The sequence below is a fragment of the Arachis hypogaea genome, chromosome 11, assembly GCF_003086295.3.
Source record: "Arachis hypogaea cultivar Tifrunner chromosome 11, arahy.Tifrunner.gnm2.J5K5, whole genome shotgun sequence".
NCBI classification, from domain to species: Eukaryota; Viridiplantae; Streptophyta; class Magnoliopsida; order Fabales; family Fabaceae; genus Arachis; species Arachis hypogaea.
Window position 1 is genome coordinate 129,511,205 of NC_092046.1, and position 72,089 is coordinate 129,583,293.

The 72,089-nt window shown below is 38.1% G+C and overlaps 3 protein-coding genes and 1 non-coding gene across 4 annotated transcripts; 2 read left to right on the top strand and 2 right to left on the bottom strand.

The window, feature by feature from the left end:
• The first annotated feature begins 27,133 nt into the window (after positions 1–27,133).
• Positions 27,134–30,487, top strand: LOC112721794 (uncharacterized). Its single transcript, XM_025772824.1, has 3 exons — positions 27,134–27,155; positions 29,572–29,729; positions 29,774–30,487. Exons 1-3 carry the CDS (start codon positions 27,134–27,136, stop codon positions 30,485–30,487), a joined length of 894 nt encoding a protein of 297 aa, XP_025628609.1.
• A 3,026-nt stretch (positions 30,488–33,513) lies between these two features.
• LOC112722604 (RHOMBOID-like protein 12, mitochondrial) lies at positions 33,514–38,373 on the bottom strand. Its single transcript, XM_025773697.2, has 8 exons — positions 37,907–38,373; positions 36,776–36,896; positions 36,518–36,637; positions 35,489–35,599; positions 34,984–35,022; positions 34,510–34,614; positions 34,353–34,394; positions 33,514–33,854 (listed from the first exon to the last, which is right to left on the bottom strand). Exons 1-8 carry the CDS (start codon positions 38,287–38,289, stop codon positions 33,765–33,767), a joined length of 1,011 nt encoding a protein of 336 aa, XP_025629482.1. The 5' UTR covers positions 38,290–38,373; the 3' UTR covers positions 33,514–33,764.
• A 931-nt stretch (positions 38,374–39,304) lies between these two features.
• Positions 39,305–41,899, top strand: LOC112721795 (uncharacterized). The gene is made up of 4 exons (XM_025772825.1): positions 39,305–39,707; positions 39,986–40,173; positions 40,258–40,978; positions 41,076–41,899. The coding sequence occupies exons 1-4, from the start codon at positions 39,305–39,307 to the stop codon at positions 41,897–41,899; spliced, it is 2,136 nt and encodes a 711-aa protein (XP_025628610.1).
• A 24,705-nt stretch (positions 41,900–66,604) lies between these two features.
• On the bottom strand, positions 66,605–66,711 carry LOC112724282 (small nucleolar RNA R71). The gene has a single exon (XR_003163453.1). It is a non-coding gene; the product is annotated as a small nucleolar RNA R71 (small nucleolar RNA).
• Positions 66,712–72,089: the final 5,378 nt, after the last annotated feature.

Genomic DNA, 72,089 nt, shown 5'->3' on the forward strand with positions numbered 1-72,089 from the left:
AATACTAAGTCTTTTTTCACTATTCCCTATTCCTCCATCTCCGATTAGTTTACACAGACAAATAAGCAAATAAGACAAACACAAGTAACTTACAAGTAATATAGATAACAAGTACAACAGATAGCATGTTCCAATCACGTAGGCATTCCCAAATAGTTCACAAATAAGCAATTCAAACAATATGCACATGATGCATGCCTATCCTATGGCTGTTGATATCAACTGTCGAGTTGCGTAGCGCCAACTTATAACCCAAGTGGGGACAACAAGGTGATGGAACAAGGGCCAAGGCTGACGGTCTGGGCTGGCTGATGTGTCTGCTGGCCTGCCCGTTCCAAGTTGAGAGTTGGGCCCAGGTACCTAGGCAAAAGCCCAGGTCTCTTTGCCTTTAGAATGGAAGGCAATGCATGAGGCTGGTTTCACAGAGCAACGAACACTTCCTTCTTCCAACAGTGGAGGGATAACATTTAGCTTGGGGTATAGCCTTCCCCATGTCAGCTTGGGGTGTTGTCTCTTCTCTCCATGTCAGCTTGAAATTTGTCCCATGGATATTATTGAGCTTGGGGGCATTCTCTTCCCCATGTCATCTTGGGGATTCTCCCCATTTACCCTCATCCATTCATGAAAATGCAGGAACCCTTGCTCATTTAACACTACATCCGGGCACCAATACAGCGGCTCTTGCTCATTTGACACTGTACTCGAGCCATACAGCGCGTTGCTTCCGGGCAACAGCCTAGCTTTAGCGCAATAACGTCTTTGATTCATGTCATGAAGATTTGACTAAGTTTTTATATTGGTTGTTGAAGACCTAACATAACCCTCCTCCTTTATCCGGGCTTTGGACTGGCTATGTACCACAAGTGTAACATAGCCGCCGGAGTTAGAATACAAAATATACATTGAAAATAAATTAAATAATATATATTTATATATAAATACATAATGATTGATTTTGATAGTTAATTTTAGTCTATATGATTAATGTTAAGCCTGTAACAATATTATTTCAAAAAATAAAAAATGAAAAATGTGATAACTTTTCAAGTTTTATTCGACTTAAACTAAATCATTTCCTTTTCTTCTTCCATGTATTTTGTTAGTCGGCTAAAAGGAAAAAGAAAAAGAAAACTGTTCTTTATGTTGTAAAATAAATAAGGAAGATGTACCAAATATAAAATAAAGATGTGTAAATAAAAGACTCTAATATTATACCTAACTCAATAAGAATGATTCATATATATTTATTAATATATATAGTAACGTAAATAGAGAGAGATATATTAATAGTGTAGAAAGAAGGAAGAGAATGTTTATTATTGTGTGGCAGTATAAAGAGAGAAAGAATTGTTATTAATTTTATGTGTACGTATTATCACAAAACCATGCCCTATTTATACTTGTCCAATATTCCCCTTTTCAAACTTCCTTAATATAAAGTCTATCATGGGAAACAAAGCACCGCTCATAGTTAATATTGCACAGCCCAAAGTTAACTTGATTGGAGAGATGGACATTCATACTTATCATAACACTCCCCCTTGAATGTCCATTTAGGATTATTGCCTCATTAAAACTTTACTAAAGAAAAACCCAATGGGAAAAAACCTTAGTGAAGGAAAAATAGTACAATATCCTTTGTGATGGGGACTGCCTCATTAAAAACCTTGTCAAGAAAAACCCAATGAAAAAAAGACCTGACCAAGGAAAAAAGAGTACAGTCTCCCCATCTTGTCGATATCATTTAATATCTCGAAATCGGTGCATCCCAATCTCATGCACCAATCTTTCAAAGGAGAATTTTGAGAGTGACTTTGTGAATAAATCTGCCAGATTGTCACTTAAGCGGATCTGTTGGACATCAATTGTTCCTTGATTTTGAAGATCATGAGTGAAGAAGAATTTGGGAGAAATATGCTTTGTTCTATCACCTTTGATGTATCCACCCTTAAGTTGAACAATGCATGCTGTATTATCTTCAAACAGGACAGTTGGAGCTATCTTATGATCAATCAGTCTACATGATGATAGAATATATTGGATCAAACTCCTGAGCCAAAAATACTCGCGACTTGCTTTATGTATCGCTAGTATTTCGGCATGATTAGAGGATGTTGCAGTAATCGTCTGTTTTGTGGACCTCCATGATATAGCTGTTCCACCATATGTGAACAGGTATCCTGTTTGAGATCTGCCTTTATGTGGATCAGACAAGTATCTAGCATCTGCATAGCCAATTAGTTGTGACTTGGATCCATAGGGATAAAACAATCACATATCAACCGTTCCATAAAGATATCGAAAGATTTGTTTGATTCCACTCCAATGTCTTCTGGTTGGAGATGAACTATATCTTGCTAGTAAATTTACAGCAAATGATATATCAGGTCGTGTATTATTAGCAAGATACATTAGCGTTCCAATGGCACTAAGATATGGTACTTTAGGACCTAGGATATCTTCATTTTTTTCTTTAGGACGGAATTGATCCTTTTCCACATCCAAAGATCTTACAATCATTGGGGTACTCAAGGGATGTGATTTATCCATATAAAATCTTTTCAAGATTTTTTCTGTGTATGTTGTTTGATGAATAAAGATCCCATTTTTTGTATGCTCGATCTGCAGGCCAAGACAAAATTTAGTCTTTCCAAGATCTTTCAACTCAAACTCTTCTTTTAGAATTTTTATAATTGTTGGAATCTCTTCAGGAGTCCCAATGATATTTAAATCATCAACATACACAGCAATTATAATGAATCCAGATGCAGATTTCTTTATGAAAACACATGGACAAATATCATCATTCTTGAATCCACTTTTGGCCAGATACTCAGTAAGACGATTATACCACATTCGTCCAGATTGCTTCAGACCATATAAAGATCTTTGCAATTTAACTAAGTATAATCCCTGTGAATATTCATTCGATGGTTTAGATATTTTTAGTCCTTCAGAGACTTTCATATAGATATCCCGATCTAATGAGCCGTATAAGTAGGCTGTTACCACATCCCTTAAATGCATATGTAGTTTATGATATACAGATAAACTGACCAAATAATGCAATGTTATCGCATCCACTACAGGGGAATACGTTTCTTCATAATCTATACCAGGCCTTTGTGAAAAATCTTGTGCCACAAGTCGGGCTTTATAGCGCACGACTTCATTTTTCTCATTTCGTTTTCTCACAAATACCCATCGGTATCCAACAGGTTTTACATCTTCTGGTGTACGGACTACAGGTCCAAAGATTTCACGTTTTAAAAGTGAGTCTAGCTTAGCCTTCATGGCTTCTTCTCATTTTGGCCAATCATTTCTTTGTCGACATTCTTTGACTGATCTTGGCTCAAGATCCTTACTTTCATGCATGATATTTAATACCACATTATATGCAAATATTTTATTGACAATTGTCTTATTTCAGTCCCATTTCTCTCCTGTAAAGACATAATTTAGCGAGATCTCGTCATTTTCACAATTTTCAGGTACCTAAACGTCTTCTGGCATTAAAACTATATCAGAAATTTGGACAACTGCAGGTGTCTTTACTGTGTCTTTTTCAATAGGAATAGTATTTACCTCTTTTCTTTTTCGAGGATTTTTGTCTTTGGAACCGACAGGCCTGCCACGCTTCTAGCATGTATTTGCTTCGGTAGCAATTTGTCTAACTAGGACATCAATTCGAATTGGTACATTTTTCGCTGGTATATAAGATTTGGTTATCCTCTTTGTATCGAAAAATGCATCAAGCAATTTATTTGCTATTCTTTGCAAATGTATAATCTTTTGAACTTCTAGCTCACATTGCCCTGATCGAGGATATAAATGCATCAAGGATGACGCATTCCAATTAAGTTCCTTTTCAGGAAGCTTATTCTCTCCCCCTAATATTGAAAATTTTGATTCATCAAAATGACAATCCACAAACCGGACTTTAAATATATCTCCAGTTTGTATCTCAAGATACCTCACTATAGAGGGAGAATCATATCCAACATATATCCCCAATTTTCTTTGGGGTTCCATTTTGGTGCGATTAGGTGGTGCAATGGGAACATATATCTCACACCCAAATATTCTTAAATGGGAAATATTTGGCTACTGGCCAAAAGCTAATTGCATAGGAGAGAATGATGGAGAGGATCACGATGGTTCAGAAATTTAGCAAAACAATTTTTTCGTTGGTAGTATAGTCCAAACCAACAAATAATCCTCAAAATCAAAGTTTAATATTTCTAATTCAAATTAATCGAGAGTAATCAAATCTCGGGTCGTTCTCCCTAGGACGCAATCGGAAGTGTTTCTCTTTTGGTTGTGAGGGAAAGGGAGTTTTCAAGCAAGAAATGAAAGATTAAAAAAACTAAGCAATAAAAGAATCAAGAGATGATCAAAATTATAATTAATGCAAGTAAAGAGAAAATGAGATCAAAACTAGTGAAAATGCAAGGAATGCAATAAAGAGCTTTGACTTGGGAATGAGGATCCAAGGAATCCTATCATCGCCATAACCACAACTATGATAATTATGATGAGTTGATCTCACCTAGTCAACCCCAACCATCGAGGAGTAAGTCAAGCAAGCATAATTGACCTTAATCCATAAGTCCTAGCTAACTTACCAAACTAGTTGATAAAAAGCTAGCGTCAATGGAAACAAGAGTCAACTAACTACCCAAGAATTACCACTAAATGTCGGACATTATGACTCTAGTATCCTAGGAACTCAAACCACAAGGCAAGGTGAAAAAATCTACTCAAATTCTAGTGTTGGCATTTTCACAAATACCTTGTGTGCATAAAAGTAAAACATGAGAAAATTGCAAAGTAAAATGGAAACTATAACCAACGATCAACAATACCAAACATAAACAAGCAATCAAACATAAAGGAAGCATGAAACATAAAATTCATCAACCAAAACTTCAAGAAACCCAAAATTTCAATTATAAACAAAGTAACTTGAACCATAAGAAATTAAAGGCAAAAGCAATGCAATTAAAGAGAAGATCAAGAATACTTACAATAAAAGAAGCAAAATCCAAACTTAAAGCTTGCTATAAAATGCTACAATGGAAATGAAAATTAAACCCTAGGAGAGCAAGCTACACTACTCCTACTCCTACTCCTACTCCTAATTACTATGAAAAACTAAACTAAAACCTAATGAAAAGCTCTCCCTTTTGATATGTGTTGAAGTCTCCTTTATATAGCACTCCAAAACAGCATTTCAGCCTTCCAAAAATGAGCCAAGGGCCTCCAAATTCACGCAGCACGTGTTTCATTAATGCAATCACGTGCAGGGACCTATGCGGATGCACAGACGTGTGCGTCCACACACTCGGATGAAAATTGACCTGTGTGTACACACAGGTGCGTGCGTACGCACACATGGAAATTCTCTCTTGTGCGCACGCACACTTCGCTGTGTGTACTTTTCCTTGTTTTCTTCATGTTTTCTCCCTTATACATGCTTTCCTACACTTTTGACTATCCATTCTTGCCTCCAAGGCCTGAAATCACTCACAAACCATATCACGGCATTGAATGGCATAACAGTGTAATTAAATTTCTCATTTCAAGCACAAAATTGCATGTTTTCACATTTAGGATCAAATTGGGGACAAAACATAAAAGTATGCTATTTTGGTGCCTAAGTGTGAGTTAATGTGCTAGAATCTATCTAATTTGAGTCAAATTATATCATCAAATATGGACTCATCAATTCCCCCACACTTAAACCATAGCATGTTCTCATACTAAACCTACAAGGAAGACAATCAAGAGGGGTAATCAACTTATTAAATGTAACTACCTATATGCATGCAAGTATATTATATAATATCTATATATATCTATCTATGTATCCTATAGTTTCCTATTGATTTGGTGAAGACAAGCAATCAAATTTTCAAGCAAGCATATAGACAATTAGGGCTAAGCAAAGAATTAATTCAATGCAAGCAAAAATCTAGAGAATTGATTCAAGTTTCAAAATGAAGCAACTTGCAAGAATATATGATAAGAAGCATGGAAACATAGAGTTGAGTAATTGAACCCTCACTAGGTGTGTATACACTCTAATCACTCGGTGTCTAGGGTTTCAATTCACTCAAATCTCTTCCTAACAATGCTTTCAAGGATTTACTTTTTATCTAACAATCGACAAGTAATTGATGCATGAATGCAATTATCATGAGGACTTATTAGGGTTGTAATGGGGTTAGGGTTAAGGTGGGATAGATATGGCTAAGTGGACTAAAAAGATTGAATCTTTGATTAGCTCAAGTATCCAACTCAACTTATATATATCAACCCACAAAAATGCATTCTTGCCACCCGTTACGTCTTTTCACATATACATTCATGCCTTGGTTCTATTCAAAACACATATGCATTTCTTATTCATTTTTTTCTTTTTCTTTGGGATAACTTTTGTCCCATTTTATTTTTTTTCATTTCATTCATTTTTTGTCTTTTTTCCATTTCTTTTTCTTTTTTCTATGACAAATGCATATGGTTAAAGCAAATTAATACATGAATGTGCACCCATTTTTCTAAATTTTTCAAAGAAATACCCAAATTAAATATTTTCTTTTACTACCAAAGTTTCCCAAAAGATTCCCCCACACTTAAATGAAGCACACTTCTTCAACCTAAGCTAATCAAGGATACAATCCAAGGTAATTTATGGTTTTTCTCTTAGGGCTATGATGTGCTAATATCAAGAACAATGGGGTAAATAAAGCTCAAAGGGTTAACAATGGTAAGTGCAAAGGGTAGGCTGTATGGGAAAAGTAAGCTTTTATCAAGGATGGCCTCAATCATGCTCAATGCAATTCAAAACATCAATCATTAGAAATAAAGAATCAAGAAAAACCAAGATTACAAACATAGAAGAGATATAGCACACAATGAACAAAATTAGTGGTTAAAATGTGTAACCACTCATTAAGGCTCAAATCTCACAAGGTATTTTGTTCTATCTCTCTTTTATGTTCCATAAAAATTCATTCAATCAAGTTTGGAAACAATTTTCTCAATCAATTCAATAGAATTCCCTAAAAACAAAATTCTTGGAAATCTTTGTTGTTTTTCACTAAAATTATTTCCTATATATATGTATCATGTGATGGATGCAAAATTTTTCACAAATTTTCTAGTTTTTTTCCTAATTTTCAACAAGCAAAAAGTAACATGAACAATTAGGATCAAAATGAACTAGGCATATGCTATTCATATCATCCAATCACAACTTCTATCTATACTATATACCATGCAAACAAAGCAAAATGCCAAATGAAATAACTAGAAATAAACTAAGATATATATATATATATATATATACCAAAAGAAAATGCAATGCAACAGTTAAAAATACTACAAATATCTACAAAAAATATAATAAAAAGAAACAAAAATAAAGTACAAAGTGTTCGAGAAAAAGAAAGTTTACGCCCCAAAATGATGAATCTTCCCCCACACTTAAGCGTTGCACGGTCCTCCGTGCACAAATACGATCCGGGGGGAAATGTCTCTTAAGAGCTCCACCTTCATTTGGCAGATGTGGGGGCTTGGGTTGTGTGGAAACCGCCAATGCCCAACGCATTCTTGGCGTCTCCATCCTCAGTGTCCTCCTCCTTTCCCAGCTCCTTGCCTTCATGTCTCATCCTCAAATAGAATGAATAAAGTATAATTAGAACTCATAGGCAAGTAGCATAAAAAGGTAAAGGAGAGAGCAATTAAGCATCTAATTGAGGAATTTTTGCATAGTAGTGCGGTATGATAGAAAGATGAGCCATGTGTGTATTCCAAGTGTGCACGAGGATAGAATACACATAACGGCCGGTTAAAAATGGCATCCGCACAATCAAAAAGTAAGAATGAGTCCCTCAATTAAATGGCCTAAGATGCAAGTAATGGATGAGCAACATTTAAGCACATGCAACTTAAGCAACTACAATAGGAGTGAATTGAATGTGAGATTATTGGATATTGAGGTTGTGCAAGTGAAAGAGCAAAATTGATAAAAATAGCACAACAAATAATAGCCAATGCAATGATGAAGAGAACTACCTATTCATCCTTAGAATAAACAAATAATCAAATGGGAAGGTGCTTGCTACAAAAAGTGATAAGTCTTTATGAGAATCAAGTCAAGTCAACTCAAAAAAAATACAAAGCATTAACAAGGAGAAAATACCTTGTGATGTGACTATATTGACTTAAAGACTATGATGAACAAGCAATTCCATTCAATTCACTAAATTCAATATGTACTTGTAAAAAAATTACACCAAATAAGAGACAAAAAAGTTAATTTCTAAATCAATTTGGTGCTAGCAACTCAAGACAATGATCAAGTACATGATTGAAATTCCAATCTAAAACAACATTATAATTATTTAAAGGTGCACAATTCTTGATTAGAATTCCAAACAAGGATATAGTCTAACATACATGGTAGCTACAACACATGCATTAAACAAAATATTCATTCAGGCATTATGTCAAACACATGGAGTACAGTGCACATATTCATCAAATCCAAGCAAAAATTCAAGCATGAACAACCCATAAATAACAAATAGGAACACTTGCAATGTAAAAACAATTAAAGCATTAAGCAAAACTCAAGTTAAATAACCAAAGTTAAATAAAGAAAACAGAAATTAAGTAAGCAACTAAGCATAGAAAGGAAGATTAAAACAAGAAAATTGAAAATATGAAGAATAGAAAAGAGAGGGATAGGTAACAGTGGCACTTGTGTTAGCCACTGCGAGGCTCACGGCGGTGGAACTTTGCCGGAGAAGAGAAGAAAGAGGGAAGAAAAAGAAGAAAGAAAGAAGAGAGAAGAAAAAAAGACCTTTGCGGATGCACAAGGTCGTGTGCGGACGCACACTAGGGAAAAGAGAGGGTATGTGAGCGCACTGCAGCGTGCGAGCGCTGCGACCAGAAGATGTACCGCAACCCGTGCGGACGCACAAGGTTGTGTGCAGTCACACAAAAAGGGAAAAGGGGGTTGTGTTCACATGCACAAGGGGTGCGTGCGCTGCCACCAGGGGGTTGCCACGGGCTGTACGGACGCATAGGTAGTAGGTTTTTTTTTTTTTGCAAAGACCACGTGTGCGTACGCACAAAGGTTCGTGCGCATGACAGAATGAAAATGTTGGGGCTTACGCGTGCATAGAGGGTGCGGACGCTGCGAACAGAGCGTGCTACAACGTGTGTTCGTATGCACACAGCTGTGCGCTCGCATAGGTAGTGAAAAACAGGGGAAGTGTGCGTCTGCACAAGGCTGTGCGTACGCACACAAATCTGTTTCTGCAGCATTTTTAAAGCTTTTAAGGCACCAACCAAGATATCAATCAAAGTTTTTCAAGTCCAAAACATATCATTCATCAAAAATACATGATCAAACATGAAATGCAACTAAATCAAGTCTAGGATCTAATCAAACTACACTAATCCAAGAGACAAAATTCAATAAACAAAAACTAAAAGAAAGAAGAGTTGAAAGGATGTTACCATGGTGGGGTGTCTCCCACCTAGCACTTTGGTTTTAAGTCCTCAAGTTGGACTTTTGAGTGAAGCTTATGTCTTGGTTGCTTATGCTTCCACTCGTCCTTGAGTTGCCACCCATGTTTGTTCTTCAAGAATCCTCCGAGATCCCAAATGAAGTACATTAAGCTCCCAAGCAACCTCAAGTAATTAATTGGGATCCATAATTGTTGGTTGTAGAGATGTATGCCCGGATCCCACACTTTGGTTTCTCTATCACCCTCTTATTGACTTGCACTTGTACCTTTTGATGAATAGCCTCTCCAAGTACCTTTGAAGCACCCACTTGAATGTTGGACTTCTCCAAATTGGACCTTGCACCACTTGTTCCTTGAATTCCATTGCCAACTAACATCCAATCTTTCACCATTTAATGCTCCAAGAAGCGTCTTAAGTTGGTGATCTGTCTCCAAGAGAGCATATTGGTATGGGCATATGAAGATCATTGAAGATATTGTTACCCATTCAACTTGTCCTTGGGTTGGAGTCACTCTTGCAAACTCTTGTATGAATGCTTCCACTTCTTGGGTGACCACCCTTTCCTCACCACTCTTTTCTAGCTCTTCATTATCTCTTTCAAACTCAAAAGAGAGGGGTTCTTCTAAATCATTGAGGGGGTTGCCCAAGGTGGACAAAAAATCATTGATGATGCAATCCACTTCTTGATCAAACTCCTTCAATTCTCCAATTGCCTCTTCCGGTTCGCTAGTTCTACCTTCCTCCTCTTATGACTCAAGACTTGGCTCCTCTTCCTTTCCTTGAGGCTCCATATTCTCCACCTCACTACACTCCCTCGTTACTCCTCCACCTTCTTCAAGGGGGATGTCTTCATTGCTTGAGTGTAACAAGGTTAAGCGATTCATCGCTTCGGCTATGATAGCCGTAAACTCCCCTTGCGTCCTTCGGAATCCTTCTTGCTCTTGAAAGAATGCTTGAAGGTCTTGTTCTTCTTGGGGCAAGGGTTGGAAAATTTTGCATTGAGGTGGAAGAGAAGGTTCAAAAGTTGGAAGGTTGTAAAGTTGGAAGGTGTATCATGTGGGTAGGGGTCTTGAGATGGTGTATAATGTGGTGATGGTTCATATGGTTGGTAACAAGGTGCATAGACATTGGAATCCCATGGGGGTGTATGGTGTGGTGCTTGAAGGTTTGGTGGTTGAGGGTTAGGTAGGGGGTATCTTTCATATCCTTGGATTTGGTATTCACATAGGGGAGAGTTTGGCTTATTGTAGTATGAGGGAGGTGTTTGCCATGAGTGTTGCTCATACGCAATTGGTTCCTCCCTAAATTGATTCTCCCACTCCATGAAGTAATCCCAATTTGGATTCATTATACCCTACAAAATATTCACAACCAAGCTCCAAGCAACAAGGGTGATATCTCATAAAGAAAATAGAAAATAAAAGCAAAAGACATCAATAAAACAAGAAAGCAAAAGATAGCACTCAATTGCATTCCCAGCAACGGCGCCAAAAAACTTGATGGAAAGGATCACGATGGTTCAGAAATTTAGCAAAACAATTTCTTCATTGGTAGTATAGTCCAAACCAACAAATAATCCTCAAAATCAAAGTTTAATATTTCTAATTCAAATTAACTGAGAGTAATCAAACCTCGGGTCGTTCTCCCTAGGAAGCAATCGGAAGTGTTTCTCTTTTGGTTGTGAGGGAAAGGGGGTTTTCAAGCAAGAAATGAAAGATTAAAAGAACTAAGCAATAAAAGAACCAAGAGATGATCAAAATTGTAATTAATGCAAGTAAAGAGAAAATGAGATCAAAACTAGTGAAAATGCAAGGAATGCAATAAAGAGCCTTGACTTGGGAATGAGGATCCAAGGAATCCTATCATCGCCATAACCACAACTATGATAATTATGATGAGTCGATCTCGCCTAGTCAACCCCAACTATCGAGGAGTAAGTCAAGCAAGCATAATTGACCTTAATCCATAAGTCCTAGCTAACTTACCAAACTAGTTGATAAAAAGCTAGCGTCAATGGAAACAAGAGTCAACTAACTACCTAAGAATTACCACTAAATATCGAACATTATGACTCTAGTATCCTAGGAACTCAAACCACAATCCAAGATGGAAAAATCTACTCAAATTCTAGTGTTGACATTTTCACAAACACCTTGTGTGCATAAAAATAAAACATGAGAAAATTGCAAAGTAAAATGGAAACTATAACCAACTATCAACAATACCAAACATAAACAAGCAATCAAACATAAAGGAAGCATGAAACATAAAATTCATCAACCAAAACTTCAAGAAACCCAAAATTACAATTATAAACAAAGTAACTTGAGCCATAAGAAAATAAAGGCAAAAGCAATGCAATTAAAGAGAAGATCAAGAGTACTTACAATAAAAGAAGCAAAATCCAAACTTAAAGCTTGCTATAAAATGCTACAATGGAAATGGAAATTAAAGCCTAGGAGAGCAAGCTACACTACTCCTACTCCTACTCCTAATTACTATGAAAAACTAAACTAAAACCTAATGAAAAGCTCTCCCCTTTGATATGTGTTGAAGTCTCCTTTATATAGCACTCTAAAACAACATTTCAGCCTTCCAAAAATGAGCCAAGGGCCTCCAAATTCGCGCAGCACGTGTTTCATTAATGTAATCACGTGCAGGGACCTGTGCGGACGCACAGACGTGTGCGTCTGCACACTCGGCTGAAAATTGACCTGTGCGTACGCACAGGTGCGTGCGTACGCACACATGGAAATTCTCGCTTGTGCGCATGCACGTTGGGCTGTGCGCATGCACACTTCGCTGTGTGTGCTTTTCCTTGTTTTCTTCATATTTTCTCCTTTGTACATGCTTTCCTACACTTTTGACTATCCATTCTTTCCTCCAAGGCCTGAAATCACTCACAAACCATATCACGGCATCGAATGGCATAACAGTGGAATTAAATTGCTCATTTCAAGTACAAAATTGCATGTTTTCACATTTAGGATCAAATTGGGGACAAAACATAAAAGTATGCTATTTTGGCGCTTAAGTGTGAGTTTATGTGCTAGAATCCATCTAATTTGAGTCAAATTATATCATCAAATATGGACTCATCAAAGAACTGATGGTAACTCGTTGGCCTCAAACGAATAAGTGCTGCGGCATGTAAAATAGCATGCCCCAAATAGAAGTTGGGAGATTTGTTCTCATAAGTAAGGGGTCTAGCAATTAATTGGAGGCGTTTAATAAGTGATTGTGCTAACCCATTTTGTGTATGAACATGAGCTACTGGATGATCAACACTTATTTTGTTAGACATACAATAAGCATCAAGAGCTTGGGAAGTAAATTCACCAGCATTATCAAGACGAATTGCTTTGATTGGATTTTCTGGAAATTATGCTTTTAATCGAATAATTTGAGCCAGTAATCTCGTAAACGCCAGTTTGCGAGAAGACAATAAGTACACAAGTGACCATCTTGAAGATACATCTATTAGGACCATAAAATATCTAAAAGATCCACATGGTGGATGAATAGGTCCACATATATCGCCTTGAATCCTTTCTAGGAATTCAGAGGACTCAAATCCAATCTTTACTGGTGATGGCCTTAAAATTAACTTCCCTTGAGAACATACAGCACAACAAAATTTACTAGATTTAAGAATCTTCTTGTTCTTTAGTGAATGTCCATAGGAGTTTTCAATAATTCTCCGCATCATGGTTGTTCCCGGATGACCCAATCGGTCGTGCCAAGTTATGAATTCATTTGGGCTAGTAAACTTCTGGTTTACAATGGCATGTGATTCAATTGTACTAATCTTGGTATAATATAACCCAGATGAAAGTGAGGGTGACTTTTCTAATATAACCTTTTTATTTGAATCATGAGTTGTGATACATAAGTACTCATGACCTCCCTCATTCATAATCTCAATATGATATCCATTTCGGCGAATATCTTTGAAACTCAATAAGTTCCTTAGATACTTGGTAGACAATAGTGCATTATTTATTATGAATTTTGTTCCTCCGGGAAATAAAATTATAGCTCTTTTGGACCCTTCAATCACATTGCCTAAGCCAATAATAGTATTAACATATTCTTCTTTTGGCACAAGATGGATAAAATATATATCATTTTTGAGAATGGTGTGTGAACTTGCACTATACACAAGGCATACATCTTCATTATATATTCTTGCCATTTTCTTCAAAGATAAATAATAATAAAATGGGTAGCATGCACAGTCAAATTGAATTCTTGATTGAAATTATTTTTCTAAGAAACACTGCACATAATTTCATATACTAAAATTTTATTTTAAAATTTGACACATTCAATAATTTTGAAATTCATAAATATTTTATTAAACATTATTTATATACATTATTCATATGCATAGAAAATAAAACTTAATAAGAAGTTCTTTACATTATTTATTTACATGAATACTTAACAATCTCACATATTAAACTATTCCATCATTGATCAAATGGCCAATATTTCTTTCAGGATCCTCAAAGAAGTCAGAAACATCATCATGAGTGGTGAAATTTTCAACATCATTCGAAACAAAATTCGACTCTTTTCCTTTGTCGTCTTTTTTCAAAGATGCTTGATAAAGATCGACTAGGTGCCTTGGGGTACGACAGGTACGTGACCAATGGCCCTTTCCACCACAACGAAAACACTTATCCTCTGTTGATTTATTTTGCCCAATATTTCTTTCTTTATCCCACTTCCGGTGAGATCCTCTCTTTTGAACATAATTCCTTTTCCTTCCATAGTTTTTCTTATTACTAAAGCTTTGCCATTTACCTCTTTTGGGGTAATGATTTGCCGCATTTACTTCAAGAAATGGGGCAGCGCCAGCTGGGCGTGCTTCGTGATTTTTTAAAAGCAACTCATTGTTGCGTTCAGCAATAAGAAGGTAAGAAATTAACTCAGAATATTTTTTAAATCCTTTTTCTCGATACTGCTGCTGCAGGAGCACATTCGAGGCATGAAAGATTGAGAAAGTTTTCTCCAACATATCATTATCAGTTATCTTTTCCCCCACATAATTTTATTCGTGAGGTGATTCGAAACATTGCAGAATTATATTCATTTATGGATTTAAAATCCTGTAGACGCAAGTGCGTCCATTCATATCAGGCTTGAGGAAGTATCACCGTCTTTTGATGATTATACCTTTCTTCAAGGTCTTTCCAAAGATCTGCATAATCTTTTAATGTGAGATATTCATTTTTCAATCCTTCGTCAAGATGACGACGAAGAAAAATCATGGCTTTGCCTTTATCCTTCTGGGATGCATTATTTTCAGCCTTAATGGTATTTCCAAGATCCATTGAACAAGATGAATTTCAGCATCTAATATCCATGATAAATAATTGTTTCTAGATATATCAAGAGCATTGAATTCAAGATGAGAGAGCTTCGACATAATGAAAATTTGTTACCTTAGTCTTCCTAAATTTTGGTCAAAGTCTCGTGCTGATAACGTGTTGTAAAATAAATAAGGAAGATGTACTAAATATAAAATAAAGATGTGTAAATAGAAGACTCTAATATTATAACTAACTCAATAAGAATGATTCATATATATTTATTAATATATGTAGTAACATAAATAGAGAGATATTAATAGTGCAGAAAGAAGGAAGAGAATGTTTATTATTGTGTGACAGTATAAAGAGAGAAAGAATTGTTATTAATTTTGTGTGTACGTATTATCATAAATCCATGTCCTATTTATACTTGTCCAAAATTTTCCTTTTCAAACTTTATTAATATAAAGTCTATCATGGAGAAACAAAGCACCGCTCATAGTTGATATTGCACAGCCCAAAATTAATTTGATTGGAGAGATGGACATTCATACTTATCATAACAGTCTATACCCATTTTAGTAGTTTTTAGACAGATAAATACCACTTGGAAATAAATTAAATTTTACTAGTTTAGTTATTAGTAATTATAGTTTTATAAATTATTTAATATTTTTTTATATTTTAAAAATTTGTAACTAAATTTTTATAATAGGTGAAAATTTTAAAAAGGACAAATAGATCTGTCCAAGTTTTGTGAATGTCAGGGACTTAAAAGTATTTTTCAATGGTCAGGGACAAAAATATCCGCAGAACAAAAGATCAGGAACCTATTTATCCTTTTCTCTTAAGTCTTTATTAATAGTTATTTTTAAAGAAAAATTATAAGAGTCCTAAAATATTTGCTTATAAAATATCCTACCATTTATTATATTAAACATAAAAATGAATATTTTTACAGAATAACTAAAATTTTAATAAAAATTATATAAAACTAACCGAATAATTAAACTTTGTTATCTGAAAAGCATGTTGATGAAAATATAAGATTTAGTCAATGCAAGTTGAGGGATAAAATTGGATACTAAAAAAAGTTTTTGTTTAACTCGTCGCCTTCGTCGAGAAAATGAGAGATATTCTATTCTTTTTCTGTGTTAGAAGAAATTTTATTTATTTTTATTTTGTTTAAATCATATTTTTTCTATCTTCTGTTACATATTTGTTATCATAAATTAATATAGAGAAAGAATCACTTTTTATGTGTATATAATTTTTTATAAAAAGAGTAAACGAATTACATATAAAGTATTAATTAAACATTAACCATTGATTAAGTCAAATCAACAGTCGTATTTAAAAGATAAATAAGAAAATAGGAATTTAGTCTAAGTAGCTAAGGAAGAATTACTATGTGTTTATAACACGCAGCAAAAGAAAATAAAGTAATCATAAAAATTTATTTTGTACTTAAATTTTATTCTGATAATATAGTATATATGTATAGATCAGATCTAAATACCTACGTACGCTAGTAAAAATCACTTTCTCCTTCGATTATACGAAGGCGCTATGCGTATCCACACCGAGATCAACATTTGCTGTCAACTCCTTGACCAATAGACATCTGATCTAAATTGAGAAACCTCTTACAACTCTTTGCATGCCATAAAATTTTTCTCCAAGAATTAGGCTCACATATGTTTATGTGTGTAGAGATAAAGAAATAAAACTCTTGTGTTTTATTCTCTTCTCTTTTCTCTTCTCTTGCATACATATATATAGCATGAGATTTATTACTGATTTTAAGTTTGAATCTCAATTTAAATTTGAATCATATTTTACTATTTTAAACTTGAATCTTTTAAATTTATGAATCATATCATAACTAAATTTGAAACAGTATCAGTTAGAATCTCATCCAAATTTAGAATTCAAGTTTAGAATAGAATAACTAATTATTCTCAAATCTCATTTAATATTCTCAATTATCATATTATTATTATATTCTTGGTCCTAGCAAATAATATAATAATATTCTATTTGAATTAATATAATTATTTATTTGATCAAATTAAAATAATAATTAAATAATTCTACAGTAAAGATTAAAACACTCATTAGTGTGTGGACCCATAGGTTCAATATTAAGCGGGTAGTAAATTAGTCATACTAAATTTACTAATCAAGGTTGGCGTCTAGCAACACTCATCAACGACCCAATAGTATGAAGTAATCTATTTTTACTAAGAACCTCAGAAGAACAAAGTGTAATTTCTCCATCTTTCCAGCTCTTGGTTAACCCTTAGAGTATGGTTTAATTGTCAAACTCTAACTTGTTACCATTATTATAATGAACTGTGAATGACCTAAGAAACTCATTTCTTCATTCATTCAATTCCCTTGGCCAAAGTTTTATTCATTTTAGTCATTATAATCATAGAGCTCAAACTCTTTACCGAGAGTTGACGGATTTCTTATTGACTAATAATTAATTCTACAAGTATATAAATCATACCCAATATCCATTCAACTAGCACCCTAGGGTATTAGGTGTCCGGAATCAAAGTATAATAAATACTTTGTTAATTATTATGATAGTCGCAGGTCAAAGAAAACTATATTACCATGTTCATCTTAAGAATATCCTATTGACAAATATGCGGTAATTATAAACATTAGGAATTCTCAAAGTGAGTCAGTTCAATGGTCATATCTTTATATGCACCATCTATATATATAATTTAATAAAAGAGATCTATTAATCTTCATCCAATGAAGACCATTGTATATATATTGATCTTTTCGAATTATAATATCCTTTTTAATAATCCTATAACCAAAAACAATTTAGATTAAATTATAAAAGATTCATCTCTCAATATTATTATCACTATCACAATGATAAATCTCTAAATTTAATCAAGCATCTTATTATGTTAACATTTTAATATAATAACAATAACAAATTATTTGACACATAATTAATTGGATTGTGGTCATACTACTTATTCCCAACAGCTACAACAAGTTTAAATTCTAGTAAATACATAGATATGTCCAGAATAATTTTCAATAATTTTAGTTATAGAATTTATTTTATTTTATTTTATTTTTTGATACATGTTAAAGAAAATTCTTGGTCATGATCATAGATTTAAGAAACAAAAGTGCATCTTAAGAAAGTTATGCCTTCTTTGTAAATAAATATCTTAAATTTAAAATGCCATAATGTTCGTTATCTGGAGTTCTCGAGTTGTCGGGTAGTGATGAGTAGGAGAGAGGGAGAGACTCCGAGTTGACATGGAGCGAGGATCAGAACGTGCTGGCGACGTCAGAGGCTGGACGGAGCAGGAGAAAAAAAGGGGGTGGCCACCTGCAAGGACACTTCGACGATCAAGTCAGAGTCCATACCAAAGGGTGGCTATATTAGGTAAGAATGGTGACGTACCTCGGGGGGAGAGCTGTCCTCTCCCCTTATATACTACGTTGGGTGGGCCTAGTGATGGCCTAGCCCAGTGATCTAGGAGCTGAGCTATCGTATTCCACGTGGGCAGGTCGTCCCGGACTTTGGGTCGGGAGGCCGGGCGCTACCCCGAGGGTACCGACCCGAGCGATGGTACGCCCCGGGTGGTAGGTCGGTCGGGCCCTGGGTCGAGTCCTAAGAACCGACCCGTTGAACTCCTTTGCTGGAGGTTTGGGCCTGGGCGGGGCAGTGCCCCGACCCGACGACTTCTTGGGCTGGACTTGGCAGTCCGTAACAGTGCCCCTAACGCGCCAGTCTTGAGGTCTGGGGCTCGTGGCTGGGCGCGTTTGTCTTATTTGCCAGGGCGGCAAACTTTTCTTCTTTTTCAGGAACCCATTGATGGCGTTTCATGTTTCTCACGCTTGGTCACTTCGATCTTTGTGCTACTTCTTTGGTTTTGGCGTTGGGCATTGAATGCCCATCATTTCATTGATTTGAAATTTTTTTGGGTGAAGTGACGAATATGCCCCTGCCCTTTGGTGCTCTTCCTCGGCAGTTACGTTTTTCTCCCTTATTTTTACTTCGTAACTTCCTCTCCCTTTTACTTTTCATTTTTCTCATCCGCTGCTGCTCCTGCTTCTGCTGTGCTTTGATCGTTCTTGCTTCCAGTGCCCCATCTTTCTTTCTGTCTGCTTTTTACAGATTCTGCTTTTCCTGGTAAGCTTTTATGGCTTTTTTCCCCTTTTTGTTGCTTCTCTTTAATTTTTGTGCATTCTTGTTTGTGTACGCTTGTGTTTCTGTATTTCTTTTGCTTTTTCTTCTTCTAGAGGGGGTGCCACTGGGTTTTTCCTGGGTTCGTTGTTTTTTCTTGTATTCTAGGTTAGTGTAGGGGGCTTAGAGGGTAATTCATAGTTTTCCTTTTCGCTTTTATTGTTTTGAGGGTTTCCGACTTTCCGTCTTGACTAAGTGGTGCCCCCGCTATAGGTATGGCCGAGCGTCTTGCTTCCTCGAGTAAGGCTCAGCGCCCTTTAGCCGACTTTGTCGACCACTACGCCTGGGTTTCCTCCGATGTTAAGGATACCCCTTCTAGGATGACAAAGGAGGGGCTCCAGAAGCTACGCCAATCAGGGCTCCTTTGTGGAGGAGGTCCCAAGGAGGCGCTTTATCAAGTATACATCCTTGCTGGTCGGGAGCGTGTGTGTCAAAAGAACTTGGCCTCTCCTAGAGTTGTTGATTGGTTGTGGGTTTACGAGTCCATGTTCACGACCTTGGGGCTTCGTCTTCCCTTCTTCCCCTTCGTCATGGCATTGTTAAATCGCTGTGATGTTGCTCCGTCACAGCTTCACCCAAACAGTTGGGCCTCCATCCGATGCTTCGAGATGATTTGCGAGTATCTGGAGCTGCCGACTTCAGTGAATGTCTTCCTTTATCTCTTTTTGCTCATGAACCCTTCTAGCCAGGGGAAGGCTAAGAAGGGATATATGTCTTTTAGGGCCAAACAAGGTCGTAGAATCTTTGGCCTCTTCGAGGATTCTTATCATGGCTTCAAGTCTACCTACTTCAAAGTTAGGCCGGTTGAAGGTCACCAACCTTTCTGGCTTACGGTTGAAGGAGCTAGGCGGATCCCGACTTACTGGAGTTTTGGGGCGGGATCCGACTATCTAATAAAGGTCTCTTACGATTGGCTGAGTCCAGAAGATCGTAATATTGCTGATATCCTATTAGCCATCTTTGGTGAAAGGAACCTTAATCTCCGAATGGTTATGGGGGATCGGGAGGCTGGTCGGTCGTATGTTGGTGAGTTCCTTTCCCTTTGTACCTTTTCAAGTTTTATTCCTCTTATTCACAGCTTTGCTTTCTTTTTCTTTGTTCGTAGTTTCCATGGCTGGTGGGAAGAAGACTTTGGCTTATTTAATGAACCTCATCCAGGGAGATGATGAGGGTGAGGACGATTCCTTGGCAACTCCCACGGCGAGTCAGGAGCAGGGAGAAACCAGGGAGGCCAGCGGTCAGGCAGACGGGGCTGACCAGGTTCAGCCAGAGAAGGTGGTTCCTCCCGAGAACACTGTGGGGGCCCAGGATGTGGAGACGGAGACTTTTGAGGAGGACTTTGGTTTTGGTGACGACGAGCCAAAGGTTGCGAGCAACCCAAAGAAGAGGAAGCGAGATACCGGAAAGGCGCTTTCGGTTATGGAGAAAAACTTTAATGCTGGAATTTTTATTGAGTCCCAATTGCTTCCTGGAACCGAGGAGTTTTTCCATGAAACCAACCTTTCCGAGCAGACGAGGTGGATCTACCATAGTCTTCTCCGAGCTGCTGCTATTGCCAAGAAAGTGGAGCCTGTCTTGGGCAATTATCATGCTATGGAAGTAAAGCTTCAGAACTCGCAAAAAGATCTGACGGATTCACGGTCTCGGGAGGAGTCCCTTAAGACAAAGTTGTCTGAGCAGGAGAAAAACGCTGAGGAAGATGCCAGGGAGATCAACAGGCTGGTAGATCAGGACATGGATTTGATGAAGGATCTGAATGCCTCCCGTGGTGAGACTGCTGCTACCAAGAAGAGGGTTGAAGAATTGGAGGAGAAGCTAAAGTTGGCAGAGCGCTCGGCGGAGGCTACTACTCGAGAGATGGCCGCCCTGAAGAAAAAGAACAAAGAGCTCGCCAAGGGGGCTCGTGAGGCCGTTAAGCTGACTGAGGAGGGGATTAAGCTTCAAGTGGTCATGCTGGCTCCCGACCTCGACCTCTCTCAAGTTAGTTCAATGAAGACCGTGGAGGGCAGGAAGATTGTTGACATCCTTAAGCATTAGATGGATATTTTCCAACTTTCATGTTCTTTTGGTTTATCTTGTAACTTGCTTTTTATTTTGGGGTCTATTACAAGGCGCCCTTTGGTTGTACCGAATACTTTGTCTTTATTTTGAATTGCCGTTTTGGCTATTGCTTGTTTTACTCGGGTCGTCGTGGCTTTGCTTTTACTTTTTGTTTGCTCGGGCCGTCGCGGCCTTTTGGTTTACTGTTATCGTGGTATTTATTTGTTGTTGCTTATCTGAGCTGATTTGTTTTCTTTTGGTCCCTTATGGTTCCCGGGGTGATCAGTCCCGAGTTTCCGTTAGGTCGACCGTTCTCCTTTTTTGTCTCGCTTGTTATTCCGATTTGAGACTTGCAAAAAGTAAACTTATCATATTGTTAGGATTCTGAGTCAAGGAAACAATGTAATGCGTAATTAAGTGAAAGATAATAGAAGAAAATGATATGATTGTAGAAGAGAGAGACATAAAAAGAGAATGTAAAGGTGGAACATAGGAGGGGGGTTGAGGTTGTCAGGTCGTGTGGTCGTCCCTTCTTACGAGTAGAACCTCCTGAGGTTTGCCATGTTCCATGTTCTCGGCACCTCGTTTCCATCCAATTTTTCTAGCTTGTAGCCTCCTTTGCCAAGGACTTCTCTTACTCTGTAAGGTCCTTCCCAATTCGCGGCTAGCTTGCCTTCTCCAGGGGTTGGTGGTCCTATGTCGTTATGTCGTAAGACCAGGTCGCCTTCTCCTAGGCTTTTCTTCAGTACTTTGCCATTGTACCTTAGGGCTATTCTTTGCTTTATTGCTGCTTCTGCTAGGTGTGCCATTTGCCTCGTCTCGTCGGCCAGGTCCTTTTCGATCGCCTCACTTCCTCCTCCGAGGAGTAACCTTGGGCTTGGTTCCCCGACCTCGACTGGGATGACTGTGTCTACTCCATATGTGAGTCGGAAGGGGGTTTCGCCGGTAGATGACTAGGGGGTGGTTCTGTACGACCATAAGACTGAGGCTAGCTCGTCTGCCCATGAGCCCTTCTTCCCTTCAAGTCACTTCTTCAGCCCCTTTAGGATGACTTTGTTGGCTGCTTCGACTTGGCCGTTGGTTTGGGGGTGCTCGACTGAGGAGAACCTCTGTTTGATCCTTAGGCCTTCTAGGAATCCTTTGAACTTTTTGTCAGTGAACTGTGTCCCGTTGTCTGATATGACGGTCTCTGGGATCCCGAATCTAGTGATCACTTATTTCCACACAAACTTTTGGCAATTTGCTGCGGATATGCTGGCTAGTGGTTCTGCTTCCACCCATTTGGTGTAATAGTCTATGGCCACTGTTAAGTACTTTACTTATCCGGGCCCTGGTGGGAATGGCCCCAGGAGGTCGATACCCCATTGAGCGAAGGGTCGGGGGGCCATCATTAAACTGAGCTCCTCGGGAGGTGCTTTGTGAAAGTTGGCATTTTCTTGGCATTTTTTGCATCTTTTCACGAACTCCTGGGCATCCGACATCATTGTGGGCCAGTAGTATCCTGCTCGGATGATCTTTCTTGCTAAAGATCTTCCCCCGATGTGGTGACCACAACACCCTTCGTGGACTTCTCTTAGGTCATAGTCCGTTTGGTCGGGATGTAAGCATTTGAGTAGGGGTTGGTGAAGCCCTCGCTTGTACAATTGTCCTTGTATAATTGTATATTTGGGGGCTTCCCTCTTAATAGCCTGTACTTCCTTCTCATCTGGGGGTGTTTTTGCATGCTCCAGATACCAAGAGATGGGGTCTTTCCATGAAGGTGGATTTGGCACCTGGGTTGTGCACATGACGATTGCAGGTTCCGTTGCCAGCCCTTGAATTAGGGATATGTTCCCCGTTCCGGGTTTGGTGCTCGCGAGCTTGGAGAGGAGGTCGGCTCGGGCATTTCTTTCTCTTGGGACGTGCTGGATTGTGACTTCTTCGAAGCTTTTGCATAGCTCTTTTACCTTTTCCAGGTATTTTTGTAGCAGTGCGTCCCTGGCTTGGTAGCTGCCATTTACTTGGGAGGTGACGACTTGGGAGTCGCTACTGATTTCCACTTTTGACGCTCCGACTTCTTTGGCTAGTATCAGTCCCCCTATCAGTGCTTCATACTTGGCCTGGTTATTGGAGACCGGGAACTCGAACTTGATGGATTGCTCGTAGGCTACTCCTGTCGAGTTTTTGAGGATGATCCCGGCGCCTCCGAACGTTTGGTTAGATGCTCCGTCAATGTGGAGTTTCCACCGTGTGTCCAGTGTGTCAGGAGTCTCCCATGTGACTTCTACAAGGAAGTCTGCCATGGCTTGGGCTTTGATTGTCTATCTTGGTTCGTATTGCAAATCATATTGGGACAGCTCTATTGCCCATGCCATCATTCTTCCTGCCAGGTTGGGTTTTTGGAGGACTTGTCGAATGGCTTGGTCGGTTCTCAGAAAGATTGTGTGCCCTTTGAAATATTGCTTTAGCCTTCTAGATGAGATCAGTAGAGCGTAGGCCAGTTTTTCCAACTTGGTGTACCTCATCTCTGCGCCCTGGAGTATTTTGCTGATAAAGTATATTGAGTGCTGAGCCTTGTCCTCTTCCCGGACTAGGACTGCCGCCATCGCTTGCGTAATCACGGCCAAATAGAGGTATAGGGGCTCCCCTTCTCTGGGCTTGCTGAGTACGGGAGGTTCCGAGAGTATCTTCTTGAAATGGCTGAATGCTTCTTCACATGCCGGGGTCCACTCGAAAGTGATTCATTTCTTCATTAGGTTAAAGAATGGGATTGCCCTTTCAGCCAAGGCTCCGAGAAACCGAGACAGAGCCGTGAGCTTTCCGATGAGCCTTTGCACATCTTTGATGCACCCAGGGCTTGCCATCTTGAGGACGGCTTCGCATTTGTCCAGGTTGGCTTCTACTCCTCTTTGTGTTATCATGAACCCCAGAAATTTTCCTGCTTCCATGGCAAATACGCATTTAAGTGGGTTAAGCCTCATGTTTAATTTCCTTAGTGCTTTGAAGACAGCCTGGAGGTTGTCTATTAACTTGTTCGGCTCTGCTGTTTTTACCAGGATGTCGTCGACATATACCTTTACCGTCTTGCCAATGAGGTTGTGGAAGACTCTGCTCATCAACCTTTGGTAGGTGGCTCCCGCGTTCTTCAGCCCGAAGGGCATTACATTGTAGCAATAGGTGCCCCCTGGTGTTATAGCCGGAATAGGCATCCATGAAGCTGAGAAAACGATATCCCGCCACCGAGTCAACCAAGGTGTTAATGTTGGGGAGGGGAAAGGAGTCTTTTGGGCATGCCTTGTTCAGGTCGGAGTAATCGATGCACATCCTCCATTTTCCACTAGCTTTTTTGACTAGGACAACATTGGACAGCCATGTCGAGTATTCGAGCTCTTTGATGAACCCTGCTTCTAGCAGTCCTGCTGTTTGCTTGGCGACTTCTTCGGCTCTTTCTTACGACATCTTCCTACGCCGCTGGGCTACTGGTTTGGCCTCGGGCTTTATGGCTAGCCGGTGGGACATGACCTCGGGATCCAATCCCGACATATCTGATGGGGTCCATGCGAAGAGGTCGCCGTTTGCCCTCACGATCTCTATGAGGGGGTCCTTGAGTTTGTGGGGTAGGTTCCTATTTATGAAAGTAAACTGATCTGCCGATTTTCCTATTTGGAACTTTTCCATGTCCCCTTCTGGTTCAGGTCTTGGCTTGTCCTCCATCCTAACGTCCAGATCTGCTAGGAATACGCCGGCCGCCTTCTTAGACTCTTTCCTTAAGGAGAGACTGGCACTGTCGCAAGCGACTACCGTCTCTAGGTCTCCCCTTATGGAACTAACTGTTCCCTTGTCCGTTATAAACTTCATTGTTAGGAACTTGGTGCATATTACAGCTGAGAATTCATTGATAGTTTTCCTCCCTAGGATGATGTTATAAGCAGTGGAATCTCTGAGGACTACAAAGTCTGCCATAACCGATTTCCGATTTCCTGGTGTCACCGGTTCCTAGACTGATTGGGAAGGAGATCGTCCCGTCAGGTTTGATGTAGTTATCGCCTAGCCCCATAACTCCATGTTGGTGATTTCTGAGGTCGGATTCTCTGAGTCCCATGGCATCGAACACGTTTCTAAATAAGATATTAGAGTCGGCTCCCGTGTCGACGAGGATGTGCCTAACCAGTCCCATCCCGACCATTGATGTAACTACCATAGGGAGGTTTTTGGGGAGGTCATTGAACCATTTGTCTTCTGGGCCAAAGGATATTGTGGGATGCCTTTTGCTGGCGGTGGGACCATCTGTCGAGATGGAGAGTACGCGGGTATCCTTTTTTGTTGCCAACTCGGATTTGGGGGGCTGTGACCACGAAAGCTGGGGGGTTACCGGCATCTCCTGTGGGTTCTTGTCTTGGCTTAACAGTTCGGCTCCGGTCTTCCTTGGAGCGTTCTCTTTCCCGCCTCCTCAGTTCCCTGATGAGCCAGGAGAATTCCCTCAGTTTCCCCTCTCTGATGGCATGTTCCAAGGCGTCTTTGAGGTATAAGCAGTCTTGTATTTTGTGACCGAACCCATTGTGGTAATCGCAGTAAAGGCTCTTGTTGCCTCCCGTTCTTTCCTTCAATGGTCTAAGTCTGGACAGGATTCCCTTATCCGCAATTTGCTGGTAGACTTCCACTATGGGCGCCGTAAGTGGCGTGTAGTTCGTGAACCTTCCTACCCATGGGTGCTTGGGTAACTTGCTTAGGGTGCCGTCCTTGGGAGCTTCTTTGTGCCTGTCGACTTGATGGGTTTGCCGGGCTGGCGGGTTAGGGAGTAGCTGTTTATTGGCTGCTACGACCTGACTGACCTCTTCGTCGTTGATGTATTCTTTGGCTACACTTTGGATTTTCTGCATGGTCCATACGGGCTGGGTTGTGAGGTGCTTTCTGAAGTCCTCGTTCAGTAGCCCATTTGTTAGGAATAGGCTAGCGACTGAGTCTGTGAGGCCGTCGATCTCCAGACACTCGTCATTGAACCTATCCAGAAACTTCCTGGTCGGTTCCCCGGGTTTCTGAGTGACCCTCAATAAGTTGATTGGGTGCTTTACTTTGGCTATGCGCGTCGTGAACCGAGCCAAAAAGCTTTGGGATATGTCTGCGAAGGTTGTGATGGACCCTTGTGGGAGGGCGTTGAACCATCTGATCGCTGGTCCGGCCAGTGTCACGGGAAATGCTCGGCATCTAATCGCGTCGCCTATCCCTTCCAAGTTCATCCTTGCTTCAAAGGTTGTGACATGCTCCTGGGGGTCCTTGGTCCCATCATACCTCATGTCCGTCGGCTTGTCGAAGTTTCTCGGGAGCAGAACCTTGAGGATTGAGGGGTGGAAAGGGGTTGCTCCCATCATAATGGGATCTTGTTGTCTCCTGGCCTCCTCCTTCTGGGACCCCCAGTGGCTTTCCAACTTGCTTCGAGTGGATCTGGAAGTTGCTTGCGTGTGTGCCTCTTCGTGCCTTGTTAGGCTTATACTTTGGCTATCGTGTGCTCGGGTGGGGGAGCGGGTGTGGGTGTGGGACTGGCTAGCACCGCCGTGCGAGTGGCTAGCGTTTCCGTGGGATTGGCCCCTCGCCGCCAACTCCCGCTCGAGATTTTGTACTCTATGCCTGAGCTCTTGCATGATCTTGGCGCTGTCGGCTCCCGTCCGCCCGAAGGGGCGCCTTTCGGGGGTTTTGGTGTACATTTGTTGGTTGGGTTGAATGGAGGATCTCGTATGTTTGGCAGCTCGGGCTGTCGAACTCGCCCTACTCAAACGAGCCCCGCCTCCTTCGCGAAGCTCTTCCGAAGTGATGGGTCGCTCCATGTCTGCCGGGGTTCCCCACAGATGGCGCCAATGTTCGTTACCTGGAGTTCTCGGGTTGTCGGGTAGTGATGAGTAGGAGAGAGGGAGAGACTCCGAGCTGACGTGGAGCGAGGATCAGAACGTGCTGGAGACGTCGGAGGCTGGACGAAGCAGGAAAAGAAAGGGGGGTGGCCACCTGCAAGGACACTCCGACGATCATGTCGGAGTCCGTACCAGAGGGTGGCTATATTAGGTAAGAATGGTGACGTACCTCGGGGGGAGAGTTGTCCTCTCCCCTTATATACTACGTTGGGTGGGCCTAGTGATGGCCTAGCCCAGTGATCGAGGAGCTGAGCTGTCGTATTCCATGTGGGCAGGTCGTCCCGGACTTCAAGTCGGGAGGCTGGGCGTTGCCCCGAGGGTACCGACCCGAGCGATGGTACGCCCCAAGTGGTAGGTCGGTCGGGCCCTAGGTCGGGTCTTAAGAACCGACCCGTTGAACTCCTTTGCTAGAGGTTTGGGCCTGGGCGGGGCAGTGTCCCGACCCGGTGACTTCTTGAGCTGGACTTGGCAGTCCGTAACACATAACATCTTAAATTTAATTTTACCTACCTTAATTCATCCTTAAAATTTGTGTATATGATTATAAAGCTTTCTACTAAAAATCCATTAAAGTTAAAGGTAATTACAATTCAATCCTTTTTATATCACAATATTTTTATAAAAAAGTATAGGTAGACAATGAAAATATTAAACAATGTGAATAATGGATATATCGGATGTTCAATTTATTAGGTGTGCAGATGGTTATTCTAATATTAAGATTTAGGTAAGTAATTTGGGGTGTAATGTGTTTTATTTAAATTGGGCCAATTTTAAAGCCATTGTTAATGTTGTTCAAGAAACTCGTTAGTTACCTAACATAACCCTACTTTTATACTTTGAGAGCCTCGATAGAATTTTCAAATAATTTGTTTAGAAATTTCAAAAAAAGTAGAGAGATCGTAGAATTAGTTCAGAAATTTTAGAAAAAATGGAGAGAGCAAGAAATAATATTTGGAGTATAATTTTTTTTAGTGAAAAGGAGAATTGGAAAATAGTAAAGTTTTTTACTGAATTTATAAAGAATATGTACCATGCGTCCATGCGCATGATAAAAAAAAATTAAAATAAAAATAGAATTAACAGGTAAAATGTATTTTGCATGGTCTAAAGATAATACTATGATCCAAATTTACTAGTCTGAATTTATAAAGGGTCCATAGAAGTCTAACAAATCCAACAAAATAAATACTTTATCAAATTGAAGTATTTCTTAATTTTAATTCATTCAATTCTGATATAAATTCTTTTTAATTTAAGCATTAAAATCTTTTACAGAATACTTTACCATCGTTTAGGCGAAGAAGTTGAATAATCTACTGTTTTGACAAATAAATTGAAACTTTTATCCAAAAGAATTTGGACCTCACAAATTCTTCTCCACCTTAATTTTAAATATTACCACAACATATTTCAAACATAAAGATAAAATTAAACTAAACGTTAAGAATAAACTTTAAAAACGTTGAAAATATTAAAGTTAAAACATATACTTAACACGAGTAAAAATCATTTACCTATGCAACACAAATTAATAAAATATAATATGTACATTTTTATCGAAATAAATATACTTGTAAGTTATAAAAAAAAAATCTATTTTCTATTATTTTGGTAAATAGTGTTATTCAAATATCATATGCAGTAATAATGATTATTTTAAATTTATACATAGAAATAATATTAATGCACATAACACTTTTTTTTAAGAATAAAGTTCTGCATCTAAGCTAAGCAAAATATTTAACTAAGTCTAACCAAGTTGTTATAACAACTTTTTAAATTATATGCTTCTTTTTCCTTCTCCTTCTTCCCTATTTTCTTGTCCTCCTCTTCCTTCTCATTTTCCTTCCAAATTCGCGCACGCAGATTCTTCTTCTTTTTCAATGTTGCGTCTTCTTTTTTTTTCTTTTTCGTTATCGTCATCACCAATAATACCAACATTTTGCGAACATCTTTATTAGTTCTGATTTTCTCTGCTGCCATCATTAAAAAATTCCGATTTATTTCTTAATTTATTTCGATTCATTTGTGTGTTAATTGAGGTTCACTTGATGTTGCTGATAAGTATTGACCAAATTTTTTATTCCTTAAGTAATTTCGGTTTATTTCTTAGTTTAATTGAGATTCATTTGAATCCAAAAATAAATTCGATGTGTTTTTGTTAATGATTGAGTCTTTTTTAGCAAAAAAGAATGAAATTATTTATTATTACTTTATTCAATTGTATTAGATTTTATTCCATTCTATTCAATTTATCTTGAAAGCCATTCTAACTATTGGGACAAATTATTCATCAACAACACACCTGGACTATAAATGAACCAAAAAAATTATTAAAACAAAATCATTGTATAATACTAAATGAATCAAACACCATATATGAATCTCACCCAACTATACTCTGGATTCCACAAATTTCAAGCAAGCTTGAAATAAAAATTGGGAATGAATGTGTAGAAAACTGCTGCCAAATTAAATGACTTGTCAATAATATTAGTTTCCGCACAACAAGTTATACACTAATAATAACTATAACTATAATTAATATCAGCAATCAAGATTTTGTCTCCCGGCACTGATAGGCTACCTTCATCGGCAGAAGATTTCAAGGACTGGATAAATGACATGGGTTTAGTGGACTTGCCGATTACTGACCGTAAGTTTACATGGTTTAGAGGGCGATCTTGTAGCCCTATTGATAGAGCCCTGGTTAGCCTGGAATGGCTTGATGTATTCCCTAATTCTCGCTTAAGAGGGGAGCCACGGGTTTGTCAGATCACTGTCCTATTATAGTGGAGGATAAGAGGTTAAGGGACGGCCCGAGACTGTTTCGAAGTCTAGATTTGTGGTTCACGCATGAAGGTTTTCTGAGGATGGTTAAAGAGGAATGGAGAGGGTTAGGAGAGGTACAATTTACTGATAAATTGAAGGCATTGACGGGTCCTCTGGGAAGATGGCATAGAGCTAATTTTGGGGACATGGACAAGAAAATTTTGAAGTTTGAGGAAGAGATAAAGAAATTAGATGACATGGTGGGTAACAGGGTTTATGATGGAACGGTAGAGGCAAGAAGAAGGGCATTAGTTGTGTGCTGTGAGAAATGGTATGTGAGGAAAGAACTACATTGGAAACAGATGTCGAGGTCTAGACATGCGAGGGACATGGATAAAAATACCAGATACTTCCACAACTTAGCTTCTGAAAGGAGGAGGAATAATAGAATTGATGCACTGGTTATTAATGGACGTCTGATAAGAAATCAAGCTAGGATCAAGATTGCCATCAACGAGTTTTATAGAAATTTGTATCATCAAGAGAAGTCATCGTTGGTGGGGTTCAGAGATGGTCTGGTGGATGTAATCAGTGAGGGGGATACTATGGCATTAGAGGTGCAACCGAGATCTCAGGAGGTTAGAGAGGCAGTGTGGGACTGTGAATCATCTAAGGCTCCAGGATGTGATGGCTAAAACATGAACTTCATAAAGAAGTACTGGGATGCTATTGGTTCTGAATTTACAGCAGCAGTTCTGAATTTCTTCCAATATTCAAAGTTACCAGCAGATGCTAATGTTACGTGGGTGGCGCTGGCCCCTAAGTTTACTGGTGCAAAGGAAATCAAAGATCTGCGACCGATTAGCATGGTGGGGTGTGTATATAAGGTGATTTCGAAGATACTGGTTAGGATAATGCGAGCAGTTATGCCAAGACTAGTGGGAGAGACACAGAGTGCTTTTGTTAAAGGACAGAAGATTCATGATGGGGCCCTTATCGCGTGCGAAACTGTTCAGTAGATCAAACTGAAGAAGAAGGAAGCGGCAATTATAAAATTAGACTTCTAGAAAGCATATGATAGGGTCAAGTGGAGTTTTGTGGACCTTGTACTACAAAAGATGGGGTTTGGACGAAGATGGAGGGGTTGGGTAATGGAGTGCGTTGGTACATGTTCTATGTCAGTGCTGATTAACGGCTCGCCTTCTAAGCCGTTCAAGATGGAAAGGGGACTGCGACAAGGTGATCCACTGTCTCCTTTCCTATTCGTACTTGTTGTTGATGTGCTACATAGGATGATTGGAGAGGCTGTTAGAAATGATCGTATATCACCGTTGTTGGTTGGGAGAGATCATATAGAATTGTCGCACCTTCAGTTCGCAGATGATACAATTTTGTTTTGCCCACCTGAGGAAGAGACCATCAAGAATTACAGGAGGCTGCTTCGTTGCTTTGAGTTGATGTCAGGTTTAAGTATTAATTTTGATAAATCTAGCTTGTTTCCTATTAACTGTAACGAGCAGTGGGTACAACGTATGTGTAGGGTGTTGGGTTGTAAAGAAGCCACTCTTCCAGTGAAATATCTGGGTATCTCACTAGGAGCAAACCCGAGATTGGTTAAGACGTAGAAGCCGATAATAGACAAAGTGGAGGAAAAGCTTTGCCTTTGGAAGGCCAAGGCTCTCAATAAAGTCGGTAAGCTGGTGCTTATAAAATCTGTGTTGAATAGTCTTCCAGTTTATTATTTGAGCCTATATAAGATGCCTAAGGCTGTCGCAGAGAAGTTGATTTCCTTGCAGAGAAGATTCTTTTGGAGTAAGGAGGATGGGAGGAATGGTATGGCTATGGTTAAGTGGGAAGTGGTGCAGGCTCCTAAAAGGCTAGGCGGATTGGGAGTTGGAGATGCTTTGATCTGCAACACAGCTCTTTTGTTTAAATGGTGGTGGCGCTTTTCGAAGGAGGAGTGTCCGTTGTGGAAGAAGGTCGTTTGTTCATGTAATAACCTGGATCCAAATGTGCCTTTGGCCAACCAATAATTACCTTCTCGGGGGGGACCGTGGAGGGATATTTGTCAGCTATAGTTCACGAATCAAGAAGTGAGGCAGAAGATGATTACTGGTTTGTCCATGGAGGTGGGAGATGGGAGAGGTACTCGCTTTTGGGAAGATGTCTGGCTTATTGGAGGTCCATTGAAAGGTCGCTTTCCAAGACTCTTCTCTGTTTCAAACCAAAAAGGATTAGTGATAGGGGATTATGGGTTTTGGGATGAGTTAGAGTGGATATGGAACTTCCAATGGAGAAGACAATTGTTCCAATGGGAGTTGGATCTAGTGAACCAGTTACACGATGCATTAAGGCTGGTCAGACTTGCACAAGACAGAGAGGATAGAGTTGTGTGGAAATATGATAAACATGGTATTTTTTCAACTAACTCATTTGTGCAGGTAATGCAGGCGGAAATGATCCCGGAGGATATCACAAGCTATAGCTTTACTAAAACTATCTGGAAAGGTCTAGTCCCGCCACGAGTGGAGTTGTTTGTTTGGTTTGTTTTGACTGGCAGAGTCAGCACAAAGGAGAGACTGAGTCGGCTTGGGGCTATTAACCAACAAGGTACCTTGTGTGTTTTATGTAACACAGATGTCGAGTTTGATCACCACTTGTTCCTTGGCTGTAGTTTTTCTTGGCAGGTTTGGTGTGCATGGCTATCGTATGTTGGTAGACAATGGTCTTGCCTGGGTACGTTGAAGGAGCACTTCTTAAGTTGGACAGAGACATCACAAAGGAAGGCGGAGTGCAAGAAATGGATGGTGTGCTTTTGTGCGATTACTTGGAACTTATGGCTGGAAAGGAACAGGAGGATCTTCTAGAATAAAGACAAAGGAGTTGAGGAGATTATCAACATATCCTTTCTGAACTATAACAAAGGGATATATGTTACTATTCATTGTTGTGTTGGTCTTTTTGTCTGATTTGTCTTACCTATGTGTGTTCTCTATGCTCCACTCTACGTGTTGAGCTCCTCTTTCAAAAAAAAAAAAGATTTTGTCTCCCAGCTATTTGCTTCTTATTCTTCAAATCATGCATAGTTTTAATTGCACTATAAAATGAGAGAATATGTAAATAACTTTACTTTGCCATCATCACAATATAAAACCAACTATTGTTCTATAAACATTGTTCTTTTCTTCATTTTTATTGGATACTTATGTTATTTCTTATATAAATTCGAATTCAAAAACACATGCGTCTAGAATGAATTGAAAATATTGTTAAAGCGAAACCACTGTATAATACTAAATGAACCGAACATTGTCCACTATATAAATTCAAATTCAATTCAAAATGTTTGTTTTTGTTAACAAAATATTGATGTTGATAATTACGATAATGAAATGCGCGAAGAAGAAAAGAAGAAGAACCTACGTGCACGAATTTAAAAAAGAAGGAGGAAGAAACGGAGAAATAGAAAGAAAAGATAAAGACAAAGCAGTTGCATTATTGAAACGCACATGTGATACCAACTGGTGTGATGAAAGTGGTTTTTGTTAAGTTTGAACCAACTTGGATACAAAAATACTTGGATGTGTAATTGAACTGTTTTTTTTTTTTTTATTATTTTAACGTAGATAACACTTGTACTTTGATTTAGAGAATCCAGCAGTAGCTGCTTCTGTTATGCGTAGGAGAACTTATCAAAGGGACCTAAATATCATGCGGAGAATTTTTGAACCTAAATTTAGTTGTATCCAAATAAATGAATACATTTCATTTTTATATTATAATGAGACTAAAATATTAAGTATATCATGCAAAAGCACCAACACATTTTTTAACCGATAAGCTGCTTGTGAGGCACTTGCACTTGCTCCAGTTAGCAATTCACAATTAGCACAATAATAACATTACTTCCCCTAACATCAACATCAACATCAACATCAATTAAGGAGAGAAAAAAAAGTTATTTTAATAAAATTAGAATATGCCTTTCCGAATTCTTGCCCAAGCAATAGCTGCAACTACAGCACCCCCCAAATGTGCAGATCCTGCTACGTAACTGTCTCCCTAAAATTTGAAAAATCAACAATAATTTTTAGTTGAATTAATAAACAGGAATGGGGTTTAAATAAAATGAATGGATATTACAATGTATCTAAAGTATTCTAGCATCCGTAGTAACTCTTGTTTGAAAATTTCAAAAACAGTATGTTTGATTGGTGGTGTAAAGAAAAAATAAGGTGAATATTTTTATGGATGATTTCCATGAGTAAAATGTAAAATTACACATGGAGTTCATTCGTAACAACTTTCAACTCTTTATGGTCCAACCAAGTATATCCCAAGTACCAATGTTTTAAAAGTTTGTAATTAGCTCTTTATTCATAAAATGTACAAGGACCAACAAGGTAATTACTTGAAGAGTGTGCTTGCGAGTTCAAATTTTGGAGAGAAATTGATGGAATGGAAGAGTTTGAAGAGCAACAGAGATTTTATCCTTCAAAGTTAAAACTCGCAAACACCCTCCAAGTGTAACGAAGTAAGCCTGGAGAGAGTTCACCATACCTGGAACATGATTAGCATATCTTTTCCGATATAGAGCGCGCCCTTAATTACATAAATTTACAAACAAAAGAAAAACATGCATGAGAAATATATCTTTTCCATTCACTTATCCACTTTCACAGTTTTGAGAAAGCAAAAATTGTTGTATAGAGCTTACCAATAGGATTGCAGGAACTGGTATAAGGAAGTTCAAGTAAATGGTTGCTTTGGGAAAGAGGAATATATCAAGCAGCACAATTGCATTTACAGCTGCACTTGCCCCCTTAATCATTGCCAAGTTCAAGTTAACTTGAATATCAAGCAGTGTCTTTAAATGGTTACAAGCAAATAATATTTTTTTATGCTAATACAAACATAATTTGATAATCTGAAAAAAGTCAATAGAACCATTTTTAAATGTTTTAATATATACCAACAGAAGTTGGCTTTTTCTGGAATTAGGAGAACTTTTATATAATATTATAATCCTCACAAAAGTATTAAAAAATAAATTAACAAAATTTTAAAAAAGGAAAAAGAGAAGAAAGTTTAGAACCACAAGTAAAATGAAATCATCAACTTGTCAAACAAAGAAAATCTACTATCACAAAATAGGGCCTATACTCTCTACAGATAGTTACTAAATGCTCACCAATGCTATATCCCTTGAATGCTTCATAAATCCCCAGTCCTGTAGAAAACAAAATTTAGAGAAACATTAAGACTCATTAAAAGAAGTTTATAGGACTTCTAAAAGATTAGAAAAGGAAATTTCAACCAAATATTTGCAAGTTCTAGTGGCAAAGAAACCAAGTATTTACTTTCATTAATTATTACTATGTTGGTGAATTTTATCACAAATATCCTTAGGCACAAATATATCTATCTATACATTGAATATTTCCATTCCATCTTTCAAATAATAGTTCATAGATCACATTTCTAAATCAAATGCACTTTTTTATCTCAGTAAGTTTTAAAAGTTACAGCAATACCAACATGAAAGTAAAATCTAGAAATTCATATTCCAATACACTGTAATTGGAGAGAGCAATTTTTTCTAGTATATTATTGCAAGGGTACTAGGGTAGGCTTCAAATCAATAAATTGATTAATTTCTAAAAGGGCATTGTACTCGGTTTTAATCATAATTGGACCTTTGATGTTTGTGACTTATAGGCTTTATGCACCAAGTAAAAAATGGAACCACCAACTGCCCCAGTAAGATATAGTTTCAGCAAATATGCAGGGCCAAAATTTCCTGCAACCTGCCAAAATCCAAAGGTAAAAAAAAGTTATGAGCAACAGAAGAAAATGGAACAAGCAGTTTGTTTAATAAAATAAGGAAGAAAGACAGAAATATACAATGAACTGACGGTATTTGACTGACTCAAACTAATGTTCTGAACAAGCCAAAGAGCTAAACCATATGTTAATAATAAATCTATTTCAATGTATGCCAAAAGACGATAGATAAATGCAAAAGACATTAGTTAGAGAAAGGGCATAAGCATTCCACGTAAAGGTAGGATCTGGGAAAGGCAGCATCCGAAGAATATAATGTAGGCAGCCTAATTTGATAAATGCATCAGTTGCCAAGGCATGAACCCATTACCTAGAAGTCAGACGAGACAACTTAACCATTGCTACAAGACTCTCCTTTTCCAAAGATATTGCATTAACAAAAAAAAAAAAAAAAAAAAAAAAAAGAAACAAAAACAATAAAAAACAAGAAACTGAAGAGATCCTACAGACAAGATTTCTAGGAGATGGCCAATGACAACATAATCTTTCTTCGTTTTGGTAAAATCAACCTTCAAATCTTATGCTCCAAAAGTCTTGACAAGCAGCAACATGAATTGAACTATAAACTCAGATTTATCTAAAATGTTAAGGGATCTTCAATCGTTTACTTTATCTTCTCTAATACAATTTTCTCCCCCTTTTTATCTTTTGCAAAGGCAACACAGCTGACTGCAGTTCTTATATTCCCCTCTCGAACATATTATTACAAAGTAACTATCCACTGATTGACCCTAACTTATTTACCACAAAGAGTACATAACCCAACCTAAAACAATATATTGTGAAGACAAATATAACAAGGTAACATAAAAGAAAAAGAATAATGAAAGAGGCGAGAGAAATAATGACCAAAAATACAACTCTAGAGCAGGCAATCGCACATTCAATCCAAAGAAGTAGAGTCCAATCATATTGGAAAACAGATGCCCAAATTCTATGTGACTGAATGCATTGGTTATCAAAGTGTGGAAACGTCCACTCTTGAAATTGTCCAGGGAGATCTGTTCACAGAAAATAATTGAATTAGCAGTCAAGATGAAGTAACACAGGTGAGAGTTCAATGCAAAGAAAGCACCAGCAAATAATGTCTACAAGTGGTATCATCGGTTCAATCAAAATTTGTAACTCAAGAAACTCACAGTAAAGTTATTTATCATAAACTTTTTATCTCCTATCCTCCATAATAAGAAAACAGCAACATTAGCTATAATCAATCCTAGAACCATATCATTAGGTGTTAGCCTGTTGAACCATGATCTCCTGCAAACACAAGAAAATATACAATTGTAATAAGGCTACCATATTATATATGTAAGCAGACAAATATGTACGCTATAATTAGTGGAAATAATTCTATTTACAAGAAGGAATTGAAGCCAAAAGTAACAATAAAATAGCAAAGTACCAAAAATGCATTTGAGTTTTGAACCATAGCATATCAAAATCAAATGTAAAACATCAAAAACAAAATATTATGTACATCAATGTAGGCATGCAGGAATTCGAAGAATACAAGGACAGGCTACAGTGGATAAAATAAAACTCTTGAAAAGTTGAAATGAGTTGAGATCCACAAAATTTAAACTCTAGCAACCTAATAAAAAATGGAAGTAATACTTTGGTTACTCCAATGCTTCCACACAAGGTAATGGCGTCATGATTGGGACCATAGAGTAGACAGAAGCCCATCCCTGAGAAAGAGGAATCCTCCAACAAGATTGTATAAATTCTATAGTTCTTCCTCTATGGCACCACCATAGTCACCAAACATAGTTAACACTTGAGAGGCAAATGGATCCACTTAAACTTCCCCATACTATATCACAGAAGAAATTAAATTACAAGGCTGCTGCAAGCGTCATTGTTGAAGCAAATTTTGAACAAAAATCAATTGTAATTTGTAAGAAACAATTTTGAAATGATCAACTCAAAGTTTCAAAAATACCAATTTTTTTAAGTCAAAGTCATAAAAATAACATAGTTTTGCTAGTCATGTCCCCAAAAATAAAAAAAGGAAAGAAAGCCACACACACAAGCAAAACCCCTCATAAACCCTAATTAAACCTCGCCAAGAACTATGATCAGGAAAAAAAATACAGAAAAAAACCTATCGATTATTATGGTTATCCAATTGGTAACTACAATATAAAAGAGCAGTCAGATGCGAAAATCACTAAATTAGAAAAAATAAAGGGGAAGAGAAATGGAAATTAAGGTTGAGGGTATAAATAAGTTGAGCATTTTGAAGGAGGAATGGATAGAAAAAGTACCAGCCACGGTAAAGATCAGGAGATTGGTTGAAGCCGAAGCTGCGGCGGTGAAATTGAGGTGTGGGGAGCTTGGACCTGAAATTGAGGAGCTGGTTTCTGTTGGAGAATCTGCGGAAATTGGAGGCAAGAAGCGGGTTGGAGAGAAACCCTCGAATTTGGGTAAGAAAGGAGCGGCATGAGTGAGAATGGTGAAGTGGGAGAGTAGCGAAGAAAGAGGTGGTGGGAATGCGGTTGCGTAGTTGAAGTACGAGTTGTTGTTGTGGTTGTGAAGAAAGAGGAGGTTTTGAGAGAGAGTGCAATATGTTGCGGTGGAGAGTGCCGGAGAGGTTGTGGTGGTGGCTGTGGCTGTGGTTTGCGACCAATTTGCGAAGAAAGCTCTGCATTTTGTTATGCTTTGATCACAGACAGGAAAGTACGTGCTCTGCAAAAGTCTGTGTGTGCACTCTTGAGTCTTGACTGTATCTATATTCTATATTTTTTATTTTGGAAGAATGAATAAAAGATTAAAAGTATACATAAATTTTTATACAATAGATAAATATATATTTTATTTTTTAATGAATTATGTATATACACTAATATCAAGTGGCTCAGTTTTTTTAATATTGGAGGGGTTGGTGAGTTGTGCAGGGATATGGAATATAGTGGTGTTAGACAATGGTGTGGGGTAGCTTTTTCTGAGCCATGCAGGAGGAGTCGGACCGAGCGATTGCCTTGCGCGGGAAAAAAAGATTGAAGTTGTGTATGAAATCGTAGGGTCCGATTCGTTAAGGGACCAAAATTAAGATTTTTTTATTTTGTATATGAAAGTGGAATCGCAAGGTACGTTTGGGGTTTTTTTTTTTTTTGTGAAGGACTCATTGGGTCCGTTTTCTTTAGGAAATTTTTTTTTTTTATGGATTCGTTGGGTCCGTTTTCCTCAGGAAAAAATATTTTTTTTTATGGACTCGTTGGGTCCGTTTTCCTCAGGAAAAAATATATATTTTTTTTATGGACTCGTTGGGTCCGTTTTTTTGCACAAATTTTTTTTTATAGGATGCGGAGGGTCCGAGTTGAGTATATATATACATATATATGTGTGTGTGTGTTCATCTTCTTCCCCAGATCTGATTATTCGTTGTTCTGCGTCTTCTTTTTCCCCCTGTTTCTCTTCTACTTCTCTCTGTGTCTCTTTGAGAGTATAGTCGATATTTATATATGAGAGTATGAAAAATGGATGATAGAGTTGCACTTAGAGTATATTATTTTGGTCAGATTCTGTTACAAACATCTGAAGGAGTGAGATTTAGTTGCGAGAAGCCGTTAGATATTGTTATTCCGTTCACAATCTCATTTGAGGAGCTAAAAGGTGTGATTTGTTAGAAGATAGGTTTTCAGATATCAAAAAAAATATCATGTATGGTATACAGATATCCCATACCGGTATTTGGTGGTTTCGTGCAGTATCAAACCAAGTATGTAACCGACGAAGCGAGTATGCAGGAGATGTTTTCAATGTATTTTGAAACTCGCGGTCAGATATCGGTGATAGAGTTGTACGTCGAATTCGAACAATCTGAAGCGGACCGAAATATTGAAGGGGAAGAATATGATAGTGACAGTGAGGAAAAGTTTGAAAGCAATTACGAAGCTGTTGTTCCAGACGGAGAAGAAGATCAAGGTGACGGGGTGGTGGCTCCAAATGTGGGAGACGTTGCAAATGCACTCGCAAACGAAGATCCCTTTGAGGAGCCGTCTTTCATGCGGGTTCTGGACTTGGAAGCCATGCATGCGCCGGAGTTTCCGGAATATATGAGTGCCGGTACGTATTAACATATAAATATAGAAAGTATTAGACTTTGGGAAATAATCTATGTTGAGTGATGTAAATAAGAATATAAGTCACGTGAATATTAATTTGTGTGCATTCGGCCAAAGTTTTTTATGTGTTTATGTTTGTATGATGTTAAAAGTGGGATGACAACATGATAGGAATAATATTTATATTGATGTGGATATAGGGAGCATTGACGTAGTCTTAATTTCAGTTATTAAATGTATTTGTGTTAAATTATTTTGATTTGGCTGTCGTTGTGGTAGAAATTCCTATGGTCGCAGATGGTGAATTTGCAATCGGAATGGAATTCAGTTCTAGGGAAGCTGTTATGATGGCGGTGAAAGATTATACCATCCGAAGAGGCGTAGACTACCGTGTGTATGAGTCGGAGCCGTTGACCTTCTATGCGAAGTGTACACAGTATGGATCAGGGTGTGATTGGCTTATCAGGGTTAGCATGATCAGCAGAAAGTATTGTTGGGTTATAAGGAGGTACAACGGTTCTCACACTTGTACTAGAGCCACTATTTCTCAGGATCATTCGAAGCTGGATTCAAACACAATTGCAGAAGCAATAAAGCCGTTGGTTGAGGCTGACCCGTCGATAAAGGTGAAATCAGTTATTACGGAAGTGCAGTCGAAGTTCAATTACACCATCAGCTATCGGAAAGCATGGTTGGCGAAGCAAAAAGCAGTGGAAAAAATATTTGGAGGTTGGGAAGCATCATATGAAGCTTTGCCTATATGGTTTGAGGCCATGTGTAACAAGGAGCCATCAGCAATCGTCCATTTCGAGACTATGTCTGCATATCAAGGTGATGAGGAAGTAACTGATATCCGGGTATTGCACAGAGTCTTCTGGAGTTATTACCCCTGCATTAGAGCGTTTAGACACTGCAAGCCAGTTGTTCAGGTTGATGGGACTCACTTGTACGGAAAGTATAAGGGTTGTTTGTTGGTCGCAGTTTCACAGGATGGTAACAATAATATCGTCCCTATTGCGTTTGCAATTGTGGAGGGGGAGACTTCTGATGCATGGCATTTTTTCCTTAGTAACCTGCGACAACATGTTGTGACTCGGGATGGTGTGGGACTGATTTCTGACAGGCACGAATCCATCAATGCAGCTGTGGCCCGGAGCAATGGAGCTTGGTCACCCACGAGAGCATTCCACATGTTTTGCATCAGGCATATAGAGTCGAAATTTTTGAGAAAGTTCAAGGCACCGTACCTGCAAAAACTTGTGGTCAATATAGGTAAATTTTAATAATTCGAATTTCCTTATTAACCGAGTTACCTTCAAGCAGTGTTTCTCATGAAATCTTCTCTTGTGTGGCTTTGATTGTTGTGCAGGTTATTCGAGGACGGTGCGCGAGTACGAAGTGCGCTACCAGCGTTTACGTGAACGGGGCGAGGCTTATACGAACTGGCTTAACCGAATCCCACGTGAACAGTACGCGTTGGCGTATGACGGTGGCTACCGCTGGGGTCACATGACGACAAACCTAGTGGAATGCATCAACTCAGTGTTGAAGGGTGCACGCAATCTTCCGATAACTGCACTTGTCAAAGCCACATTCTACAGGCTTAACGAGTTGTTCACTAGAAAAAGAGCCGAGGCGGAGTCGCGGATAACAGCTGGACATGTTTTTTCTGAGGTTGTCACGTCGAAATTGAATGCAAATCAACTTGCATCATCAAACATCCAAGTTAATTGCTTCGACAGGATGAATGAGGTCTTCGAGGTTCGTGAGATGCCAGGTGGAACTGAGTATGCCGTCGACCTCCGTCGACAACGATGTGACTATGGTGAGTTCCAGGTGGATCAGATTCCCTGTCGACATGTTTTTGCATGTTGTGCAAATCAGCGACTGGATTGGCGAGTGTATGTACACGAAGTTTACAAGATGGACCAAGTTCGGAGGGTTTACCGAGCTAGGTTTCGGCCACTGGGGAATCCCACAACGTGGCCTGTGTACAGCGGCCCTCGATTTGTCCCGAATCCGAACCTGAGACGGGTGACGAAAGGTCGCCCGAGGATGACACGTTTCTTGAACGAAATGGACACACGAATGTTACGTGCTCCTAGGCGTTGTAGGCAATGTGGAGCCGAGGGACACAGCCGAAGTAGATGCTGTCGGTCAGCTGGTGTAGGTCCCAGCAACCCAGGACAGTAGATTTATGCCTTTCATGTTTCATTATAGTACTTTATGGCATTTGCTTGTTTATGTTTATCCGTTTGTGCTAACCACCTTATCGGAACATTGTACTTTCATGAAACTTCTTTATGACACCTGAAACTTCTTTAATTTGTAGCATAATCGACGATAGGAAGTTCACATTTAAAGGGTTCTAACATACAAACACAATATTAAATTCAAATTACAAGTTTCCAACATACAAACACAATATTAAGTTCAAATTACAAGTTTCCAACATACATACACAATATTAAGTTCAAATTACAAGTTTCCAACATACATACACAAAATACTTATGTGACCCACACAACTACTTTCTTATTGCCCATTTTATGTCTTCGACGAAGTTCTTGCATTTCTTCTTGGCCTTCTTGAACAAGGACGGGGTGTATCGGTTAGCGCTACGACGTGGCGGGTCCACCCTGAGATTGTAATGTTTACCTGTTTCACCTGTACATAATTTAATGAAACAGACTATCCAAAATGATGCAAACACGGGATAAACAAGCAAAAAAAAAAATACACCAACAAGTTCATAACATAATCATAAAGACACAAGTCCTGAAATTAATGCAATATAATCAATGGACAGTGAAATCAAGTCGGACCTGCATCATCCCCATCATCAGGGGCATTGTTGCGGGATTCTTCATCCTCATCCATCTCCTCATCGTCGCTCTCGTCTTGATCCTCATCATCCGGTTCTTCCATGAGATACTCATCCGTTTCATGCTCATCTGCCCCGGCATTTTCTTCAATCTGACCCATTGATACACGCCGTAGGTTCCGGCTATTAAGTATCCCCCGACCACCATCACTTCTACTAGAATCTCCAGAAACCAAACCTCCAGAAGCAACTGAGGCAGTGTGGCATGGAATCCTCGTGTCCAAAGAAAACCTACCGGGCATAAATTCAGGTTGATGGCCAAATTGTGACTGGCCTGCATCCGCAGCCATGAACCCAACATTTGACAAGTTTAAATGGTTGCCATATTCTCTACGATACCAGTGCATGTAAACATCCAACGGATGCTGTGAAGGTTCCAGATACTCAGTCAGAACGTTATTATACTTGTTTGTCCAGTGCATAATCCAACATGAATGGGACGGGGCTGTGGCCCAGTCAAGATTCTTAGGACCAGCCAGTGTTTCTCCGTGTGCCCTTCCCGGATTCCATTCTTGATGTGGAACTCCCTGAACAAAACCAAACTGTCTTCTAATTCTATCCGTTGCATGCCACTCAATAGATTCGAATGAAATCAACGGAACCGTAGCACTCCACACTACTGCGTGCATGAGGATGTCTTCTGGGATTATGCCCGGATCAATGCGATCCACACCATAAGCAACCCACACAAACTGCACACAGCACAAGACACACATGATTACAAGCCAAATAACAGTCAACCTCAATTCGAGACAAATACTTTTCTAATAAAAACACACCTGCCCTTCCTGAACCTCATCTAATGCCTTTCTAAAGTGGGCGAGGCTAAGATATCTATACCGATTGTCACCACGCTCCCAGTTACGCCACCTGAAATTATTTATGTCAGTAGCACATCTTAAATAGAATTATGAACATACCAAGTAAGTTGCCAATGTTACCTGTTCGCAAGCGGAAAACTGCGGGGTTCCCTAGTAGGGGGCGCAAGATAGGGTAGGCGGATCTAGAACCAAGCTAGCAGAAGTGTTAACGGACCATCGATTTCTTTACAATCAAAACGAGATGCCCGGCATAAGGACCTGTATAGGTGCGCCAAACATGCCGATCCCCAACTAAAATGACTGATACTATGAAAATTCCGGAGCAAAGGTAGAAACTTCCAGTGCACAGATGCCCCTGACTTGTCTCCAAATAAGATAGTACCCAGTAACAACATAATGTGGCACTTGACGTACCTCTGCATACTGATTTCGTCAGTTAGTTGTATACGTTCTTTCAGATTCCTAAGCCATGTCAATTTTATGCCGCTCCCTCTGCAGTCGGCCTTCCTCAGTGCAACCCCAAACTGATGGAAACACTCACCCTCCAATGCTTCGAAGCTGCTCAAGGTCATCCCTGTCACCGGAAGGCCGTTCGTCGGGAGGCCCAAAATAACGGCTACATCCTCCAGCGTCACTGTGCACTCACCAATCGGAAGGTGGAAGGTGTGTGTTTCCGGCCGCCACCTCTCCACTAGAGCATTTATCAATGCTTTCTGGCATTGAACTACTCCAATCTGAGAGGCATGATAAAACCCAGTAACCCGTAAATGATCCTCTACACTCGGATGGTACCGATCAGGGGGCAGTAGGTGGTCACATGTCATCATCCGTAAACTCTGCAAGAACATAACATGTTACTAGTCAAATCATGAATGATTACTAATTTACAACTTAAATTAATCATACTATTTAATCGATTAATCATAATTTCTAACCCAATTACAAAAAAAAAAAAAAAAACTACCAAATGATCAAACTACAGCATGTAAACATAACTTCAAAAGATTATCATAAGTCCTATAATTATAATTTCCAAAAATTAATCATAATAATTAATTAGTTAATTATAACTTCTCAGCTATTTACAAACAACATTTGAAAAACATTGTCTAACTAACAACATACAAAATTAACGTTACTTTAGTATTCTTATTTTATTTACAATTGAATTCTTATGATTTACCTTTCTTCCCAAATGAACTATGTATTAAGTAAATTGACCTTGCAATTAATATTAAAAAATATCGTTATTAATGATGCAGTTTCAGATTATAAATTCTCAAATTAATAACAAAAGTAAATTAAGTAATTCTAATTTCTAAATCTATTACAAAATTAGAATTATAATTTCCAACATTAATCACAAAAGTTAATTAGTTAACTACAATATCTAATCGTATTACAAAAAAATTTCTAACATATTCTCCAACAAAAAATTATAATAAATCCTAAATATATAATTTCCAACAAAAATGTGTCATAATAATTCCTAAACTTATAATTTATAACATGAATCATAAAAGCTAAGTTACTAATTATAATTTCTAAATCTATTCGAAAAATAATATCTTACCTTTCCTCTAACTAACTAACAACATCTATACATACATAATAACAAACAATTTACAATCATAATTTATAAGTTTAATCATCAAAATTTATTCATTAATTAAAATTTCTAACCGTGTTACAAAAATTTTTTTAACATATTCTCCAATTAACTAAAAATATCTAAACATAATAACAAAAAATTATCATAATTGCTAATATTATAATTTTTAAATTATTCATCAGATTTTATTAATTAATTAAAATTTCTAATACTACTCCGAAAAAATTCTTACAAAATCTGTAACAATCAACATTTACATATCTATCTACCTAACTGCAACATTTAACCATAAAATATAAAAAAATTTCTTACAAAATTTAATTAAAATACAGAAATTTGCAAAAAATTAAAAAATTTAACTTACATAATCAGGATCAGACAAATAATTTACAATGTGAAGCTCAGGACGATCAACATCTCTAGCTTTGTGTTTTTTGGCCATTTCCACAGATTTTATTGCATGCAAATTTTTTGAAGAAGAAGAGAGGAAGAGGATGAACACAGAAAGGAAGAAATGGGGTTTGAGGCTTGAAAATGATGTTTCGGACTGAGGGAGTGGGGGAATGGGGGTATGCTGGCTGTTGGGGCACCGTCCTGGGGAGAAGCTGCTGTCCGACACGTGGAAGGGGGCGCAATCGCTGGGTCCGATTCGTGGGGGGGGGGGAATCGCTGGGTCCGATTCGTGGGGGGGGGGGAGAATCGCTGGGTCCGATTCCTGTTATGGCATTCTTCCTGACACCACACCCTTGTTAAGCACCCAGTCACCCCATATCCACGCCTAACACCAACTACTCTCCAATATCAAAATTAAAAAGCGATATCAAGTTCGTTATTTCTATTTTTTATTACTTGAATAATTTTTTCGATAATAATTACTACTAGGTGACACCTTGTTTGTTATGATAATATTGTACATTATGTGATATGACTTTTTTTATGATATAATAAAAATTAATTGTCAAATTATTAAATTTATTAAATTAGAATAAAAAAATTTTACAGGTTATGTCTCTTAATTCTCTTTTCTTTCCTCTTGATTTTGAACAGTGCACAATAAATAAACAAGAAATCCTTCATTCTCTTTCTTTGTGGTCTTCATTCTATAAGATTAAAAAAAATTATCTCTCTAGACTTTCTTTGTGTATCTTATAATAGGGATTTATAAACTCTAAATTACCAAAATGTCACAATCTCAACGAAGAAAAAACATGTGCGAGTGATTATGGTGACTCCTCTTTTAGGTAGAAGAATAGGAAGAAGAAGTTCGACTACAATAACGGCAAGTGTCTGCATGACTATACGCAGTGATACTTGAGTCTGCGATAGAGTGGAATGCAGAGAAATTGTTTCATCATTATCTGTTATGGGAGGTATATGATTTTTTGTTATGTTTTTGTATAATAAATGTTATGCATCTTATGTGAAAAAGCTAAAAATTTTTTCATATTCATGAATGTAAAAAGTAGAAGGTTAAATTGAGGTGTGATTATTTTATTTGGGTTGATGAAGTTGTTGATACTCGAAAAGATTGGAGGATTCAGGAGCGGAGTGAAAAAAGTAAATGGAAGTCTATAGAAGAAAGCAAATGGAAGGTGAAAGAAGAGATGAAGAAGATGTTGCAGATAATTAATGGGATTAATCAAGAATTGAAGAGCATTAAAAATTGGGTTCATTGAAATTGAGAAGAAAGGAAAGAAAATGAAGAGACGTTGTAACTTGTAATTCTTTTTTTTATTCTAATTTAACGATTATTTTTTACTGTATTATCAAAAGGGCCACATCACACAATACACAATGTCACCATGGCAAATAAGGTACTACCTAGCAACAAGTCAATAACCACCGTCGGAAAAAAGTTACTAAGGCAACAAAAGGGTAGAAACGACTAATGAATTTGATATTGGTGTGTACATATGACTTATTAAATAATTAGAATGTACATCTGTCCACTGAATAAAAATTTATATATACTTTTATCTATTTTTTCTTTTTTTTTTCTCTTTCCTTTAATCATTATTAGTGTATAATGTATATGCCTACATTTTGAATTATCAAAATAAAAAAAAATTAAAGTTGATAATTGAGAATTCAATAAAAATTTAATTAAATATATTAAACAATGATATTATACATAACCATCAGAATTGAATTGATAATTAATCCGATCATATGATCGAACCATTGGGTCACTAGGTCAATCAGGTGTCGGTGAGTCGTTGATTCACCTAATTGACCTGGTCATAATTAAAATTAAAAGTTGAAATTTAAAATACATATTTTTACAAATATATTAATAACAATCAAGTATCAATTCTTAGATATAATTTATGAAGTAAAAGAGATAATAAATTAGTCACTAGTATAAAATACTTTCTCAATTTAAATGAAAAAGAGAGAAAAAAACATAACACAATCAATATATCAAATTTGATATCCATTTGAATCCATGTTTAAAAAGATAAAAAAAAAAATCGTTCGAGGTTTACTATATAATTATCTTTTGTCACATGTAATAATAAGAAACATGTTGGCAGAGTGGTAAGAAACATGTAATAATAACAACGGTTCCAAACACGAACCGGTTAGTTTTTAATAGGTTTGACCATTGTTGATTGAGTCAACTGCAAGTTCGGTCCAAATCAACAACTGAATCGGTCAGACTATTAGTTCATTAGATTTTTGGTAGAAGTGACAAATCCGATCCAATTCTGATAACTATGATATATTATATATAAATTCTTTTAATCAAATTTAATTAAGTTGGCACAAATTAAAAAAAATGTGTTGTGACATCGTTTCTTTTTTTTTCATACTTTTTTAACACATAACTTTTTATTGAAGAACATAAAAACTTAGAGAATCTCCAATGGAGTGTGTTTAGAGTATTACTTTTGATATTTTCAAGAGATGAATTGCTTTAAAATTGAAATATGCATTGGAATTTATTGATGAAATAAAACTGACATTACCTTAAAGATATGGTATCACTTTGATAGAGAACCAATAAAATATTGTCACTAATATAATTACGTTGATGAAATAATTAAAAATAATATAAAATTCTAACTGAACTAAGACTAAGCATTGGAGGGACAAATTTAACTTTCAATTTCAAATTACTATTTATGACAAGTAGTCCCATAAATATTTTATGTGTCATCTTGTAGGACTCAAAATCAAATTGAAATTAGATTTAGCATTAGAGATTTTTTTTATTGACATAGCACAAAAATTTTTACACATAACACATAAGTTTTTGTACAAAGCACAAATTTATCAATATATCACAGAAATTTTTGCATTTACCCATAGCATATAAATTTTTGCTATAAATATAATTTATTGGTTGGATTAATCAATGTTTTGAACATGTGGTCTTTCAAAAATTTCTGTGCTGTACATCAAAATTTTTTGCGATGTCATCAAAATTTCTATTATGTGCTCTAATTTTTTTTTGAACAAATATAGAAGAAGAAGATGAAGAAGAAGACGACGATGATGCTGATAATGACAGACGAAGAGAAGAAGAACAACGATGATGTTGTTGAAGAAGATGACGATGACGACGGCGACAAACAATAATGAAGGAGGAGGACAAGAAAAAAGAAGCGCGATGTGACTTGGTTAAATCCTTGGTTTAAAAAAGTTTGGACGCCTGGATTTATTTGTATGTTAAATTATCTAAAGAGTTTAATTTTGATGCACTCAACTAGTAAAATGTAAAAAGAAGTTATTTTTTCTGATGTGACGATATATGATTGGGTGCACTTATAAAATAACTTTACATTGAGAGTGCATCAAAATTAAAGTATTATCTAAAAGTTTTCAATTATTAACTTCACATCAAACCGTGAATCTTTACAAAAAAAATTATAAAATAAAAAATTGATTTAACTAACTTGTGCCTAAGGGAACATTTTAAAAATATAATATTCTGGCCTAGTCTAACAGAAACCAGAGGTCCACCAGACGAATCAACGACCCATTCGCACGACAAAGTGTCCATCGCGTGACACGATCTTTTCAGCAGAGATCTGGATAGCTGGTGGAAGCTTCCAGGGAGCTAGGCCCAAACAGGAGAGCCCAGCCGACAAATGGGAATAAAAGAGAAGAGCATATCCTTCTCCAGAGGTACATCACCATAATCCTAATTTAGCCACCTTATCGTACGGACACTAGCTTTAGCATCGGAGTGTCCTTGCAGGTGGCCCCACCCACCGACCAACCAACAAATTGTAGACGCAGCTCCTTCAAACGGAAGTTCACGTTCGAGTCCCCATCTTCACCCCAAACACCCTGACACCAACGGAGCCATCAGTAGCCTTGTGCTTGACCCAGGGTCACATAGAACCGCCTTCCTGGATAGACCCGATCCAACGATTCGTAGAAGAAGGAGACCTACCAAAAGCACGAAAGAAGCTAAGCTTTTGAAAAGAGAGGTCTTCAAGTACAGGTAGTACAGTGCCAACTGTACAAGAGAGGACTCAACCAACCTTTGTTGATATGTTTGCAACCCAAGCAAACAAAGTACGTCCAGAAAGAAGTGCACGAGGAATGTTGTGGGCATCACATCGAGGAGAAATCCCTAGCCCGAAAGCTCATTAGGGATGGGTATTATTGGCCTACAATGATGACTGACACTAGAAAGTATGTGAAGAAGTGCCTCAGGTGCCAGGAGAATGCAAACTTTTATAAGACACCGGCAGAAGATCTGAGTTCCATCATAGCCTCCTGACCTTTCTCCCAGTAGAGAGTTGACCTGTTGGGACTATCCCAATGGCCCTAGGACAAGTCAAGTACCTAATTGTTGCCATTGACTACTATACCAAGTGGGTAGAAGCAGAGCCGTTGGCAAGAATATCATCAGCAAACTGCCAAAAATTCTTATGGAAGCAGGTAATCGCCAGATTTAAAATTCTTGTAGTCGTGATATCGGATAACGGGACATAATTCTCTGACAAGAAGTTTGGAGAGTTCCTAGAAGGTCTCGGTATCAAGCAAAGATTCTTCTTGATAGAACACCCTCGGAGTAACAGGCAAGTAGAGTACTGATGAGCGGATATTTTATACGCTTTTTGGCATCATTTTCATATAGTTTTTAGTAAGTTTTTATAGGTTTTAGTGTTAAATTCACAGTTTTAGATTCTACTATAAGTTTTTGTGTTTTTGGACAATTTCAGGTATTTTCTGGCTGAAATTGAGTCTGATTCAGAGACAGAGAAAGTATTGCAGATGCTGTCCGGATCTGACCTACCTGCATTTGAAAGAGCTTTTCTGGAGATAAAAAAGTCCAAATGGAGTGCTCTCAACGGCTATAAAATGTCAGAGCTTTCCAACAATATATAATAGTCCATACTTTGCTTCGGATTAAAAGGCCCAAAACTGGCATCTAACGCCAGCTTCCTGCCCCCTTCCAGGCGTCCAGCGCACAAAAGAGTAGAGACCAATGTACAAATGCCCAAAGAGGACCCCCTAGCTGGCGTTCCATGCCTTAGAGACCTCATAGCACGTGGGTCTCATCAAAGCTCAGCCCAAACACTCACAAAGTGGGCCCCAGAAGTGAATTTTAGCACTAAACAGACTGTTTTACCCTTACTAGTCATCTGTTTAGTATTTAAAGTGTATTTTACATAATTATTCGAACAAGAAACAATATTTTTACCATTCAGCATTTTTTCACGGTTTACTTGTATCAGTATGAGTTTCTAAACCTCTTAGGTTGAGGGGAGGAGCCCTGCTGAGTCCTATGAATTAATAAAAGTATTAATGTTTCTTCTTCGATCCGTGTTTGATTTATCTCTAAGATGTATATCCAATCTTCATCGTGGTGAATAGGATGATCTGACAAATTAGCTCTATTCATCACATTAAGACGAACGTGCCTGACAAACACCCGCGTCTATTTGGGTTCATGTGAATACGTGACTGGAAAGCACGAGCCAACAGCTATGTTTATACATCTCTCAGACGGCTAATCCACGACTTCGTTGGGGACTTCTCGAGACACCAGTTCAGCCAATTTCCAGGGAGATTAGGGTCTCTGTGGTATAGGCTAGAATCCTAAGAAGCAGCATCCTCTTATCCGGAAGATTCAACCTTGTCTGTGGCGTTTTAAGTAGGATCGCCAAGAGAATGGACTGCTATGTGCTTCACCCTTCGTCAGATTGGATGACCACGGCCAATGGCGTTCAATCTGTAGCAGAGGAGATCAATGACCATGGCCCATGGCGTTGATCACATACAGCCTGCCATAGAAGAAGATCATTCACAAGCAAAGAAGACAGTAATACCAGAGTTCATTCAGAAAGACAAAGCAACTCCAATCCTTTACCTTATCCTTATCACTGATTTCTATTTAATTTACAGAGTATCTTTATTAGTTATATGTCTTCATAGTTTCATGATCATCTTAGTTCAACAACTCTTCCAACAACCTTCTGATCTACCTGACTAAGACCTACAAGATAACCATAACTTTCTTCAAACCACAATCCTCGTGGGATCAACCGTGACTCACTCAGGTATTACTTGGACGACACAGTGCACTTGCCGGTACAACAATACAAAGGTGTGGGGATTCGTGCTACCAAGTATGCAAATAAGGTCATCCTAAAAGGATTGAAGAAGTGCTTGGAGAAAAAGAAAGGCTTGTAGGTAAATGAGCTAGCCTTGGTCATATGGTCTTACAGAACAACGCCACAATATGCTACTAGGGAGACGCCTTTCTGACTCACCTATAGAGTAGATGCCATTATCCCCGTAGAGATAGGAGAACCCAGCCCAAGACTGCTGTTAGGAGGAGGCAACGAGACGAGCGAAAAGAACCTGTTAGATGAGACCAGGGCAATGGTCCACTTGTCGAAAGCAGCTCTGAAGCAGAGGCTGACACTGCATTACAATCGTAGGGTACGTAATAGAAGTTTCGAGGAAGGAGACCTGGTCTTGCGCCACAACGACATCGGTCCACCGACCCCGGAAGAAAGAAAGTTGTCCCCTAACTAGGAGGGACCTTACAGGGTAAAAGATGTGTAGGGAAAAGATGCATATAGGCTGGAGCGATTAGATAGGAAGAAGATACCAAGGACTTGGAATGTGGCAAATCTTAGGAGATTTTACTCCTAAGGAACAACGCTTCTAAGGATCAGTCGGCCTCCCGATCTTGTTTGGTTATTTTTCTTCTTTATTTCTTGTGTCTATTTTATTATCCATCTTGTTTCAATTTTGCATTTATTACGCCTGCTTATACTGTTGTAGTTTATAAAAGAAAGGGTACTCTTTTCCCTTGCCGTCAGCACGGAACGGTAGCAAGGGGTTTTGACGAGGTCCATTTTTTAAATTATTTTTCTTATCAACATTATCGCTAAGTTATGGCTATGGTTTTCCGGGACTGGTCAATTCGAGAACCCCCTACGCGGAAAAATAGATATCTATCGGAAAATGACTAAGCGACTAACTTAGCATAAACGTCACACAGCTAAATAGCCAAAGTGATTACACGTACAACAAATATATAAGTTTAAAACCATATAAGTCCACAAGTCCAAAAGCCCACAAGTCACGAGTTCAAAGTCTACTACAGGGGCAACGATGGAGGAAAAATGTCGGTAAAGGTTTTTACAAAAAATATCACGTTGCAAGTATAGTCTAAACCAACAAATTATCCTCAGTCAACGTTTAAATTGTTTGTCACAATACAAACCCAATAAAAATAAACCGAAGTATTTAAACCTCGGATCGTCTCTCAAGGAATTGCAGGGAAGTGTAGTTATTATTGGTTATGGAAAAGTATTTTTGGGGTTTTTGTGATAAGAGACAAGTAATTTAAATAACAAGGAAATAAAATAACAACTAAGAAAAGTCCTAGCAAGGATTGAGAATTGAAATTCCTATCCCCATTATCATAGTCACTTGTGATGGCAATTACCTTTTGCTCTCACTTAGTTAACCTCTAACAATTGAAGGTAAGTCAAGTGAGCAATTCAACTTGAGTTCACAAGTCCTAATCAAAGACTAGAGTTAGTAAAGCTCAAGCCCACTAGCAACTTTCAATCACCAATCAACAAGAGACTTTGACAACTCAAGAGTCTCCAAATTATTCAATCCAAGCTAAGAACATGAAAAGCTAATTTAAAATCCAACCAAGTATTTCATCAAACACTTGGTAGGAGCAAAAGAAAAGTAAAAGAGAATATAAAATCTAAGACCAACAATTGCAAGAGAACAATAACAACAAATTAAAGAAACCAATCATAAACATGAAAACATAAATTGCACTAATATGGAATTAAATCTAACATGAAGAGTTCATAAACTAAATTGGGACAAATAGAGAAATCAACAAGAGAAGATAAACTAAGATGCTAGAATAATAGAATGTAGAATAGAAACTAAATTAAAGCAAGATAAAATTCTGAATTGGAGAAGAAATAAAACTAAAACCCTAAAACCTAGAGAGAGGAGAGAGCCTCATTCTCTAGACAACTACATCTAATCCTAAAATTATGTGAATGAATGTGTGAATGATTGATTCCCCCTACGCTTTGTCACGCGTACGCGTCGGCCACATGTACGCGTCGATTGCCTGATATGCTGGTCACGTGTACGCGTCGACCACGCGTGTGCATCGCTGCCAGCTTCTCCAAACTTTGATTTCTTGTGTTCCTTCCACTTTTGCGCGCTTCTTTTCCATCTTCTAAGTCATTCCTGCCCTATAAAATCTGAAAATATTGAACACACGTATTACGGCATCGAATGGTAATAAGAGAGGATTAAAAATTAGCAAATTTAAGGCCGAAGAAGCATGTTTTCAATCATTGCATAAAATTAGGAAGGAAAATGTAAAACATGCGAATTCTATGAATAAGTGTGAGAATAATGGATAAAATTCACTCAATTCAAGACAAAATAAACCGTAAAATAGCGGTTTATCAATCTCCTCACACTTGAACATTAGCATGTCCTCATGCTAAGCTCAAGAGAAACTATAAAGGAGTGAAGAGGAATGGTAGCTTTTATGAAATTCAACCTATCTATATGAATGCAACTAAATGAAAAATACTTTTTACCCACTTGGTTAAAAGTAAATCAAATTCTCCAAAAACAAATATGAACTGGATTTCACTAATTTAAATCATAAAATGAAGTACACATAAACTTGCAAGGAGAAAGCTCGTGAAAGCCAGGAACAAAGAATCGAGCTTCGAACCCTCACCGGAAGTGAATACACTCTAATCACTCAAGTGTTTAAGGTTCGATTCTCTCAATTCTCTACTAACCTTGCTTTCTAAGTCTTGCTCTTCTTCTACCAATCAACAAAAATTTAATACACAAATACACATATCAAGAGGTCTTTTAAGGGTTGTAATGGGGTTAGGGCAAAGGTAGTATTGTATTTGGTCAAGTGGACTAAAATATGAATCCTTGATTAACCTAAACTTCCCACCTAACTTAAGACAATCCATGTAATCAAAATACAAAATCTAACTATCCATTAACCATGTTTATCACATATTCATGCATCCGAATTTGAGTACAACTCATATGTATTGCTACTACCATTTAATTTAGGGCATTTTGTCCCCTTTTATTATATGCTCTTTTTCTTTTCTTTTTTTTTTCTTTTTCTCTCTTTTTTTTAAATATTTTTTTCTTTTGTTTTTCTTAATGCATATGATTAAGGTATTGAATGCAAGAATATGTGCTTAACTATCTTTTTCACAAATTCACCAAAAATATACAATACCCAATTCCCAAACCAAACGTTTCCAAACCCAATTTCCCCACACTTAATTCATGAGTACTCTCACTAGTCTAAGCTAACCAAGGATTCAAATTAAGGACATTATTGTTTTCTGCTTAGAGTTAGTGATAAGCTGAAGTAAAGAACAAATGGGGTTAAAAAGTCTCAACATTGGTTTGCAAAGGATAATGAAAGGGTAAGGCCATATGGGTATGTAAGCTTAGTAAAACAAGGGCCTCAATCATATAAATATATGCATACATCAAACAAAGGAAATATAGAATCCAGCAAGACAAAGATCACAATTTTAAAGAGAACAACAGATACCAAAATAAAACATTGGTTAATAAAATGCAACCAATCAAATAGGCTCAAAATCTCACTGGTTTTGTGTGTTCAAGTTCTAAAATAAATTTCTTCAAGCAAGTTCAATACAAATTTTAATTCAAACTAGTGAAATACTCTAAAAAATTTCTTAAAAAAGAATTCATCACTTCAACCAAGTAGTAGCTAAATGCAAGCAACTAACTGAACATGCAATCTATCATGCAATGCAATAACTCAGTAATAAAGAGAACTAAATATTGGTGTTGAAAAGAAAGTAACTAACACATGGAAGTCGGTATCGACCTCCCCACACTTAAAGATTGCACCATCCTCGATGCATGCAAAGATGTACAAGTGGACGGGTGGCTACAACTGATGTGCTTTCTCCAAAAATTGTGCGGATGGACTTGTCTGTTGCCCCCATTTAAAAGTGTTCCGTTCCCCTTCTTGGTGGCCATCCTGAAAGAAGAGAAAAAGGAAGAAGAATAACCCACAAACAAAGATATGCAAACAAATAAGATATGGTGGGCTAATGCCAAATAATAATAAGGTTCTCAACTACATGGTAGCTACAACATGCAAGTGAGAAAACAATAGAAGCGAAGGGCATTTCAAGTAAATAGCAGACAAGTCAAGAAGCACCCAAAACAATGCAAGAAATATGCAACAGTTGAGTAAGAACAGTCAACACCAATAGTATAATATCAAACTTAGAAAAGAAAATAAAAATATACACAAAGTAAAAATGCAATGAATGATAGTATGCAAATGCAATTTGTAAAAGAGAATGATGGATAAGAAAAATGATAAGTGAACTTTTGAAAAGTGAGAGAAGAAGAATGTAAGAAAGGAAGAAGAAAGAAGAAGAAAGGAGAAAGAAAGAAGACGAAAGGCATAAACAAGATGTGAATGCGACGCGTGCGCATAGGTCACGTGTACGCGTAAAAAAAGAAACATGCATGCGACACATGAGCGTCGTGCACGCGAATGCGTGGATCGCCCAAAATGAAAAGTGACGTGTACGCATCAGTCACGTGTACGCGTGGAAGTGAATTGTGCTTCGCGCACAACACTCGCAAAGTGGCAGCCCAACTCTCTGTTTGAAGTACTTGAAAAGCAAAATTTTGATTCGACGCGCACGCGTTGTCCACTACTACGTGTGGGTAGTGAAAATCACAAATGACATGTCTGTGTCAGTGACGCGTACGCGTGGGATTGGCTATGCGCCTAGCACTGTGCCAGCGTGGTCTTGGCATAACTTTCTGTCCAGGCCGCGCTGCCGCACCGTTCCAGCACGGTTTGGGCACGAACCAAATTTGGGCGTCGACGCGTACGCATCGGTCATGCGCACGCGTGACAGCTTTTTTTTTTTAAATTAACAGGCTACCAAAGTAATGTGAAACATTAATAAACAAGCAAAATCACACTGGAAACTAAATAAACCTAACTAAAAATGAAAATTGAACTTATTACCAATATAAAAAGAGGAAAAATGAAAGAATTTACCATGGTGGGGTGTCTCCCACCTAGCACTTTTAGTTAAGGTCCTTAAGTTGGACATTTTGTGAACTCCTTGTCATGGTGGCTTGTGCTTGAACTCATCTTGAAACTTCCACCAATGCTTGGACTTCCAATAAGCTCCAACACTTCCAAGTGAATTCACCAAGCTTTGATGAAATTCTCCATAAGCTTTGAGCTCCTAAAGTTGATCCTCTTGTATGCTGGGATCCCAAATCTTGTTTCTACACCCGTCTTGAAGTTGATCATCATTGTTCCAACCAGGTGGCAAGTAATCCGAATTCTCACTGAAGTATCCCAAAAACTTCCTAGACCCAATCAATTGAGAACTATATCAACCATTGCACTTAGACTTGAACATCCAAGCATAACAAACCTAGAATTATGTTGCCAACCACTAACCATCCCCCTTTTACTCTTAAAACCACAAAGAGCTCTAAGTTGTCTATCTGTCTCAAGCAATATTTAAGTGGGAAAGTAGAGTTTAAGGATAAGAATTTTACCCACTTGAATGTTGTGTTGGATGGTAATGGCTTGGGGAGAGGTGTCTCCAATGGCGGCCTTGCCAATGTATGCTTCACTTTCTTGGACTCCTCTTTGATGATCTCCACCTCTTTACAAGCTTCTTCAACATTAACCTCTTCTTTAAGTCCAATGTGAGAGGATTTGATTGTCGATAAAAACTGATCAATTATCAAATCCATCTCATGATCAACCTCTTCCAAGTCTTCAACCATGACATGCCTTGGAGGTTGTACACCCTCCTCAATATCAAATTCAAATGTCTTGGAAGGATGCTCTATGACTTGAAGTTCCCATGGAGGTTCCGCATCTCCTAAGTCTTCAACTACTTCCTCTTCTTCGATAATTTTGGCTTTCTCTACTTGCTCTAGTACAAAATTCAGCTCATCCTTGATGACTTCTACCTCTTGACAACTTTCCTCAAGGGTCTCTCTTACCTCCACCTTTTGGGCCTCCTCTTGCTTTTCTTGAAGTATGGATGCATGAACCCAATCCATTAAGTCCCTAAGACGATCCTTCTCTCTTGTTCCATGTCAATAGCATAATTGGGATCATGTTGCTCTTGGATTGATGGATATGGGTGAAAAGGAAGTGCACTAGAGCTTGATGGTTGAGTATTGGGGGTAGAGAATGGATCCACACGAGATATAAGAGCTTGGAGAGTAGAGGTGAGACCGGTGAGAGTAGAGGTAAGTGCGGTTTGAAGCTCCTGTTGCCCTTGGTGAATAACACTAAATGTATCATCTATGGGAGTTTGGGGTGGATAGGAGGGTTCATTTGTTGGGAGAAAGGGCTCATAACGGAAAGGTGGTTCATTTTGATACAGATATGAAGATGGTGTATATTGAGGTGGTGGTTCTTGGGGGTAATTATGTTGGAATGTGGGTGGTTCTATGTATGGTTCATATGGTTCATATGGTGGTTGGTATGGTGGATATGGGTTTGGGTCATAAGGAAGTGTTTGATTGTAGGTGACTTGTGAGTATGGTAGTTCAAAACTATGTTGAGGAGGGGGTTCAGAGGCATATGGTGGGGCTTGTTGGTATCAGCTATTGGATTGATATGCATCCTGGAATGACTCGTGCTCATAGTACGTTGGTGGAGGTTGTTGCCAAAAAGGTTGATCATATGCTCGAGGCTCCTCCCACCTTTGATGGTTCCATCCTTGGTGCATATCCTCATTGTAGCTTTCATTCCCTACAACATAGTTGTAACCACTCTCATAGCCAAAGGGATGAGAATTCATAGTAGCAAATAAAATAGAAACAAATAAAAATAAGCAACAAAGTCCTAAAACTAACAAAAACTAATAAACAAGCAAAAGGTAAACATATACAATAACCAATAATAAGGCACACATTTGCAATTCTCCGGCAACGACGCCAAAAATTGACGGAGGAAAAATGTCGGTAAAGATTTTCACAAAAAATATCGCGTTGCAAGTATAGTCTAAACCAAAAAATTATCCTCATCCAACTTTTAAATTGTTTGTCACAATACAAACTCAATAAAAATAAACCGAAGTATTTAAACCTCGGATCGTCTCTCAAAGAATTGCAAAGAAGTGTAGTTATTATTGGTTACGAAAAAGTATTTTTGGGGTTTTTGTGATAAGAGACAAGTAATGTAAATAACAAGGAAATAAAATAACAACTAAGAAAAGTCCTAGCAAGGATTGAGAATTGGAATTCCTATCCCCATTATCATAGTCACTTGTGATGGCAATTGCCTTTTGCTCTCACTTAGTTAACCTCTAACAATTAAAGGTAAGTCAAGTGAGCAATTCAATTTGAGTTCACAAGTCCTAATCAAAGACTAGAGTTAGTGAAGCTCAAGCCAACTAGCAACTTTCAATCACCAATCAACAAGAGACTTTGACAACTCAAGAGTCTCCAAATTATTCAAATCCCTTGTCACACGTACGTGTCATCCACGCGAACGCGTCGATTGCCTGATGCGCTGGTCACGCGTAAGCGTCAACCACGCGTACGCGTCACTGCCAGCTTCTCCAAACTTCAATCTCTTGTGTTCCTTCCACTTTTCCACGCTTCTTTTCCATCATCTAAGCCATTTCTCCCCTATAAAATCTGAAAACACTGAATACATGTATCACAGCATCAAATGGTAATAAGAGAGGATTAAAAATTAGCAAATTTAAGACCAAAGAAGTATGTTTTCAATCATAGCATAAAATTAGGAAGGAAAATGTAAAACATACGAATTCTATGAATAAGTGTGAGAATAATGGATAAAATCCACTCAATTCAAAACAAAATAAACCATAAAATAGCGGTTTATCAGGTAACACATCGGTCCAACAACTCGAATAGCTACTAGAGAGTTCAAATTATAAGTAACTAAAAACAGAGTTCAAATACAACAAAAGTAAACCAAGTTATAAAGACGGAAGGAGAGCACCTATGGCCTTGGCAGGTCCACAATCTTACCATCCTGGATCTTCTTGAAAGCGCCGATAGCAAAAGTGTCGAAATTGGGAGCCACCAAAAGAACTTGGGCCTCAATCGCCTCCTTGGTAGCGGTAATGGCACCCCGAGCATCCTTGATGACCTCCTTGTTCTTCTTCCGCATGTTAGTGGCCTCAAGGCAAGCCATGTCTTCCGAGTTCACGGCCTCAGCCAGCTCCCTCTCAAGCTTCTTTACCTTGTTCTCTGTAGCGATGGTTCAACCTTGAGCATCGTTGATCTGCTTAACAGGAAAGAGATCCCGATCAACGAAGCGCTGGATCTCCTTGCCAGCATCCTTTAGCTTTTTCTCGGCTCCACCAAGATTGGTCCCCATAGTTTCTTCGTCAGCCTTCAACTTAGCAATTTCGCATTGGGCAACCCTCTACTTCCCCTCCAGAACCTAACACTGGGACAGGATTGGATCCACTTTTCTTGCTATAGCAACAGCTCGGAGGAGGCTCTGATATGTCAACTTAGCTTGGGTAGCTAAATCCTCCTCGCAAAAGAAGTTCTCGGTACCCGATAGTATCTGGGAATCAGTGAAGCCACCAGTGTTGAAGTGCTTCTACATAACGGAAAGAGTCTGTCCCGAGCTAGAGCCAGTTTTCCTTTTTTTTTGGGTTAGGGATCACAAGTACGTCTTCATCCTCAACCCGAGCTCTCAGAGAGTTCTCAACCACAGCTCTGTTACCATGGTCAACCTCGTTGATTGCATTGTGACTAGGTTGGGGATTTGGCTGAGGCACAGATTGGACCTCTAGTTCCCCGGACTAAGGGATCTCTGCATAAGGGTGGGAGAGTTAGAGGCGTTGTCATCCCCATCGGAGAAAAAGTGAGTCATTAAACGATTGAGGGTAGTGTTCCCGGCAGCCATCCCAACTACAAGAAAGAATTGAATAAGTTAAATAAAGTTGCTAACAAGTCGGGAAAATGGAAGTATAAAAGGAACCAAGCCCACTACACTTACCTACGCAATCCTTAACCAGAGTCCCAATCACCCATCAGAAGGTGAGGGTTAATGGGATTAGAGTCGAACACGACAGAAAAACGTCAGTGATCTGCTAGTTCTGCTTACCTAAACCATCATAGGTCACTTTAATTAGGTAGTTGGAGCCAGCGCCAAAGCTTCAGTAGGTTGGAATGCGCATTCGCCCTCGACGGTAAGCCGAAAAGGGTGACGACCTCGCGCTGTCCTTATTTTGAAGAAGGTTTCTTTAAATTCGTCAAAGGAATCTTCGAAGAGGCTGAAGATCCTCCAGCTTTGCACGGCCTAGAAAAGAGAGGTACCCTTTTTTATGCTTACCCTCTAGGGAAGGATTTGTGAGCAGAAAGAAGAAGAGGAAGACTAACGGTTGCCAGGAGCTCCAGATATTCGCAAACCATCTCGAAGCACCGGATGACAGCCTAGCTATTAGGGTGAAGTTGCGAGGGAGCAACGTCACACCAATTTAAGAGAGCCAGGATAAAGGGAGAAAAGGGAAGCCGAATGCCCAAGACAGTAAACATGGGCTTGTATATCCACATCCAGTTCGGGACATGGGGGGCTTTGAGGTTGAGATGGTAGACGCGTTCCTGGGGGCCTGGGACTAGGAGCTCATAGTTTGCCTCCTCGGGACCACATCCACATACTACTCCCGAGTAATGGAGCTCTTGCAAGTCCTCTGCAGTCACCCTAAAGGAGGTACCTGTCACATCAAATGTGCACCACACGTAATGGTTTACGGGAGGTCCCCTCGCCATACCTATACTGGAGGCACTACTTACGTTAATCACAGGGAGGAAGGAATATCCTAGCCTTAAACTAAGTCAGTTTACACTAAATCACCCTAGTTTAAACTACCAAAAAGAACACCTACGACACTCCCCTAAGCAACTATCTAGCAAGCATCAATTTTGATGTAAAAAGAAATAACAACAAGAAAGCCAAAGTAGTAATGGAGAAAAGTAAGTAAAATAACACAAATACATGATCACTTACCAGTAATTGCAGTGTAGAAAGGTGTTGAAAGTTGGAAATGACAGGCTCATCGCGGCAATGGTAAGAAGTTTGCAAGAAAGGAGAGTGATGGTAGTTTTAGTAAGAAGGAAAAGGGGTTAATGATGATATCAGTTGCGGGAATAAGGAAGGAAGAAAATGAAAGTAATGCAGGGGTGGTAACGGTTGTTAAGGAAGAAGAAGCATGAAAAGTCAGGGGTATAATGGACTTTTCCATGATCTTTCAAATCAATTAAGGGGAATTTAATGCTTTGGGAATGGCAATCAAAGTGACGCCTTCGAGCAACGATTAGGGGCAACTCGCAAGCTCGAGGAAAACACTAGAGGCGTGAGCCTCACCAATGAAGTCATGTTGGACGAAGATTACTTCACACGAGAACACGGGCTAAGCTAATGCACCAATCGTGAATCCCACGACTTGACGCATTGGGGCACTATTTTGACCCAGCCCAACAGGAACCAAAGGTCCACCAGGAGGATCCACGACCCGGAAGATCAATGACCTGTTCTCACGACAAAGTGTCCATCGCGTGACATGATCTTTTTAGCAGAGATCTGTTCAGCTGGTGGAAGCTTCTAGGAAGCTAGGTCCAAGCAGGAGGGTCCACCTGACGAATGGAAATAAAGGAGAGGGACCTACCCTTCTCCAGAGGTACGTCACCATAACCCTAATCTAGCCGCCTTATTGTACAGACTCTAACTTTGGCATCAGAGTGTCCTTGCAGGTGGCCCCACCCGCTGACCAACCAACGAATTACAGACGCAGCTCCTCCCAACGAAAGTTTACGTTCAGGTCCCCATCTTTACCACAAACACCGTGACACCAGCTAACCCTCCAAACTCACGAACATATAATAATAGAAACTTTTAATGTTCTAAAAGATCGGGGATAAAAATAGTAATCATATAATAAGTTTTGGGGGTATTTTGAGCAAAAAGTAAAAGTTCCGGGATAAACCGGATATTTTATAAAAGTTCAGGGTTATTTCTAAAAACATGAAGTTAAATTAGTAATTTTATAAATATGAAGTTAAATTAGTAATTTTATAAAATGTCGGTTTAAAAAATAAATATTTAAAAGCTTGAGATACGAACACTTTAATCGGATTAGATTTTTTGTTGGAGTTACGAAGGTTATGGCTTCCATGGCTTTTCTCGGTTTTCACTCTATTTTCTTTCTTGACTTTGGTGATTCAATTGAAGATGAAGGAAAGGTTTGATGATTATTTAAGTTAATGATGATGATGTGTCAAGGGACGAGGTTGGGTATCTGATGCGTGAGCATCTTCTCTATCTTTCCCTAGTGAATTTGCATTCAAATTGTTGAATTTAATCAAGATTTAATTACCTTTAGCCACTATGAATACTACTTTGAGTTATTTGCAATTTTTGTTTATTTCAGGTAGCATTCAGATGGATTTGACGGAGTTTTGTAGCAGAAAAAGAAGAAAGCGAATGATGCTATCAACCCCAACCTCCTTGCACTCAAACAGAAATAAATTGAGCTACAGAAATCCAATTGAAATGATTCTAGTGGCATTGGAAAGCTAACTTTCAGAGCTTTCCAACGATATATAATAGTATACCCTTTTAATTCTGAAAGATGTCTCATGTATTGCTCACTGAGCTTGAATTCAAAAGAAAAGGAAGAAGAAAAAGATGTATTGCATGAGAAAAAGGGTTTATAACAAAGAATAGTCTTAATTACTTAAATGTGGTGGTATTTTTTGTGATTCTGAATGCATGACATGAACCGTGCATATTTGAATTTGAATCAAGGGATGTTGATGTATAAGGAATAGGAATTTAGAGAACTATTATGAATTCTCTAAAGTTAGTGAGAGCTTAATACTTGAAGCAAAAGAAACAGCAAAAGAAAAGAATATATATATATATATATATATATATATATATATATATAAAGGCAAGGTCCAAAGCTCTGAGCATCAATGACTAGGGAGGTCAGACATGATTAAAATCTCAAAGAGTTGTTTCCCTAGTCATATGCTTGTGGTGTAGATGTGTCGACTAACCCTTGAGACAGAACACTAAGAGTCAAAATTAAATGCAGTTAACAGTGTATGCCAAAGGCTTTGGGCACCACTGTTTGGGAGTAACTGAAAGAAAAATCATAACTTCAAGAGAGTTCCCCAGTTAAGTGCTTGTGGTGTTTTTGTGTCAAGTGAAGCTTGAGACAAAACATTTAAAGTCACGGCTAGGGTCAAGGTGCAAAGCACCAGAGAGAAGAGAATTAAAGGATATTTGCTGTGTTCAAGGATTAAACTGAAGTATAAAAGATTAGAGAATTCATAATATTATCCGGATTCTAATTCCGAATGACAGTGACATTCCTCTGATTCAAAGGAGAGTGAGATGCCAAAACTATTCAGTATTGTAATAGATAAACCCCACTTCAAGAAGAGACATGAGTCTAATTGAACTCTCATTTCTCCGAAAATTCACATCTTAATCATGTATTAGTTTTAGTTGCTTGAGGACAAGCAATAATTCAAGTTTGGTGTTGTGATGCGTGAGCATCTTCTCTATCTTTCCCTAGTGAATTTGCATTCAAATTATTGAGTTTAATCAAGATTTAATTACCTTTAGCCACTATGAATGATACTTTGAGTTGTTTGCAATTTTTGTTTATTTCAAGTAGCATTCGGATGGATTTGACGGAGTTTTGTAGCAGAAAAGAAAGAAAGCAAATGATGCTGTCAACCCCGACCTCCTTGCACTCAAACAGGAATAACTTGAGCTACAGAGGTCCAATTGACGTGATTCTAGTGGCATTAGAAAGATAACTTCCAGAGCTTTCCAATATATAATAGTATACCCTTTTCTTCCATTTCATATAGACCACTTCACGCCAAACTTGAGAAAGCTCAAGTTTGGCGCCAACTCAAAAGCCTTCAAGGAAAGGATGTGCGTACAACCTCCACGCCAAACTTGGATCCTTCCAAGTTTGGCGCCATTAAGGAACTCCAAGAAAGGCAATGCGTGACCTCCACGCCAAACTTGCAGCACCTCAAGTTCGGTGCCAATGAAGAATCTCTAATGGAAGCAACTCTGTCTACTTCATGCCAAACTTGGATCCTTCCAAGTTTGGTGCCACACCTTAAGAACGCAAGTGGTCCTCATTCGTCCATAGGCTCATACAAATTGTTTATTTAACTTTTGATTTAAAACTTTATTTTATTTATAATTAGGAAAAGATATTATTTAGTTTTAGGAAATTTATTTTACATTAATTAGGATTAGATATAAAAGGGAAAAGAATAAGCCTTTCAGGCTCTTCTCTTCTCTCCTACCTTATTCTGCAATTTACAGTTTTTCTAAATCCTAGTTTTCTCTCTGAACCATGAGCAACTAAACATCCACTGTTAAGGTTAGGAGCTCTGTCTATTATATGGATTGATATTATTATTTTTCTATTTTAATTCATGTACTGATTTCTATTTCAAGAATTATTTTCGTTCTTTATCTTATAAATTTGGGTGGAATGGAAGTATGACCCTTGTTCTAATTGAGTTCTTGTATAACATGGAAAAGCTCTTTACCTGAACAATAGCTTGAAAATAATTTCTCCTAAACTTCTAATTATCTGGACTTAACGGGATACGTGACATATAATCCTCTTATATTTGGGTAATTAGGGTTTCTGTGGCATATAAACTAGAATTGAACTTCACCCTCTAATATGAATTAAGTGACCAAGGAATTGGCGGTTGATAAAGGTTAGAAGAGACTAAAAAGGTCTAAAGAATTAGGGTTTAGTCACATATAGTTTGCCATGAATAGAATCTTGAATGATTAAAATAGTTAATAAGAAAAGTCAATCCGAAAGATAGATATCTCTGAAGCCTTAACTGTTTCTCCATATATTATTCACAACTTATTTACTGCCTGTTTTTCTGATTCTCTGAATTACTGTTTGATACAATTGAGACCCAATCACTATTTTCTGTTTGTCTGACTAAGCCAATCACTCAATCATTGTTGATTGATTCATCAATCCTCGTAGGATCGACCCTCATTCACTTGAGGTACTAATTGGTACTACCCGGTGCACTTGCCGAATAGTTTGTGGGTTATAAATTCCGTACTAAGTTTTTAGCGCCGTTGCCGGGGATTGACTATAATTGACAACTATTAGTTGTTTGATTGCTTAGATTAGACGTTTTAGCTTTAAATTTATTTAATTTTTGTATCTTAATTTTCAAATTCCTCTAGCTTTATTTTTCCTTTATTTCTGAAATTAAGTTTGGTGTTACCTAGTTAATTTTATTTTAATTTTTCTATTTAATTTCCCTGAAAATTTAGAATTTTTCTAGCTTTCTTTTGATCATTATTTTCGAATTTTTCTTGCATTAAGTAGTAAGTATTTTATTTGATTTCTTTACACAGGTTACCTCACTGGGAATTCTCTACACTCTGACGTAGAGAATCCCATCTTTTCTTGTCTTCTGTCTGTTTATGAGCAGGAACAGAGACAAGGAACCTCTTTTAGACTTTGATCCTGAACCTGAAAGGACTTTGAGGCGGCGTTTGCAACACGCAAGACTTTACAAGGCTGCAGAGTCCACCATAGATCATAATCATGCTGCTAATGCCAATGTGGCAAATCCAATTGAGAATGAGCAACCTAGAAGAGTGCTTGGCTCATACACTGTTCCCAATGCAGATCTTTATGGAAAAAGCATTGTGGTGTCCCCTATAGCTACAAACAACTTTGAACTGAAGCCACAGCTAGTTACTCTTGTGCAACAAAATTGTCAGTATCATGGACTTCCTCAGGAAGACCCGAATCAATTTATTTCTGATTTCCTGCAGATTTGTGATGCTGTGAAGACCAATGGAGTGAATCCTGAGGTATACAAACTCATGCTCTTCCCATTTAATGAGGGATAGAGAAAAGTTGTGGTTAGATTCTCAATCCAAGGAGAGTCTGGATACTTGGAAAAAGGTTGTCACTGGATTTCTGACTAAACTTTTTCCACCTCAAAAGCTGACTAAGCTAAGGGTGGAGGTTCATACTTTCAGACAGAAAGATGTTGAGACTTTTTATGAAGCTTGGGAGAGATTCAAGCTACTGACTAGGCAATGCCCTCCGGACATGTTCTCTAGATGGACTCAGCTGGATATCTTTTATGAGGACTTATGTGAAATGCCCAAGATGCACTTAGATAATTCTGCAGTGGTTCTTTTCACATGAAGAAGACACCAGAGGAGACCACTGAACTTATTGAGTTGGTTGCTAACAACCAATACTTATATTCCTCTAACAGGAACCCTGTGGCCTCTCTAACCCCTCAGAAGAAAGGTGTTTTAGAAGTGGAAGCTGTTGATGCTCTTCTTGCTCAGAACAAATTTTTGTCTCAGCAAATAAGTCTAATTATTCAACAGTTGAGAAGAATGCAAGTTTTAGCTGTCAACACCCAGAATACACCTCAAGGGGTCCCTTATGCCATGACAGGTAATTTTATGCAAAATGAGAATTATAATTATGCTCAGTCTTCTTCTGAACAGATCAATTACATAGGGAGTGCTCCTAGACACCCTAATAATGATCCATACTAAAAGACCTATAATCAGGGATGGAGAAATCATCCAAATTTTGGGTGGAGAGAGCAACCTCAGAGGCCATAGAATTTTAATAATAATTCTCAGGGTGGTTTTCAACAGAATTTTAATAACCACCAGTTTCAGTCATCTCAGCAAGCAACTCCTCAGTCTCAGAATACTACTGATTTGGAAGCACTAATGGCGAGTTTTATACATGAAAGTAGAGCATTAATCAAGAACTTGGAGATTCAGATGGGTCAATTAGCCACAAAAGTTAATAAAATTGATCAGAGGACTGCAAATAGCCTTCCTGGTAACACAATTCCAAATTCAAGAGAGGAGTGTAAGGCTATCACCTTGATAAGTGGACAAGTGGCAAGTACGGAAGCACAAGTTACCGAGGAGCCGGTTGAAAAAGAAGCTCCAGAGCAGACTAAAGACACAATAGTACATGCCCCTCTTAAGCGTGCAGACAACCCCTCCTCAGTCTCTCTTGACACTCATCCTATATTGCCTAAAGCTCCCGAGTATAAGCCTAAGATGTCATATCCTCGGAGACTTCAAAAAGAGACCAAGGACAAGCAGTTTTCAAAGTTCTTGGAAGTTTTCAGAAAGTTACAAATTAATATTCATTTTGCTGAGGTTTTTGAGAAAATGCCTCTATATGTTAAGTTCATGAAGGAATTGTTGTCAAATAAGAAGCCTTTAAAGGGAGATGAGACAGTGGTCCTGACTCAAGAATGTAGTGCCATCATTCTGAATAACTTGCAAAGGAAGATGCCAGATCCAGGGAGCTTTCAAATTCCATGTACCATTGGGAGCACAACCTTTAAGCAAGCGTTATGTGATCTGGGAGCAAGCATCAATTTAATGCCCTTGTCTGTGATGAAGATGTTGCAAATCCAAGAGGCACAATCCACAAGGATAGCATTACAGATGGCAGACAAATCTCTAAAGCCCGCATATGGATTAGTGGAGAATATCTTGGTCAAAGTGGGTAAGTTCTTCCTCCTAGGTGATTTTGTGATTCTTGACACAGGGGAGGATGAGAATGCCTCTATAATTCTAGAAAGACCATTCCTAGCCACTGGAAGAGCTCTGATTGATGTGGAAGAAGGTGAATTAGTGCTTAGAGTGCATAATAAGCAACTGGTCTTTCATGTCTTCAAAGATATACATTCAACAGGTGAAGAAGAGAGGTGCATGCAGACTAAGCTTATTGATCCAAATCTTCAAAAACCCCTGATGATGCACAACAGGATCTACAACTCAAACCTCTTTTGGTGACAAACAACAAAATTTCCTCTGACATCAAACCTAAGTTTGGTGTTGACAATGCATCATCCACCAAGGGAGAGGGTCCTAAAAAGAAAGTACCCATAGGATGGAGAAACAAAAAGATCCCCCCTGAAGGTTTCTCCCCAGAAATGAAGGTGGTGTTGACTTGCAATCCAGTGTGGACTTATACAGTAAACAGAATCCTCTCTCTGGAGCATATTGAGTTACTTTATGGGGACATAGGGAGAAGATTCACAGTGAGGGGTGAAGAACTGAGTCCCTATGGTCCTCCTCCTTCTTGACGGTAAAGAAGCACTTGTCGGAAGGCAACCCGATAATTTCGTATCCTTAGTTTAATTTTTGTTGCTTTGATTTTATTATTTATTTGAATCTCATTGAGTTTTTACTATTTTTCCTTTATTTTACATGTATTTTGATCATGCAGAATGTTAAAAACAGGAACCCAGATACTTAGAAAAATTTTGGCCACCCTGGAGATGTAAGTTTTGGACTGGGTGGCGCCAAACTTGGGATATCCAAGTTTAGCGTTGTGTGTGCGTGCACAATAGAGTTTTCTCCCTGGAGGGTTGGCGCCAGACCTTGGCTTTTCTAAGTCTGGCGCCAGGAACGACGCCTTATAAAGAAGCACAGCGAGAAGAGTTGACGCCAAAACTTGAACTTTTCAAGTTTGGCGTGGGAGTTGCATACAATGGAGCATTGCACACTACCAGGGGGACGCCAAACTTGGCTCCCTTGGCGTTTGGCGTGGAAGTAAAAAAAAATAATTGGGGTTGGCGCCAAACTTGTGCTCCACCAAGTTCGACGCCAGGAGAGGATACTCAGTTCGGGTGCCATAGCGCCAACCTTCCATCCACCCAAGTTTGGCGCCAGCTTATCAAGTTTGGCCAAATTTAAACCAAATCCCACATAGTCCCAATCAAATCCCCTCTTGATTCCCTTTCCCTTATTCCATTCCCCACATATTCCCAATCAACCTTTATCCTACCCCCATTCCCAAGCCCTTGCACCCTTGCCCAAGACCCCACACCTGTGACCCCCTCCCAAACCCCAACGACAGATACCCTCCCCCCTTATATATATATATATGACAGTACCTTTATATGTATGTATGATCTATGCAATATGTTACGTTTATATATGATGTTGCCCTTGTGTATGTTTTATTTGATTCCCTTTATGGCTTGTGTATGTTTAATTAGCTATCCTCACAAATCCTTTTATAAAATAAAATTTTTTCTCCAAAAATTCGATTCGCGCGTTAATACGATTAAAGGCTTAATGATAAATATTTAGTTAGCTATTAGGAGAACAAGTTGGTGACACTTGGTTTCCAGTATGATCATGACGTACTGGGAATTGGGTCGTTACATCTACTAATATGAATTCATAAAATTTTTGGATTTTTTATGGGTTAACAGGAATATAATGAAAAGTATTTGGGAAGATAGTTTTGTATAGGATTTTTCTATCTTTTTTGAACCACTCTTTTTGGATGGCTAATATTTTGATAGGATTTGATTTTTCATAATATAGAAACTGTTCTTTCAATGGTTGAGTGCTATAAAAGTCAGATGGTTGTAGTAATGTGAATTTATTATTCGTAGTAATTAAAGAGCTCTTAGAAGATGATGATGATTATGATGCTTTTACAACCTGTGACATAGTCATAGGTCTTAATGATAATGTTTTTGCTGGTACATGAGTAATTGGTAATTTTCTCTCTTTTATTTGGTCAAAAGGTTGACCATAATCTTCACTGGAGGCTGGTTTTTGATCCATTCTTTCCCTGCAAAAATTCTCTAGTAAGAAAGTCAGGGAGTGAATTTAGTTCACTTTTTATATGTTCAATAGTAAAATCGAAACATGATAAAATAGCCTGCCATCTTGCAAATATTTATTTTGAAACCAAATTTTTGACATCATTTTCAAAACGCTTGGGGCTGCTTTGCAATCAGTTCTTATTATAATTGTCTTATTAAACAAATCTTCTTAAAATTTTGAAACACATAATACTATGGCAAGTATTTCTTTTTTAACTGTTGCATAATTCTTTTGAGCTTGGTTCCAAATTCCTGAATGGTATTTTACTATTTGTTCTTTGAGCTATTAGGAGGTATTTGTTTAAGAATTCCTCCGTATCCTAATTCTGATCATCTGTTTCTACAATTAATTTAGCCAATGGATCTAGTATACTTATACAGGGTATTTCTTTTATCGTGTTCTTTATTTTTATTATTATAGAAGTCATTTCTTCTGTCCATGGAGGTAGATTTTTTCTTAATCTCTTATAAAGAGATTCACACGTTAAGAATTCTGCTACATAATTTAAACATCCTAAAAATCTTTGTAGTTATTTTTTGTCAGTTATTTCATTTGAAAATTTATCGGCAAATTTAATGGCTCTTTTAATAGGTACTATAGTCCCTTGATAGATTTCATATCCTAAAAATCTTACTTAAGTTATAAAAATTTTCATTTCTTTTCTGATAAAACTAATCCTTGTTCTTTTATAATATTCATAAATTTTTTTAGATTATATATGTGCTGATTTATTTCTTTCTAATATACTAATACGTCATCAAGATATACTATGGTAAATTCTATATGCGGGTAAAATATATTGTTCATTATTTCTTGGAACTCGCTTGGAGCATTTTTTTAATCGTTGGGGCATTACATTTCATTCATAATGTCCAAAGAGCATTATAAAAGTTGTTTTATATCTATCTTCCTCTTTTACTGCAATTTGATAATATCGTGATTTTAGATCAAATTTTAAAAAGATTTTTGCTTTATTTAATCTTTTAATTAAATCGCTTTTATTTGGTAAGGGATACCTAATCTATTTTAGTACTTTGTTAAAAGGTTTATAATTGATGACTAATCTCGGAGCACCTCTTTCTATTTTAGATGCTTTCATCACATAGAAGCATGTACATCTCCATGGTGATTTTGAAGGCCTTATTAATCCTTTATCCAGATATTCTTGTTTTTTTTTTTTTTACAATATTCCATATATTCTTTATTCATATGTATTGGTTTTGCTTTTATTGGTATATCTTTTTCATTGAATCCATCTTCATATGGTAAGGATATCTCATGTAATTTTCTATGGTGAAAAGATTTGGAGTTTAGGCTGCATAATTCTTTCTTAATTTTTCTTTAATTCCTTTTATTTTATTTTGTATTTCAGAAGTTTGTAATTGTTCTTCTATTCTTTTATATATAATTTCTTGGTTTAAATAATTGATTTGTTTTATTTTTCTTTCTATAACATTAACTTGGGCAGGTAGATGTTGTAAAATATTTTACTGGTTTAAATAGTTAATTTGTTTTGTTTCCCTTTCTATAACATTAACTTGGGTAGATAGATGTTGTAAAATATTGAGTTCATGTTGTTTAGGTTTAGTGAAAAATTCAAAATGAACAGGATAATTTAAAATACGTAAACAAGTAATTTCATCTATATCAACATTAAAAAGATATAATAATATAGTAAACGGATTTCCTAATATGACTTGATGAGATATATTTCTTGCTAAAAAGAATGTAGTGGAAAAACAAACTCGATTCTTACAAATTTTTGCTTTGAATAGTTTATAGTCTATAGTCATTCTGTCATTTTCTGCTTTAAG

Excerpts from the sequence above, each read along its gene's own strand:
- LOC112721794 (XM_025772824.1), top strand. The coding sequence starts at position 27,134 with ATGTCGGAGTCCGTACCAGAGG. Across the intron at positions 27,156-29,571 it reads GTCGGAGTCCGTACCAGAGG|CAATCAAGATTTTGTCTCCC; the intron begins GTGGCTATATTA and ends AATTAATATCAG. Across the intron at positions 29,730-29,773 it reads GCCCTATTGATAGAGCCCTG|AGGGGAGCCACGGGTTTGTC; the intron begins GTTAGCCTGGAA and ends TTCTCGCTTAAG.
- LOC112722604 (XM_025773697.2), bottom strand. The coding sequence starts at position 38,289 with ATGCAGAGCTTTCTTCGCAAATTGGTCGCAAACCACAGCCACAGCCAC. Across the intron at positions 36,897-37,906 it reads CCTGATCTTTACCGTGGCTG|GAGATCATGGTTCAACAGGC; the intron begins GTACTTTTTCTA and ends TTGTGTTTGCAG. Across the intron at positions 34,395-34,509 it reads CAGTTCCTGCAATCCTATTG|GGCGCGCTCTATATCGGAAA; the intron begins GTAAGCTCTATA and ends TATGTAATTAAG.
- LOC112721795 (XM_025772825.1), top strand. The coding sequence starts at position 39,305 with ATGGTATACAGATATCCCATACCGGTATTTGGTGGTTTCGTGCAGTAT. Across the intron at positions 39,708-39,985 it reads TCCGGAATATATGAGTGCCG|AAATTCCTATGGTCGCAGAT; the intron begins GTACGTATTAAC and ends TCGTTGTGGTAG. Across the intron at positions 40,174-40,257 it reads GGTGTGATTGGCTTATCAGG|GATCATTCGAAGCTGGATTC; the intron begins GTTAGCATGATC and ends ACTATTTCTCAG.